Genomic DNA, 72,089 nt, shown 5'->3' on the forward strand with positions numbered 1-72,089 from the left:
ACTCTATTTACTAATTAGGTGACTTCTGAAGGCAATTGATTGCACTGGATTTTATTTAGGGGTATCAGAGTAAAGGGGGCTGAATACTTTTGCACGCCACACTTTTCAGTTTTTTATTTGTAAAAAAATTTGTAAACCATGTATCATTTTCCTTCCACTTCACAATTATGCGCCACTTTGTGTTGGTCTATCACATAAAATCCCAATAAAATACATTTACGTTTGTGGTTGTAACGTGACAAAATGTGGAAAACTTCAAGGGGTATGAATACTTTTGCAAGCCACTGTATATACACACACACGAACAGATATACACACACACACACACATACACACACACACTTATATGTATCTATATGTATTTATATGTATCCACATTCGCATATAAACACACATATACACACACTAATCAGATATATACACACACACACATGCACAGATATATACACACATGCACAGATATATACATACACACACACACAAATATACACAGTTTAAAGCAGTTTATGACAAGTTTCAACATCATATGATACAATTAAAAACCTTTTACTATGCACTGCATGTATACATATATGTAGAGAGAGAGAGAATACGAAAGTGTGTCTAAACGTAAAAATTACATCTGAATAAGCATGTGCAGATTTAAAGCAATCATGTCAAAAATGAATTTAATAATGAGAAAAGATGTGTAGCCTAGGCATACTCCTTCAAACATGACGTATATATTTTCCAACAAAAACGTAAGAGATTTTCTTCTTAATTGTGTTGGTGCGGTAAAGCAATGCATCTTTACAAAATCAGAGGAAAAGGCAGTGATTTTCTCAGCTCATAGTTTGAACACAGTAAATAATAACTGGGGATCCACATCCCAGTCTTGTGTCAGCACCTTTCTATTCTGCCCGAGGCCATGAAATGAACAGATATTCAGGTACCAAATTACAAAATTAACATGATTCATAATTAGACTAAAAATAATCAACGATGAATAAAAGATGACAATTGTGGTCGTAACGTTTTGCAGTGTTTTGTTACCAATTCTATGCCTTTTCCCTGAAAACAGCTTCATATAGGAAATAAGACAGGGAGGGAAATAACTTCAAAGATAATGCATTATTTAGTGACTAACATGGTCTAATATGTCCCACTGTGAACAACTTTTGTAAGATTATTTTAGCAATTTCTAATGAATGAGATTTAAATTTTAATGTATTAACCACTTCAATTCTCAAGTATTGATGAGGATTCTTTATCCACCTGGCTGTTATCCACCTCTGGATTCCCATTGCTTTCTTTGTCATTTTATCAAGAGCAATACTTGCAAATTCGACACTTCTAGGTTTCACTCACAAGACTGCGGGACTGTGGGTCAAAGGAGTTGGAGGAATTGAGTGAAATCCAGGTTAGCCGGGAAGTGGTGTTGGGTAAATTAAATGGATTAAAGGCCGATAAATCCCCAGGGCCAGATAGGCTGCATCCCAGAGTACTTAAGGAAGTAGCTCCAGAAATAGTGGATGCATTAGTAATAATCTTTCAAAACTCTTTAGATTCTGGAGTAGTTCCTGAGGATTGGCGGGTAGCAAACGTAACCCCACTTTTTAAGAAGGGAGGGAGAGAGAAAACGGGGAATTACAGACCAGTTAGTCTAACATCGGTAGTGGGGAAACTGCTAGAGTCAGTTATTAAAGATGGGATAGCAGCACATTTGGAAAGTGGTGAAATCATTGGACAAAGTCAGCATGGATTTACAAAGGGTAAATCATGTCTGACGAATCTTATAGAATTTTTCGAGGATGTAACTAGTAGCGTGGATAGGGGAGAACCAGTGGATGTGGTGTATCTGGACTTCCAGAAGGCTTTCGACAAGGTCCCACATAAGAGATTAGTTTACAAACTTAAAGCACACGGCATTGGGGGTTCAGTATTGATGTGGATAGAGAACTGGCTGGCAAACAGGAAGCAAAGAGTAGGAGTAAACGGGTCCTTTTCACAATGGCAGGCAGTGACTAGTGGGGTACCGCAAGGCTCAGTGCTGGGACCCCAGCTATTTACAATATATATTAATGATCTGGATGAGGGAATTGAAGGCAATATCTCCAAGTTTGCGGATGACACTAAGCTGGGGGGCAGTGTTAGCTGTGAGGAGGATGCTAGGAGACTGCAAGGTGACTTGGATAGGCTGGGTGAGTGGGCAAATGTTTGGCAGATGCAGTATAATGTGGATAAATGTGAGGTTATCCATTTTGGTGGCAAAAACATGAAAGCAGACTATTATCTAAATGGTGACCGACTAGGAAAAGGGGAGATGCAGCGAGACCTGGGTGTCATGGTACACCAGTCATTGAAAGTGGGCATGCAGGTGCAGCAGGCAGTGAAGAAAGCGAATGGTATGTTAGCTTTCATAGCAAAAGGATTTGAGTATAGGAGCAGGGAGGTTCTACTGCAGTTGTACAGGGTCTTGGTGAGACCACACCTGGAGTATTGCGTACAGTTTTGGTCTCCAAATCTGAGGAAGGACATTATTGCCATAGAGGGAGTGCAGAGAAGGTTCACCAGACTGATTCCTGGGATGTCAGGACTGTCTTATGAAGAAAGACTGGATAGACTTGGTTTATACTCTCTAGAATTTAGGAGATTGAGAGGGGATCTTATAGAAACTTACAAAATTCTTAAGGGGTTGGACAGGTTAGATGCAGGAAGATTGCTCCCGATGTTGGGGAAGTCCAGGACAAGGGGTCACAGCTTAAGGATAAGGGGGAAATCCTTTAAAACCGAGATGAGAAGAACTTTTTTCACACAGAGAGTGGTGAATCTCTGGAACTCCCTGCCACAGAGGGTAGTCGAGGCCAGTTCATTGGCTATATTTAAGAGGGAGTTAGATGTGGCCCTTGTGGCTAAGGGGATCAGAGGGTATGGAGAGAAGGCAGGTACGGGATACTGAGTTGGATGATCAGCCATGATCATATTGAATGGCGGTGCAGGCTCGAAGGGCCGAATGGCCTACTCCTGCACCTAATTTCTATGTTTCTATGTTTCTATGTGGACGAAAAATACTAATTTAATCGGAGATAATTGTGAGATGTTTCTTATTTCCCATCTGGGTTCTGTTATCTGCACAGTTATATTACTGATAATAAGACAACAGCATAACAAAAAGAACCAATTTAATATCAATCTGTCCATATTCCAATATCAGGTTCAGACCAAAGATCTACAGGTCAAATCAAGTCTTTATATTTTGATAACATTGCAGAACCAAAATTACAATATTGTTGGGATTCAATAAGTTTGACAAGAATGGCAAATTATTTATTTAGTTGAGTGTGGAGAAACAGCATGGAAACAGGCCCTTCGGCCCACCATGTCCATGCCGACCATCAATAACCAGTTCACGCTAGTGACAATTTTTTTTTTAAAGTGCAGGAAGGAACTGCAGATGCTGGTTTGAGTAACCCAGCGGGACAGGCAACATCTCTGGGGAGAATAAATGGGTGACTTTCGGATTGAGTCCCTTCTTTGGACAGTCTGAAGAAGGGTCTCGACCCATAACATCACCCATTCCTTCTCCCCACAGATGCTGCATGTCCTGCTGAGTTACTCCGGCATTTTGTGTTTAAAAAACAGTAAATGTTGTCGAGACAGTCTTGTGTTAATGTTGAGGATTTCTCACCCAGTCGCAGTGTGATTTATTTCAATGCTGGCAGATTTACTCAGGCAAACATTGTACATTCTGGATGTAATAGCAAATTGGGTTTGCAGGTTTTTTTGGGGGGGTGGGGGGGGGTCCCCACTGATACCAGTTTGTGACACCACATAATGGTCTGTCACTCAACCTCTCCATCAATGAGTTGAGTTTGATATCCGACTTGCTCCTGCATTCCAAAGACAGACACAGAGCGCTGGAGTAACTCAGCGGGTCAGGCAGCATCTGTGGAGAACATGGATAGGTGACATTTCACAGAGTGCTGGAGTAACTCAGCGGGTCAGGCAGCATCTCTAGAGAACATGGATAGGTGACGTTTCCAGAGATGCTGCCTGACCCGCTGAGTTACTCCAGCACTTTAATAATAATAATGGATGGGATTTATATAGCGCCTTTCTAATACTCAAGGCGCTTTACATCGCATTATTCATTCACTCCTCAGTCACACTCGGTGGTGGTAAGCTACTTCTGTAGCCACAGCTGCCCTGGGGCAGACTGACGGAAGCGTGGCTGCCAATCTGCGCCTACGGCCTCTCCGACCACCACCAATCACTCACACACATTCACACACAGGTATAAACCAGCATCTGCTGTTCCCTGTTTCTCCATTTTGGTCCAGAATTCTAATCAGTCATTTGGCAACTCAGCCTATGGCACCCTGGGATACTCATAAAGCAGTAATTCAAATCAGAGCGTTGTGGTGTTATAACAAATCGTAGGATCAAAGGGAAGTCCTTTACAACGCCATTGGAAACTCCGGGATCTAATTACAACGGCTGCATGGTCATTTTCTGCAGAGTTTCCTGCTTTCTCTACCATGCCGCCCATTTACCTCCACTCGTGCGAGACAAGACATTCTGTCCAACATTGACAATAGATTGACACAGAATGCTGCAGTAGCTCAGCGGGACAGGCAGCATCTCTGGAGAGAAGGAATGGGTGACGTTTCTGGCCGAGACCCTTCTTCAGACTGATGTCAGGGGACTGGGAGGCTCAGAGATAAACAAGGACATGTACAAATCAATGCTGGGTTACATAAATGACTATTTACATCAACGTTTTCCCACACTGTTCTGACAAGGAGCCTACTCCATGCAATGCTTTATGTCTGGTCAGTTTATGACTGGATATCAGTGGAGGGAATGTTCTCATTGAAGAGTTTAATATCTCCTGTCATTAATTGTGCCCGAAATCAACCGTGACATGTGTCGGAAGGAACTGCAGGTGCTGGTTTACAAAGTGCTGGAGTAACTCAGCGGGTCAGCAATAAATGTGAGGTTATCCATTTTGGTGGCAAAAACAGGAAAGCAGACTATTATCTAAATGGTGGCCGACTAGGAAAAGGGGAGATGCAGCGAGACCTGGGTGTCATGGTACACCAGTCATTGAAAGTGGGCATGCAGGTGCAGCAGGCAGTGAAGAAAGCGAATGGTATGTTAGCTTTCATAGCAAAAGGATTTGAGTATAGGAGCAGGGAGGTTCTACTGCAGTTGTACGGGGTCTTGGTGAGACCACACCTGGAGTATTGCGTACAGTTTTGGTCTCCAAATCTGAGGAAGGACATTATTGCCATAGAGGGAGTGCAGAGAAGGTTCACCAGACTGATTCCTGGGATGTCAGGACTGTCTTATGAAGAAAGACTGGATAGACTTGGTTTATACTCTCTAGAATTTAGGAGATTGAGAGGGGATCTTATAGAAACTTACAAAATTCTTAAGGGGTTGGACAGGCTAAATGCAGGAAGATTGCTCCCGATGTTGGGGAAGTCCAGGACAAGGGGTCACAGCTTAAGGATAAGGGGGAAATCCTTTAAAACCGAGATGAGAAGAACTTTTTTCACACAGTGGTGAATCTCTGGAACTCTCTGCCACAGAGGGTAGTCGAGGCCAGTTCATTGGCTATGTTTAAGAGGGAGTTAGATGTGGCCCTTGTGGCTAAGGGGATCAGAGGGTATGGAGAGAAGGCAGGTACAGGATACTGAGTTGGATGATCAGCCATGATCATATTGAATGGCGGTGCAGGCTCGAAGGGCCGAATGGCCTACTCCTGCACCTAATTTCTATGTTTCTATGTTTCTATGTCAGGCAGCATTTGTGGAGATCAGGTTGATCCGTATTTACCAGATAGACGGTGCCAATCTGAGGGTGTACTGACCATGGACTCATGACTGGTCCATCCAAGTACATCCTCGGGCTGATCGCCCGTCTCGTTTCGGAAGAATCATCCCCTCCCTGCCCTGTGACTAATAGGACATGTGGGGCATCACTGGCCTGCATTCTAACCACCTAAAGCCATTTGGCCCATTGTCCTTCATCAGTACAAGTATGGAGTATTGAGGATAGAAGTCGGGAGGTCATGTTGCTGGTGGGATGGGACATGTTGGTCGGTGTGGGCAAGTTGGGCCGAAGGGCCCAAATCCACATTGTCTCGCTATGACTCCATGACTAAGGAACAGTGAAAGAAGAAACTGCAGATGCTGGTTTAGACCCAAAATGTTGGAGTAACTCAGCGCGTCAGGCAGTGTCTCTGGAGAAAATGAATAGGCGAAAACCTATTTTGGGTCAAAACATTTCTTCAGACCAGGACCGATGAAGGGTCTTGAACCAAAACGCCTCCTATTCCTTTTCTCCAGAGATGCTGCCTGACCCACCGAAGTTACCTCCAGCATTTTGAGTCTATCTTCTAGCCAAGGATCAATATTTATCATTATCAGTGTGCTGATGTTCACTTGCTGCCAACTTCAAATCCAGACGGAGATGCTTAGGGTTTAATTATTGAACTTGGTTATGAGGCATCCTTGTGCAGGTTGTGAGAACCACTGGGAGATTGGAGGCCACATCTGGTTTTCTGCCTTTCCCTCAAGGCCAGTACGTCCACTCCTTGCATCTTGGGAAAGACGACCCCCATATTTTATTTCCTGGATGAAATGCACAAAGTGTCTTTGCTTATTACTACACTGTTGTATGGCAGGTATATTGTTCTCTGTTTTCCCTGTGAAAGTAGATAGAACATGCTCATTTATTAAGTCTGACAAATTCCTATTGCCATTACACTCTGCTGCATTGAACTTTCATTGACCACATTTTCCTTCACCAACCAGTTATACATTTATAAACACTTATACAACTAGCTTTCACACACCGAGAAGGATGAGAGGGAATTTTATTGTCATATTGGATGGCGGTGCTGGCTTGAAGGGCCAAATGGCCTACTCCTGCACCTATTTTTTATGTCTAGAGTGAAACTAGAGAAAGAATGAAACTAGAGACAGGTTTTCAGTAGCTTGATACACCAGTGGTTGCGTCAAGGTTGAAGAAGTGTTTCATTGTCATATGTACTTGCGGCTGGGCTTGTACACTCTGGGGTTTAGAAGGATGAGAGGGATCTTATTGAAACATATAAGATTATTAAGGGTTTGGACACGCTAGAGGCAGGAAACATGTTCCCGATGTTGGGGGAGTTCAGAACCAGGGGCCACGGTTTAAGAATACGGGGTAAGCCATTTAGAACGGAGATGAGGAAACACTTTTTCTCACAGAGAGTTGTGAGTCTGTGGAATTCTCTGCCTCAGAGGGCGGTGGAGGCCGGTTCTCTGGATACTTTCAAGAGAGCTAGATAGGGCTCTTAAAGATAGCGGAGTCAGGGGATATGGGGAGAAGGCAGGAACGGGGTACTGATTGTGGATGATCAGCCATGATCACATTGACTGGTGGTGCTGGCTGGAAGGGCTGAATGGCCTACCCCTGCACCTATTGTCTATTGTCTATAATGGAGCGATGAAATTCTTACTAGCTGTAACTTCCTCAGTTGGAGCCATCGAGGTGGGAGTGAGGAGGTATGCAGAGGATCAAGGGCGATTTTCACGAAAGGTGAGGTCAGTATTTCAGCAGGAAGGGGGTTCACGTCGGGCAAAAGTTCAGAGTAAATGTTGATGACAGCGATTAGAATTGGGCTGATTGTTCTAGGCGGTCGTTTTAGTGACCACAGATAAATGGCCCCCTAGTTGGAAACTGCCCATTAATGCCAGTGAAAACACCAATAATTATAAAGATACAGCATGTAAACGGGCCCTTCAGCCCACTGAGTCCATGCTGACAGAGGGCGGTGAATCTGTGGAGGTCTTTGCCTGGCAGGCTGTGGAGGCCACAAGTCAGTGGATATTTTTAAGGCAGAGATAGATAGATTTTTGATCAGTACGCGTGTCAGGGGTTGTGGGGAGAAGGCAGGAGAATGAGGTTGGGAGGGAGAGATAGATCAGCCATGATTGAATGGCGGAGTAGACTGGATGGGCCGAATGGCCTAATTCTGCTCCTATGCCATATGACCTTATAACCAGCAATCCCCACACTTACACTATTCTACACCCACTAGGGACAATTTTTTACATTTTTTGTCAAGCCAATTGAGCGGCATGGTGGCGCAGCGGTAGAGTTGCTGCCTTACAGCAAATGCAGCGCCGGAGACCCGGGTTCCATCCCAACTACGGGCGCTGTCTGTACAGAGTTCGTATATGTTCTCCCCGTAACCTGCGTGGGTTTCCTCCGAGATCTTCGGTTTCCTCCCACACTCCAAAGATCCACGTGTTTGTAGGTTAATTGGCTTGGTAAAATATAAAAATTGTCCCTAGTGTGTGTCGGATAGTGTTAGTGTGCCGGGATCGCTGGTCGGCACGGACTCGGTGGGCCGAAGGGCCTGTTTCTACACTGTATCTCTAAACTAAACTAAACATACCTACAAACCTGTATGTCTTTGGAGGAGGATGGAGTTGGAGGGTGTTCACACAAAACATGATTGAGGCAGATCGGTCCACCGAGTCCGTGCCGACCAGCGATCCCTGCACATTAACGCTATCCTACACACACTGGGGACAATTTTACACTTATGGCAAGCCAATTAACCTACAAACCTATATGTCTTTGGAGTGTGGGAGGAAACCGGAGATCTCGGAGAAAACCCAAGCAGGTCACAGGGAGAACGTACAAACTCCGTACAGACAGCACCCGTGGCCGGGATCGAACCCGCTGAAAGCACTGTAAGGCAGCAACTCTACCGCTGTGCCACTGTGCCCGCCCTGACGTAAACACTCCACACAGGTGGAGGACTAAATGTCCCTCGTCACCCTGAGACACTGCCATTTGCAGCGTTGACAGATGACAAGGACGGCAGCAACATTTCCCAGCTATCTGTAGGCAGCTTGATGCTGTTTATCAGGCATCATGCGGCTAGCCATCGTCAACATTTGGCCCAGGACAGCGAGGAGCAGAAACAGATGGGTTCAATGTACAGTAGCACAAAATAAAAACTATACCTGGCACCATCCGGCAACCTGGTGCCACCAAGCAAGAACACATCTGGTATTCTCCAGGCATTCAATTCACGGAGACACAAATCGAGCAGAAATGGGGGAAAGGAAATAAATCTGCAAAAATAAAAAGGCGAGGGCATTGTGTGGAGAACAGCCTTCAGCAGCAGCAGCTTTGGTTAGTGATTTCAGATGACCTCAGACCGACAGTGGACAATCATCTGTTCCAGCTACAGTATCTGTCCACCTCATCCACACTAGGGGACAGCTAATTCAGCAAAGGGCCCAGTAGCAATAAGCAAGGCCCTGAACAAATAATTTATAATATATGCAGGAAGGAACTGCAGATGCTGCAGAAGATAGATACAAAAAGCTGGAGTAACTCAGCGGGACAGGCAGCATCTCTGGAGAGAAGCAATGGGAGATGTTTCAGGTCGAGACCCTTCTTCATAAGTCAGGACTCGACCCAAAACGTCACCTATTGTCTTCACGTTCTCCAGAGATGCTGCTTGACCCGCTGAGCTACTCCAGCACTTTGTATCTTTTTCAGTAAACCAGCATCTGCAGTTCATCATGTCTTCATGATAAAATGATTACGGGGTGATTATGATATTAATTATGATCCATGCTCATCAATTTCAAAATCAAATGGACAAATAGGCTCAACAGTTAGTTTACAGAATGCACTGCCAACATAATATATAGCTTGGCAAAAATGCTGGAGAAACTCAGTGGGTGATCTGATCTATGGAGCGAAGGGTCTCAACCTGAAACGCGCTCCATAGATGCTGCCTCACCCGCTGAGTTTCTCCAGCATTTTTGTCCACCTTCGAATTTTACAGCATCTGCAGTTCTTTCTTAAATATATAGCTTTGAATTGTTTCAGAGTTACAGGTATCATCCTCATCCTGAGACTTTGAGGCAATCTGGACGATTTGTCTTTGGTTCCATGGTTTTCCCGAACTGTTATCTGAATCTTTCAGGCTGGTAATTGCCTTCATATTACTCGCAGCAATCCAACAGGCTATTACTGAAAGGTCTATTGACATTTCATTTTATCCCATCTTCTAATATATAAAATAAAATCTCGACAGATTGAGAAGCAGATTTAAGAGGTTAGGACTTCAACAATCAATGCTTGGACATCCATAAACACTGAACCAACTAGTGTCTGATCAAGTTATCAGTATTATCATTGCTATGTCACCTTACATGAGAATATCACCATGGTTTTAATACGAATTGTGTTGTGTTGAAGCAATTAATCATAAAATCACGACAGATTCAGTCAACATTATCCCAAGCCCTTTGCTAACTCCGTAAACAGCCAGAATATGCTGTTGGAACTCATTTACTTGTGAACACAGGATTATTGAGAACAGGGCCTTTAAATGTTATGAGGTTTAATTTAAACTCTTTGTCCCTGGTATTGACAATAGGTGATGTTGTATATTATTTTGCAACAACATGGCTGTTAGGGTGTAAGTACCATTACAACTCGGAAGCAGCTGATCCGCTTTCCTGATGGGTAAAATGACCTTTAGTAATGTCACATCTTGCAGGGATTTCCTTCACATTTTGACAATATGTCATAAAATGAACTTTAGTTTTGCTTTATTAATGTTTTTCAGTGCAAATATGTTAAACACATTTTTGCTCAATTAGACATGGGATGTCAGTGCTGAAGAATACAGTTTTCTAAATCATTGTACTTCCTAAATAACCATGGCAGGTGTCGTGAAGATCGGACTACGGGTGTGTGGACCTGAAAACATCTCAACGTTGCAGCAGCAAGATTGATGGCCTTACAGAACATTATTCCATGTAAAATCATACACCATGTATTTCAAACATCATATAGAACGTGTTTTTCAATTGTCTCCTCTTATCAGGCTTTACTAGTAAACAGCTAAGGAATAGACAATCGCCTTTTCCAAAGACTCAGGAACCTTTTACCTGAAACTTCGAAAAGTCTATTTTTGTGGAAGACCTTCCGATGATTTGAATTCAGTTCTGAATCTTCAGAAATAAAGTGATTTAGTTTTAGTGAAATAATAAAGTGAAATTAGTGTATTATCACGTGTACTGAAATCTAGTGAAGAGCTTTTGTTGCGTGCGAACCAGTCAGTGTAAAAACTATATATGATTACAATCTAACTGTCCACAGTGTACAGATACATGATGAAGGGAATAACTTGAATAATGTTGAGTGCAAGGTAAAGTCCAGCAAAATCTGATCAATGATAGTCCAAGGGTTTCCAATGACGTAGATAGTAGCTCAGAAGATAGACACTGGAGTAATTCAGCGGGACAGGCAGCATCTCTGGAGAGCAGGAATGGGTGACATTTTGGGTCAAGACCTTTCTTCAGAAGTAGGGTCTCGACCCGAAACGTCACCCATTGCTTCTGTCCAGAGATTCTGCCTGCCCCACCCAGTTGCTCAAGCTTTTTGTGTCTATCTTTGGTTTAAACCAGCATCTGCAGTTCCTTCCTACACATAGATAATAGTTCAGGACTGCTCTCTAGTTGTCTGTAGCATGGTTCAGTTGCCTGATAACAGCTAGGAAGAAACTGTCCCTGAGACTGGAGGTATGCATTTTCGAATAAAAAGATTATGAACATGATTGTATTGCCTTGCTAAATTTTGTAGGTGTGATATACATTCCATTTGAAACTTACGTGGAATGTAATTGCAATGAATGTTTCTGTAGCTAATGTCATATTTGCAGGTAGTATCATGTTTCCTTGACACACAATGCATGAGCCAGTGCCCTATAGCAACCAGTGTTCCACTGAGTATTTCACATGAAGACTCGTTGTGCTTCAACCTTCCACAACCATGAATTGCAAGGCTCTACATCGGATTTCCCATCCAACTTGATCAATTGCTTCTATAAATGTTGCAACTTATTTAGCAGTTCTTCAAGAATTTAACATGCATACATGTCGAAATAGAACAATGAAATTCTTACAGCAGTATAACACGTCTCTGAGCACAGCACTCAATAGATAGAAACATAATAACGATAACAAACAAAAAAGTTCAATAAATTAAAAAAACATAATTAGCACAAAACAACACAAAAGCCTAAAATCCCGAGTGCAACCAAGAGTTTGTCGTTCAAAGTTCAGTGGGTTTTATAGTGTTCAATGGCCTGATGGTTGTTGGGAAGAAGCGGTTCCTCCACCTGGAGGTCAGTTTTGAGACTCTACACCACTTTTCTCCTCCAACTCTCCCCACTATTATCAAGCTGAAGAAGGGTCCCGACCCAAAACGTCACCTATCCATGTTCTCCAGAGATGCTGCCTGACCCGCTGAGTTACTCCAGCACTTTGTGACTTTAGACTCTAGCAATACAGTGCGGAAACAGGCCCTTCGGCCCACCGAGTCCATGCTGACTAGTGATCTCCCCATACACTAGCACTATCGTTTACACTAGGGACAGTTTTACTAAACCCAATTGCCCTACAAACTCGTATATCTTTGGAGTGTGGAAGGAAACCAGAGCACCTGGAGAAAACCCACGAGGTCACATGGAGAATGTACAAACTCCATACAGACAGTACCCATAGTCAGGATCGAACCCGGGTCTCTGGCGCTGTGAGGCAGCAACTCTACCGCTGCACCACCATGTCAAATATCATTGGTATAAACCAGCATTGGTACAAACCAGTTCCTTTTTATTCATTACAATGTGACTATTAGTGACTCTATTATACTTCCTGCTGAGCCTGTCACTAAAGACTATCACATACTGACATCAGTTAACAGTAAGTGAGGAAACAATGTTTGCCCTGCATTTTGCTTTCAACACAGTGTGTGTGTGTGTGTGTGTGTGTGTGTGTGTGTGTGTGTGTGTGTGTGTGTGTGTGTGTGTGTGTGTGTGTGTGTGTGTGTGTGTGTGTGTGTGTGTGTGTGTGTGTGTGTGTGTGTGTGTGTGTGTGTGTGTGTGTGTGTGTGTGTGTGTACGCGCTATGGAGTGAAGGAATAGGTGACCCTGAAGTGTCTCGACCCGAAACGTCACCTATTTCCTTCGCTCCATAGATGCTGCCTCACCCGCTGAGTTTCTCCAGCATTTTTGTCTACCTTCGAATTTTCCAGCATCTGCAGTTCTTTCTTAAACAAGTATATGTGTGTATATATATATATGAAACATTTTACCTTACAGATTTTCATTTGTAGTGATACAGAAGCCTTATCCTAAGTAGGAAATACTTATTTTTCCAAAATATACATTGAATAAAAATATGCATTCAAAAGAAGAGCAACAATACCTGACAGTGCTTGAGGTTTATTGTCCCCACATGCAAGTCTGTTTAGTATCAGTCACATGCTTACCACCACCTGTTTCCCTTTTGATTGGACTCGTTAGAGCTCATTCCTCCTGGTTCTTCCTGCCAGACTGTTTCTCTCTGGGAGCAATTGTCAGGAAGCTTTGGGCCTGATTTCCCAACTTTAGTTTCTGTTCTGATCGACGGTGTACACCGCCTATATCGGCAACACTTCACAAGGCAGCAAAACCCAGCGATCAGTCCTCAAAAACATTCCCTCACAAATCTTCATCAATTCCAAATCACCCTAAACTCTGATGCCTCTTGCCACACCCTCATTCATCATTGGGACCGCATGGTGGCGCAGAGAGTAGAGCTGCTGCCTCACAGCGCCAGAGACCCGGGTTCGATCCTGACTACGGGTGCTGTCTGTACGGAGTTTGTACGCTCTCCCTGTGACCACGTGGGTTTTCTCCGGGTGCTCCGGTTTCCTCCCACACTCCAGAGATGTGCAGGTTTGTAGGTTAATTGGCTTTGGTAAAATTTGTGAAATGTCCCTAGTGTGTGTAGGATAGTGTTGGTGTGCGGAGATCGCCAGCCGGCGCGGACTCGGTGGGCCGAAGGGCCTGATTCCGTGCTGCATCTCTAAACTAAACTCTAAACTCTTAAGATGATAATCACTAATGGCTCCCTGATACCAAAATATATCAAATTAAAAATAATGTATTTTTATGTCCTGTCACTCAAATCTCTTGAACTAATACATCTCAGCGTATGTTCCATGGACCTCTGATTAGAGACTTCTACCACATCTGGTTGCAAGTTAAATTAATCGTGTAATTCAATGTTTCCATCAAAACAATGATTAGTATTGTGCGAGGATTTTGCTCTGGGCATTTTGGAAGACAGGTTCTCAGAGGTCTTGCTCAGATGGCAAGGTCATTTGAGATGTTCGTCTTCTCCTGCTAACGGTTCAACAAGATTAGCAAATCTGCCTTGGAACTAAGTGTACGTTCAATGTGAATACAATTACAGTATCTCCAAATTCTTCCGCCAGCTGCCTGTCTCCGTTACATCTGGCCACAGCTGGGTCCCACTGTATGACTCCTACTAGGATATAACCATTCTGCACTTGAGTCGAGCAGCAAGCATTCTCCCAGTGTTCCCTCATCCCTATAGCCCAACATGTCAGAACCGAATAGTGAAAGGTCTGGATAGAGTGGATGTGGAGAGGATGTTTCTACTAGTGGGAGAGTCCAGGGCTAGAGGACACAGCCTCAGAATTAAAGGAGATTCATTTAGGAAGGAGATGAGGAGGAATTTCTTTAGTCAACGGTGGTGAATCTATGGAATTATTTGCCCACGGCTATGGAGGACAAATCAATAGATATTTTTAAGGCAGAGATAGATTCTTGATTAGTACGGGTGTCAGAGGTTATGTGGAGAAGGCAGGAGGATGGGGTTAGGAGGGAGAGATAAATCAGCCATGATTGAATGGTGGAGTAGACTTGATGAGCTGAATGGCCTAATTCTGATTGATGACCTTATGACCTTATGATCTTATGACTAGACATTTTCTTGCATCCAAACTCAATGTAATTGAGACAGCCACACATTGGTCAATGCTGACTTTTTTTCTGCCTCAGAGAGTCTTTGATCAGCATCTCCCACAACTTTGAAAGCCGATTTGTCTTATTTCCGTTAGTGAAACTTGGAGATCAGTGATAATCACTAATGCCCAACTGTGCACAGGATCCTTTACACAGACAGGCGGCAATATCAGCTGGATATCTCAGGATGAAGACTTTTTTAAATACATTATCTTGACAACAGATATTAGGTTAGAGTCATAGAGTGATACAGCATGGTAACAGGCCCTTCGGCCCAACTTGCCCATACCGGCCAACATGTCCCAGCTACACTGGTCCCATCTGCCAGCGCTTGGTCCATATCCCTCCAAACTTGTCCTATCCATGTACCTGTCTAATTGCTTCTTAAATGTTGGGATAGTCCCAGCCTCAACTAATTCCTCTGGCAGCTCGTTCCATACACCCGCCACCCTTTGTGTGAAAAAGTTACCCCTCAGATTCCTATTAAACCTTTTCCCCTTCACCTTGAACCTATGTCCTCTGGTCCTCGATTCCCCTACTTTGATTTTAAACAGGTTGTCAGCACTTGGTACTTACCTTCACTTTTACACACAGCTGGGAAGGTAGAGAGGGCTGCAGGGATCAACTGATTCAATGAAGATGCCAGATACATCTAGCCAAATCCAGATGTACAAATCTAGATGTTCTTTAGCCAGAGGGTGATGAATCTGTTAAATTCTTTGCCACAGACGGCTGTGGAGGCCAAGTCAGTGGATATTTTTAAAGCAGAGATAGATAGATTCTTGATTAGTACGGGAGTCAGGGGTTATGGGGAGAAGGCAGGAGAATGGGGTTGGGAGGGAGAGATAGATCAGCCATGATTGAATGCCGGAGTAGACTTGATGGGCCGAATGGCATTAAAGAATCTTTGAGATAGGCACTTGGATATTCAGGGAATGGAGGGATGTGGATCACGGGCAGACTGAGGAGACTTGTTTAGCTTGGCATCATGTTCGGCACAAACATTGTGGGTCACAAGGTCATAAGTGATTGGGTCAGAATTAGGCCAAGTCTACTTAATCATTCGATCGTGGCTGATCTATTTCTCCCTCCTAACCCCATTCTCCCGTCTTCTCCCCGTAACCCCCGACACCCGTACTCATCTCTAAGCAGGTCGAAGGTCCTGTTGTACTTTTCAATGTTTTGTGTTCCATTCTCATGCTTATCTTCATCAATCTGTCTGGCTGATCCAAGCGCCCTTTGCTTCTAAACCTCCTTTCTTGCCTCAGTATGAATCCCACGATCTGTTATCTCTTCCTAATAGGCCAGCATCAATGTTGGAGTTTGTACATGAGATGCTCCCATTGTCTGTGACATTGTTTTTGTGGCTATTAATTTTACGACATCTCTCAGCAGGCCATAGATGTTATGAAATAGTATGGCTCTCATTTCTTGGTCCCATATTAAACCAGCTTATTATGTCATTATTTATGAAGTTTCATTCAAGAGCCGACTCTAAAAGTCTATTGCCTGGAAACTGGAGAGTACTGTGCTGTGTTTTTAAACCCAGATAATTACAGTTCAATATTTGTGTACAATGTGTGAAAATGCGATCACACAGTCTCACACAGCTGAGGAAATTTAACCTGGCACCTCCAGTCACAGTACAAGCCAGCAGATATCACTTGTTCAATGTGGAGCATGCCTTCCTCTGCAATATCATCCTTTCAAACACCCCTTTGGAACATTGGCAGCTGAAATCAGGTCACAAATCTCTAACATATAGAGTCATACAGTTCGTAAACAGGCCCTTCGGCCCAACTCGTTCTTGCCAACCAAGATGCTCATTTAAGTTAGACAATAGACAACAGACAATAGACAATAGGTGCAGGAATAGGCCATTCGGCCCTTCAATAACCTCACATTTGTCCGCATTAAACTGCATCTGCCATGCATCTGCCCACTCACCCAACCTGTCCAAGTCACCCTGCATCCTCATAACATCCTCCTCACAGTTCACACTGCCACCCAGCTTTGTGTCATCTGCAAATTTGCTAATGTTACTTTTAATCCCTTCATCTAAATCATTAATGTATCTTGTAAATAGCTGCGGTCCCAGCACCAAGCCTTGCGGTACCCCACTAGTCACTGCCTGCCATTCTGAAAGGGACCCATTAATCCCTACTCTTTGTTTCCTGTCTGCCAACCAATTTTCTATCCATGTCAGTACCCTACCCCCAATACCATATGCTCTAATTTTACCCTCTAATGTCCTATGTGGGACCTTATCAAAAGCTTTCTGAAAGTCCAGGTACACTACATCCACTGGCTCTCCTTTGTCCATTTTCCTAGTTACATCCTCAAAAAATTCCAGAAGATTAGTCAATCATGATTTCCCCTTCGTGAATCCATGCTGACCTGGCCCGATCCTGTTACTGTTAGTCCCTTTTGCCCACATTTGGCCCAGATTCCTTTAACTCATTCCTATCCATATACCTGTCAAGTGTCTTTTAAATGTTGCTATAGTCCCTACCTCAACTACCTCCTCCAGCAGCTCGTTCCACACACCCACTACCCTCTGTGTGAAGAAGTTGCCCCTCAGGTTCCCATTATTTTAAGGCGGTAATTGATATATTCTTGATTAGTGTGGATGTCAGGGGTTATGTTGAGAATGAGGTTAAGAGGGAAAGATAAATCAGCCATGAGTGAATGGTGAAGTAGACTTGATGGGCTGAATGGCCTAATTCTGCTCCTGTAACTAATGAACTTAGAAATCTTTCCCCTCTCACCGTAAACCTATGTGCTCTGCTTCCTGATGCCCCAACTCGGAGTAATAGACGCAGATTTAAAAAGGGATTTTGAAATCAGGTTGTCAGTGGGGCATGGAAACACACAGTACAGCCACTCTCTGCAGAGTTCCGCTCGTCTCTATATCTGCATGGACCTCGGCAGGCTGGTAGACCATCAGTAGACTGCTGCATGTTTCCACAGTGGCCTCCACACAGACACATCCCCACTTCTTTGTTTTAGAAAGAACTGCAGATGCTGGGAAAATCGAAGGTAGACAAAAATGCTGGAGAAACTCAGCGGGTGAGGCATCATCTATGGAGCGAAGGAATAGATGACGTTTTGGGTCGAGACCCTTCTTCAGACCTTCTTTTCACTCGCTGAGTTTCTCCAGCATTTTTGTATCCCCATTTCTTTAGTCAGAGGGTGGTGAATCTGTGGAATTATTTGCCGCAGAAGGCTGTGGAGGCCAAGTCAAGGTGTATTTTTAAGGTAGAGATAGATAGATACTTGATTAGTGTGGGTGTCAAAGGTTATGGGGAGAAGGCAGGAGAATGGGGTTGAGAGGGAAAGGTAGATCAGCAATGATTGAATGGCAGAGTAGACTTGATGGGCCGAATGGCCTAATTCTGCTCCGAGAACGTATGAACTTATGACACTTGTGCGACAGTCCCGCTGGCGAATGCTACTCAAGTTGTAGTTGTTGTTGTCGCTGTTGTTGTATCCGTTGAACAGGCATCTGAAGAGGGTGGGCAAGCACCACACACAGACCCACTGAATAGTGGATGAGAAGGTTCCAGTGTCACACGGGCTGTCCCACCGGGAGGGATGATTGTGCCACTAGTGTCCCAAAGAGAAACCATTTCCCAAATCAGTGGCGACAGTGACCTGACTCTTATCATAGAGTTAAGCCCCTGTCCCATTTAGGAAACCTGAACAGAAACCTCTGGTGACCTTGCGCCCCACCCAAGGTTTACGTGAAGTTCCCAGAGTTTTTGGTCACTCTCCCTAATGGTCAAAAATGGTTTCCACGTATAAAAGAGTTATTAGTGTTTAAAAATAAAAGAGTTATTAGTGTTTAAAAAATGTTGAGATTCTCTCTCCTGAAGGCAACGCCCCTTCCGGAGGGACTATAAAACCCGGAAGTGTTGAGTGCCTCAGTCAGTCTCTGCAAGATGGGGGAGTGAGAGGGTCATGTCTCTCAGTCTGAGCTGTGAATAACACTGAATACATGTCGATTAAACTGTGAGTGGTTTTACTGACCTGTCAGTTTCCTTGTCAGTGCCCTTTGGAAATGCTAAAGCTGTGTTGCCTTTGGTTTGGAATTGCTAAAGCTGTGTTGCCTTTGGTTTGGAAATGCTAAAGCTGTGTTGCCTTTGGTTTGGAAATGCTAAAGCTGTGTTGCCTAATGAAAGTTGCCTTGCCTAATGAAAGTTGCCTTGCCTAATTAAAGTTGCCTTGCCTAATTAAAGTTGCCTTGCCTTCTATATAATTAAAAGTCTAATCTTGACCACTTCCTGTTTGCGCTTTATATTGATTTTAGAACAAATGCTGCCACTTACGGCTGTGATTTTTGGCCATCTTACTCAGAGTCCCCCTCCGCTCATCAGGTGCCGAGGATCTTTACCATCGATGAAAAATAAAAGAGTTATTAGTGTTTTAAAATGTTGAGATTCTCTCTCCTGTCAATCATGCCATGAAGGCCACGTCCCTTCCAGTGGGAGGGGGAGGGACTATAAAACCCAGAAGTGTGGGCGTGGCTCAATCTCTGCAAGATGGAGGAGGGAGAGGTCACAACTCGCTGTCTTTAGTTGCCTTGCATCCTGCTTGAAATGGTATGAAACTCACTTGAATTTTGTGGCCTTGCACTCTGCTAAAAGTGGTAAGAAACTGCACTTGAATTTGCTGGCCTTGCACCCTGCTTGAAATGGAATTTCAAGGAATAGCTGTGAGTCAACTGCCAGCCCACCAACCGTGAGTGAGTGAGCTGCCAGCACAACAGGTTTGAGTGACTGAGCCACCAGCCCAAGAATCCATTTGGCCCACAATGTCCATACTAGCCGTCTGGAAACCAGTCCCTTCAGCCAACAACACCCATACTAGCGCTTCAGCAAGCCCTCTCCCTCCCCCTCATATTGGAATTGGTGGAGAGGTGGAATATTGCGTTGGGGGACCAGCCCTCCCCGTGTGATGCTGAGACTCAACGGGTCCCACTTAGTCTAGTAAATTATACAATTTATAAAATTGGCATGGCTTGAAATTATCATCTGGTTAAAATATGTTCCTAAGTTCTTTTTGTAAATCTTAAACTATTTGCCAATCCAAACATCAACAAAATGCTCATTACATAATGTCTGATGTCTTCTGTAAACCATGATATTTTTTTAAACACATACAGTTTGTCTCCTTTCAAATAAAGTGGGTCTGGCCAATGTTTGGACCAGATAATCACTGGCAATGCATGTGGTGTATCTGTGGTCTGGTACCACCTCGACATGAACTCTGACCTTGGTCTTCATGCATGCTCTCAGTTTGTCCAATGTTACAGTTGAAGAGAAAATGCAGATTAAAAAAGTGCAAGGGTCACATTGAGGTAGGTTAGAAGATCGACACTGCATTCCTAGCTTATTGGATGACCATTCAGTAGTCTGATAACAGCGGGGAACTTATCTGTGGATCGTCACCTTGTCGTGGTGGAGAAGCTTGTGTGGTCCTGAGATCCTGAGAGCGATGCCGTCTGGAGCTATGCTCCTGGTAGGGCCACCCATGGCGGTGAGGTCGAGGTGGAGGTCCCTGACAAAGAGCAATCCAACCAAGACCTCAACGGGGGAACAGGCGGAGGACGATGGCTGACCTTAGTGGAGCGTCACAACGGCTGGGAAGGCGGATGAAGGCTGCAGCAGAAAAGGGTCTCCGGTCGTCTTGGATTCCATGTCACTGGATCCTGACCCAGATCTGTCAAGGACCATGGGGTGGCTGTCTGTGCACCAGTCTCCCCACGTTAAACAAAGTCACGCACAGGCGTCCTCCATGAGAGGACAGTCATACTGGTTTCGAGTGACTGCCGTTGTATGTGTGTATGTAACAGCTGGTAAGAAGCTGATCCTGACTCTAGTGCAACACACTTTCAGGCAGAAATATGATGCGCTTAAACGATGAAACCATTTATTTAGCGTGTGTACCACCTCAATATCTTCACTTTGAAATCTTTCTGGCCTGGCTGTCAATGCCTGACGTCTCTTTGCTTCATAGAGTCCTGTGTCACTTCGTGTGGGCAACTGATGGGACCATGTAGAGGCCATGAGCACCTCGCCAGCACATGCCCACCCACACACACTCAAAGGATCAGGAACCCTTTAAGATGCTGCTTATAGAGCAGGATGAGACACAGAGTGCTGGAGTAACTCAGCGGGTCAGGCAGCATCTGTGGAGAATATGGATAGGTGACGTTTCACAGAGTGCTGGAGTAACTCAGCGGGTCAGGCAGCATCTGTGGAGAACATGGATAGGTGACGTTTCACAGAGTGCTGGAGTAACTCAGCGGGTCAGGCAGCATCTGTGGAGAATATGGATAGGTGACATTTCACAGAGTGCTGGAGTAACTCAGCGGGTCAGGCAGCATCTGTGGAGAACATGGATAGGTGACGTTTCACAAAATGCTGGAGTAACTCAGCGGGTCAGGCAGCATCTGTGGAGAACATGGATAGTTTAGTTTAGTGTATTTTCACCTCTGCTGAGGTACTGTGAAAAGCCTTTACGTTGCGTGCTATCCAGTCAGTGAAAAGACTATACATGATTACAATCAAGCTGTCCATAATGTGTGGCAGGATAAAAGGAATAATGTTTAGCAAAAGATCAAGTCCTGTAAAGTCCAATTAGAGATAGTGTGTGGGTCTCCAATGAGGTAGATGGTAGCTCAGGACCACTCTCTAGTTGGTGAGAGGATGGTTCAGTTGGCTCATTTGGTTTGGTATCCTCTCCATCATTAGCTGACAGTGTTTGTTTGCAACACATATATAATCACCTCTAAAGGAGATGATCATAACCATCTTGTCTACCATGAGCACCAAAACAAAATAATGGGCTGTAATAAAAAGGAACTGCAGATACTGGTTTATGCCAAAGACAGACAAAGTGCTGGAGTCACTCGGCGGGTCAGGCAACATCCCTGGAGATCACGGAGAGGTAACATTTTGGGTCGGGACCCTCCATCAGACTGTTTACAGCAGGATGGGCCCGTCAGCTGTAACTCACCAAATAAATTAATCGGGCAGCTTCAATGGAGAGAAGCCAAGCTGCCCAAGTTTAAGGAAGAGAAACTTTAATTTATGGATGTAATTTCTATCTTATGACTTTTGCCTTCAGTATTAAAGTTTACAGTTAGTGGTATCTTTCAGTAAATCTAAACCCAAGTGAACTTTACACTTTCTGCTTGTGTTTACATACCACACCATGTAGCCTGGTGCCAGAGTGGATCGGTTTCATATGTTAGAACTTTCAAATCATACATTGAACTTCCTGTACACATTATTTATGTACTTTCATCTTGGAGGCCAGGCCAAATGCAGATTTTTTTTCTCCAACAGTAAGATAAACACTGCTTACAGTCTTTTTGCTATTATTCTGAAACAAGATCTAAATTGCTACATTAAGAAAGCAATTGAGTTGCACTATGAAAATATGTGCTCAGAGTCCATCTTCCAGGCTATATCGCAATGCAGTTCCTCAGGCACACGCCGTTAACTCTTTGAGAGCTGCTAGGATGTATCCCCAATCAGATTTGACTGGAGAAAATTTGGTTTTGGCTTAAGGGCCTGTCCCATTTGTGAATTTGTGAATCCCAAAATGATGTCATGTAAATAACCCGCAAATGACACCTAAGTGGGACAGATCCTTAACTTAGCAAAGAATAAACAGGAAAATGTTCAGTGAACAAGGTGTTGAGGCACAGTAAATATATAGGAAGAGAGGGAACCAGAGATAGACACAGATAGAGGGAACTGGAGATGTTGGAGTAACTCAGCGGGTCAGGCAGCATCTCTGGAGAAACGGAATAGGTGACGTTTTGGGTCGAGACCCTTCTTCAGAAGGATATGTCCAAAATAAGTGAATGGTTTATGAAGCAAGGCAGCACACTTGAGTTATGGTGGCCTTGCACCCTGCTTGAAATGGAATCCCCAGAAGATACAAGGAAATGCAGATGCTGGTTTACAAAAAAAAGACACCGACATTTCTGGAGTAATTCAGTGGGTCAGGGTGCATCTTGGGAGAATGTGGATAGGTGACGTTCTGGTTCAAGTCTGCAATCCTTCAGCTCTTCAGGTCCCGACCCAAAAACGTCACCTATCCATGTTCTCCACAGATGCTGCCTGACCCGCTGAGTTACTCCAGCACTCTGTGTCTTATTTTGTAAGCAAGCATTTGCAGTCTCTTCTTTCCACACTAAGACTTCTCATTAACATCTGTTCTGGATTGAAATTGAACCACAAGGCCACACTCCCTCAATCACTTCCCATCGCAGCCTTGTGCGGGCGGGTGGGCGGGCAGCAAAGATCATCCCATGACCTCTGCCACAGTGACCCAGCTGACCCACTTCTACACCTTCTTCCCCCACATTCCTGCAAACTATTTTCCGTCAGATATTGATCCGGCTCCCATCCTGGATGCTGTAATTAAAGTTGTCTCCATGACAACCGATCCCAGTGCATCCCATGTCTTGCCAAAGTCAAACTCATCCCCTTGCCTAACCTGAGGATATTTATTGTCCACTGTCAGAGTGAGACCAAACACAAAGTGGAGGAACAGCACCTCATATTGCTCTTGGGCAGCTGACACCCCAGCGGTATGAATATTGAGTTCTCGAACTTCAAATAACCCTTGCATCCCCTCTTTCTCTCCGTCCCTCCCCCACCCAGGTCCCTCCCCCACACTAGTCATCGTACTAGTTTCACTGTCTTCCTGTTGAGTTTCACTGATTGCATAATTTGTTAATACCTAGCCTCAGCCAACAATGGACCATTGTGGGCTCCACCTTTCCTTGATCATCGTTCCTTGATGCATATCTTTCATTTGTTTGCTCCATATCTCTCTATATTACTGTCTATACCTAGCAATGTTACAATGTTACAATGAGATTTTAAAAATCAAGTCTGCAATTTATCCTATCAGATAAAGCATAACAAGAAGTTTAATTTGACACCTAATTCACTTTCATATCTTCAGTATTAAAAAAGTTATGGCCATTTTCATACTCCGGAATTAGCATCCCTATTGCTTTTCCATTGACTTAACTCAAAAGCTGTGATCAAGGACAGTCAAAAGCCCATAACGTTCTTAAAAGCTGCCGGCCCCGATGGCATCCCTGGCCGGGTGCTTAGGGCATGTGCTGGACAACTATCCCCAGTCTTTACCGACATTTTCAATCACTCACTGGCCCAGGGTGTTGTCCCCACTTGCCTCAAGACATCAACCATCGTGCCAGTGCCCAAACAGTCAGCCACAGGGAGCCTCAACGATTTCCGCCCAGTGGCACTCACCCCTGTCATTGCTAAGTGCTTTGAGCGGCTGATCTTGGCTCACCTCAAAGCCAGCCTCCCCCCCACACTGGACCCCCATCAGTTTGCCTACCGGGCCAACAGGTCTACAGAGGACGCCATATCGGCGGCCCTACACTCTGCCCTGACCCACCTGGACAACAACAACTCCTACATCAGGTTGCTGTTCATTGATTTCAGCTCCGCTTTCAACACTGTCATCCCCGCCAGCTTGATCACCAAACTCAGCGGGCTTGGCATCTCCACCTCCCTCTGCAACTGGACACTGGATTTCCTCACCAACAGACCACAGTCTGTTAGGGTCAACAACCTCACCTCCACCACTATAACACTGAACACCGACGTGCCACAGGGCTGTGTGCTCAGCCCTCTCCTCTACTCCCTCTTCACCCACGACTGCATCCCTAAGTACGGATCCAACGCCATCATTAAGTTTGCTGACGACACCACGGTGGTAGGACTGATCAGTGACAACGATGAGTCAGCTTACAGAGAGGAGGTCCAGCACCTGACAACCTGGTGTGCCAATAATAACCTCGTCCTCAACTCCAAGAAGACGAAGGAACTTATTGTCGACTTCAGGAAGGTCAGAGGGGGCAGACATACCCCCATCCATATAAACGGGACTGAGGTGGAGCGCGTCTCCAGCTACAAATTCCTCGGGGTACACATCTCGGAGGATTTGTCCTGGTCCCTCAACACCTCCAAGCTGATCAAAAAGGCACAGCAGCGCCTTTACTTCCTGAGGAGGCTCAAGAAAGCCCACCTGTCCCCCCAGATCCTGACCAACTTCTACCGGTGTACCATCGAGAGCATCCTGACCGCCTGCTTCACGGTATGGTACAGCAGCTGCACCGTAGCGGACAGGAAGGCACTACAACGGGTGGTGAAAATCGCGCAGCACATCATTGGTGCCCCGCTCCCTGCCATGGATGCCCTCCACCGAAAACGGTGTCTGAAACGGGCTGGGAAGATCATTAAAGACCCCTCCCACCCCAACCATGGACTGTTTGCCCTCCTCCCATCAGGGAGGCGGTACAGGAGCCTCAGGTCTCGTACCAGTAGGATGAGGAACAGCTTCTACAATCATACCGTCGCATTGCTGAACTCGGAGTCCCGCCGATAGATTCCTCCGATCCCTCCGTCCCCATTGTTTAATTATTCTGTATTTTTTATTATTCTGTATCCTCTTTTTTTTTAAATTTCTATATTGCACTACTACGGACTGACGCAAAACTGCATTTCGTTGTACCCATACTTAGTATTTGTGCTATGACATTAAAGTTGAATTGAATTGAATTGAAAAAAAAAAATTAAGAGAACGGAATGAAATTTTCAGTTATTATAGATTGAAGCATTCTGAAACAAATATGAAACAATCTTACTTGGATGACCTGAAAATAAAGCATATAATTAGTTAGTTACCTAATTGTAGCTAATTACAAAATTAAATTACTAGATCTAAACATCTATCAATTTCTTAAGAAAAGGTTAACATTTTAAATAGCCTAAGTGTCCAAATAACATTCACACAAGAATTCACAATATAACATGATTTTTAAATCTCATTGCCATGAATTTATAGGCCAAATGGAAGGAATTTAGTGTTTAATAGTGTAAATTAATGGGCATTTTAATCATCTTGCGAGTGGGATTTTGTGGAACGCGATCGTTTGGAACGTTGCGGTTGCGGTGAATTTAAACCCCATATCGGCAGGAAAAATACTGCCGGTTCTTATGGGTCCTAAGTCACCTTTTCGCAACGTAAAATTTGGATTAAAGGCATCCTAAGAAGCACGTTTATATGTAAAATAAATGGCTTACCTTTACCTGCCCCGTACGTGAAATCCGTCCCCGTTGTCGGTGTTGAAGGCTTTAGAAGTTGATTTTTAAATTACTCCAGCAATTAAAATATCCAGTGCAGTTAAAAAAAACTTAATAAAACTGATGTCGGAGCGATTATTCTTCAGCAGCTAAACAACCTGACAAAAATCGATTTAAACAGGCTGGGAGAAAACGGCATTTTAAACCCGCCCCCCTCTCAAAGGTGCCAAAGTCGCGCACATGGGTAGTGACGGAACTGCAGCGCCGCTGAAGGTAAGTTTTGTAACATACCTCCTACATCGCTCAATTCCCTTTTCACTGACTCTCACTCCGAAGAAGACTCTCGAGTCGAAACGTCACTCTTCTCTCCGGAGATGCTGCCTGTCCCATTGAGTAACTCCAGCTTTTTGTGTCCATCTTCAGTTTAAACCAGCATCTGCAGTTCCTTCCTAAACAATGATTGTAGCAGCCCCTCTCAAACCCATGACTAATTTAGTTTAGTTTAGAGATTCACCGCAGAAACTGGCCCTTCAGCCCATCGAGTCCGTATTGACCAGCGATCCCCGCACACTATCACTACCCTTCACACAATATGGACAATTTTACATTTTACATTTATATCAAGCCAAATCACCTACAAACCCGCACGTCTTTGGAGTGTGGGAGGAAACCGAAGATCTCGGAGAAAACCCACGCAGGTCACGGGGAGAACGTACAAACTCCGTACAGACAGCACCCGTAGTCGGGATCGAACCCGGGTCTCTGGCGCTGTGAGCGGCAACTTTCCCGCTTAATATAAATTTGAACAGACGAATGGATGAAAGATTCCTCCACTCTCTCTGGCTCAGTCACACACAATCTGTACCATACCAACTGGAAAATTAGCTGAAGTGCGATGTAAAGCTGAATAAAGCATTTCAATGGAGAGAGAGGAATGGTCTCGAGCCGAAACGTACCCATTCCTTCTCTCCATAGATGCAGCCTCACCCGCTGAGTTACTCCAGCATTTTGTGTCTACATTCGATTTTATCCAACATCTGCTTTCAAGAGAGAGCTAGATAGGGCTTAAAAATAGCGGAGTCAGGGGATATGGGGAGAAGGCAGGAACGGGGTACTGATTGGGGATGATCAGCCATGATCACATTGAATGGCGGTGCTGGCTGGAAGGGCCGAATGGCCTCTACTCCTGCACCTATTGTCTATTGTCTATTGTCTATTGTCTATCTGCAGTTCTTACACATAAAGCATTTCAATTATTATTCGTAAATTTAAAAATAATTGTACATCTCTTAAGTGATGTTTTCACCTTGATGGTTGGATGTTCGATTCAAATCATCAAAATGTGTCTCAACAAGACTCATGAATTAAGATATATGCTATTATTATTAAGAAAGAAATGCAAAAATGCTGGAAAAATCGAAGGTAGACAAAAATGCTGGAGAAACTCAGCGGGTGAGGCAGCATCTATGGAGCGAAGGAATAGGTGACGTTTCGGTTCGAGATCCTTCCGGGTCTCGACCCGAAACGTCACTTATTCCTTCATCAGTCTGAAGAAGGGTCTCGCCCCGAAACATCACCTATTCCTTCGCTCCATAGATGCTGCCTCACCCGCTGAGTTACACCAGCATTTCTGTCTACCTTTGGTGTTATTAGTATTATTATTATTTGGCAATTCATTGTTGGAATATATAATTGATTACCCCTTATGGTAATTGTTCATCGATTTGCATGACAGTGGAATATATTTATTAACAGTTGTACCTTGGAACGTGTCCATGTCTTGAGTCGGAGCGGAGAGGATGAGCGGAGATGACTGTAGCTTGTCAGATTATGTAAATGGCTTTCAAGAAGTCTGTCATTGATACGCCAACTGACCTCATTCAGAACGAGTTCAAAAACTTGACAAAAGCTGTTAAGGCTTACTACACATCAAAGCCTGAAGACATATGTCATCCCGGCAAATAAAGTCACAGAAGAGGGAAATATTTAATTTCCAAAACAGGTAAGTTTCACATTTCATTGCTTTGTAGTGAGTTGCATGGCGCATGCTCACATCGACAGTCTTCAGCGTGGTGTTGCTGAACAAAACCCTGTGGACAAGTCAGTGATATTTTTACTCTGACTGCAGATTGTAAACCAGGGGTGACTATTGTCCGCCTGATACTATAATCTTAGCTACAATCTCATTGCAACAGTGTAACACAGCGGATAGAGCCACTGCCTCACAGCGGCAGAGTCCCGGGTTCAATCCTGATCTCGGGTGCTGTCTGTGTGGGATTTGCATGTTCTCCTCTGTGACTGTGTGGGATTTCCTCTGGGGAAACTGCTCCGGTTTCCTCCCACATCCCAAAGAAGTGCAGGTTACCAAAGACCCAGTGCCTTGTTGAGGCACGGCAACCATCGGTCGCCCGTCCACACTCCCCTACGCACTAGGGGCAATTTTACAGAGCCCGATTAACCTACAAACCTGCACCCGTCTTGGGGATGTGAGCGGAAACCTAAGCCTAAAAAATGTATGGCAGACAAAAATGGTGGAGAAACTCAGCGGGTGAGGCAGCATCTATGGAGCGAAGGAATAGGTGATGTTGCGGGTCGAGACCCTTCTTCAGACTGATGAAGGAATAGGTGACGTTTCCTATTCCTCCGCTCCATAGATGCTGCCTCACCCGCTGAGTTTCTGAAGCATTTTTGTCTACCTTCGATTTTTCCAGGAAGGGTGGTGAATCTGTGGAATTCTTTGCCACAGACGGCTGTGGGGGCCATCAGAGGATATATTTGAGGTAAACATAGATAGATTCTTGATTAGTATGGGTGTCAGGGGTTAGGGGAGGTTGGGAGAAGGCATGAGAATGGGGTTGGGAGAGAGAGATAGATCAACCATGATTGAATTGCGGAGTCGACTCGATGTGCCGAATGGCCTAATTCTACTCCTATCACTTAAGATCTTTAAGAAGTTTGATGCCTCAGTCTATAAATGCACCACATCATTCATTCTGTTGTGCATTTTTACACATTATTTATTCATCTTGCTCTATAAAATAACCTCTGATTGGACTAGGCGTTCACTGATTTGCATTTGATATATTTTTTAAATGTAAAGAAAAATAAGAAGTAGGAAATTGCAAACCATACGGCACAAATTTAATCTTCTCCGACCAAAATTTGATGATTGCTATTTAAACACATTCCATTTAATTACAAAACTGCAAATGCGAATCAAAATGAATTAATAATGAAATATTTGTAATATTTCATCATTTGTAAGTCAACAGAATTATACTTCCTTACCAAAGCCAGAGAATAAATGATGTTTTTATAAGTAATTCAATTGTATGTAATTAAATTTTGATTGCAGCAAACCTGTATAGAATGTGACACATTTATTTTGCATTAGACAGAATTAAATTAAATCAACATTTGATATTATCAATTGGTCAAGAAAATATTTTTTCATGCAGCCATGACGGAAATGGTAATAAATCTGTGATTTTGTATAAAAGCCTGGTTGCTGTTTAAAAATGCAAAATGGATGGTGGATTTTACCAACATCTTTTCGCAGTTAAATTCTCTCCCCCATAAACTTGTGGGCATACTCTGTCTTGTACCTCTGTTGTAACTTCATTGTCTATCAATGTTCTATCACCCATACATACTAGAAGGGTCTACATTTACCAATACAACAATACAATACAATATTGGTTTATTCGTCACATTGTACATAAAGTGCAAGTGAAATGAATGTGTCAGCAGCGGTACAATGATAAAGAACACACAATACACAATAAAATGTTAACACAAACATCCACCACAGCATTCATCACTGTGGTGGAAGGCACAACAATTGGCCAGTTTCCCCCGTGGTCGGGACCTCAACCCTCCGCAGTCGCCACTGCGGGCATCCAGATGTGCAGACAAGGTAAAGTCCAGGTAAGTCCTGAATCGGTGCCTCCCCACCGGAGACCGCGGCTTCAAGATGGTGTAGGCTGCTGGCCAGCGGTCGAAGATTTAAAGGCCTTTTGTGGCATCATCTATTTCAACTAGCTACAGGTTGAAAGACAACAACTATCTCAAATTTGGTTTAGTTTGGTTCAGTTTACTGTCACGTGTACCGAAGTACAATGAAAAGTTTTTGTTGCAATCTAACCAGTCAGCGGGAAGCTAATACATGATTACAATCGAGCCGTCCACAGTGTACAGATACAGGATAAAGGGAAAAACGTTTAGTGCGAGATAAAGTCAGTAAAGTGCGATTAAAGATAATCAGAGGGTCTCCTCTCAGGTTCATGGTAGGTCAGGTTAGTGATAGTGTAGGAAGGAACGGCAGGTGCTGGTTTAAACTAAAGATAGACACAAAAAGCTGGAGTAACTCAGCGGGACAGGCAGCATCTCTGGAGGGAAGGTGGCCAATCTGAAGAAGGGTCTCAACCCGAAACGTCACCCATTCCTTCTCTAGAGATGTCCCGCTGAGCTCCTCCAGCATTTTGTGTCTATCCCAGGCTAGTGATAGGATGAATCAGTTGCCTGATAACAGCTGGGAAGAAACTGCCCCTGACCCAGCCTCTACTGCTATGTTGGCCTAACTCCCAACCAACCTCCCCCACCCCCCCCCCCTCACCTGTATCCACCTATCACTTGCCAGACTCCCCTCCCTCCCCTACTTCCCCCCCCCCCCCCCCCCCCCCCTTTCCTATCTGCCCCCCCCCCCCCCACCTGTCTTTTCCACTATAACTTGTCTGAAGAATGGTTCCATCTATCTAAGTCTTGAGCTAAAAACACTTATAACTCAGCAGGTCAATAGTCTAGAGTGTTTTAGTGTCATGTGTCCCAGATAGAACGATAAAATTCTTACTTGCAACAGCGCAACAGAATATGTAAACACTATAAACAATACAATAATCGAGAAAAAAAGTTCAGTGTGTGTCTATATACATATACATATACATTTGAGTATAGGAGCAGGGAGGTTCTACTGCAGTTGTACAGGGTCTTGGTGAGACCACACCTGGAGTATTGCGTACAGTTTTGGTCTCCAAATCTGAGGAAGGACATTATTGCCATAGAGGGAGTACAGAGAAGGTTCACCAGACTGATTCCTGGGATGTCAGGACTTTCATATGAGGAAAGGCTGGATAGACTCGGCTTGTACTCGCTAGAATTTAGGAGATTGAGGGAGGATCTTATAGACACGTACAAAATTCTTCTGGGGTTGGACAGGCTAGATGCAGGAAGATTGTTCCCGATGTTGGGGAAGTCCAGGACAAGGGGTCACAGCTTAAGGATAGAGGGGAAATCCTTTAGGACCGAGATGAGAAAAACATTTTTCACGCAGAGAGTGGTGAATCTCTGGAACTCTCTGCCACAGAAGGTAGTTGAGGCCAGTTCATTGGCTATATTTAAGAGGGAGCTAGATTTGGCCCTTGTGGCAAAAGGGATCAGGGGGTATGGAGAGAAGGCAGGCACGGGATACTGAGTTGGATGATCAGCCATGATCATATTGAATGGCGGTGCAGGCTCGAAGGGCCGAATGGCCTACTCCTGCACCTATTTTCTATGTTTCTATATATATATATATATATATACATATACTGTACATATAGATCTTTTCTCCAGAGATGCTGCCTCACCCGCTGAGTTACTCCAACACTCTGTGTCTATCTACAGGAATCATGCTTGTCCCATGACAGAGCTGCAGTTGTGTAACGGTGATCCTATCACAAACTACAATTGGATTCCACATCCGTGTTTGGCAGAAACAAATGCATGTCTCACGCACAAACATATTAGGATTAAACCCAATCAAAAGGTTGCTGAGGTAGAAGAATCAGGAATATATCAATTGTAAATGATGTCCTTGTAAAAAAAGACATAATTTAATTTTAATTTTGAAGACATTTGCTCTTTCATTTCTCACATGTTCATGTGCCTGAGTTTAAAATGTTATTATTAACTCTCTTGTGATTCCATATTATTCATATTCATTTTACAAAAATTCTCTAAACATCCAATTTTCTTCTGATGAATCCAGGATGAGTTTCCTTCCACAACTTGCTCCATCGGCTTCTGTGGCAAAAATGTACAATTCCACCACATTATTCAGGCACATGGTCCTTCGTCCTTGCTGGTTTGTTATCTTGAAGTCCTTGAAGAATCTTTGATTCTTCCCGAGAACTCATCTTGAATTTATTCACATCAATATATTTCATACATGCACACACTAAGGAACCCAGTATTGCCCCTAGAAATATGGTTAAGAGGCAATTTTTAAGAAGGAACTGCAGATCCATAGATGCTGCCTCACCCACTGAGTTTTTCCAGCATTTTTATCTACCTTCTATAAATATGATGATCAGTTTGGTTTAGTTATACAGCATGGAAACAGGCCCTTTGGCCCACTGAGTCCTCACCGGCCAGCTACACTAGCACTATCCTACACACACTAGGGACAATTTACAATTTTTACCAAGCCAATTAACCTACAAACCTGCGCGTCTTTGGAGTGTGGGAGGAAACCAGAGCACCCGGAGAAAACCCACGCGGTCACAGGGAGAACGTACAAACTCCGTACAGACAGCACCCGTACTCAGGATTGAACCTGGTTCTCTGGTGTTGTGAAGCAGCATCTCTACCCGTTACGCCACCGTGCACCTCTTGTTATTAGACCACTTGTGTCAAGTGGCACCCTACTGTGCACTTTTCCTCACAAGTGCGCTTCTTGTTTACACAGCTGCACCCTGTACATTTAAGTACTGCTTGCAAGCATCAATACATTAAATACTTGTTATCTAATATTATTTCTTTTCAAGCCTTTAAACATTTTTATGTTCATTAATGTGTGTTACAACAGCTGCAATATTGAAGGACATATTTATGATTATTTGGGAAAGTTTATTGAATCTAGTGGAAATCTGAGCGCTATTCAAGAACTGCAAGTGCTGGTTTAAATCGAAGATAGACAGTAAATGCTGGAGTAACTCAGCAGGACAGGCAGCATCTCTGGAGAGAAGGAATGGGTGACTTTTCTGGTCGAGACAGGAGTCTGAGTCTGGGGTGGGGTGGGGTGGGATGGGGAGGAGGAGGGTGGGGTGGGGTGGGGTGGGATGGGGAGGAGTAGGGTGGGGTGGGGTAGGGTGGGGTGGGGTGGGATGGGGAGGAGTAGGGTGGGGTGGGTACAAACGGCTGGGCAGATGGAACACAACCCAGCCCCCAACCCATCTTGCATCATTGTACAGTTCCTGATGAGGAAACCTTGCTGTAAATATACTTTTCTGTGATGTACATATTTACCATCGCACTATGGTGAACCCAAGGTTAAGTTGCTGCAAATCCTAAACATAAAAGGCAGGAAAATGTATGAATCATAAGTGCGAGAATTGGATAGAGGAAGCTAGCAATGACTAAAGTCACATTTACCAAAACTTACACAAATAATCAATCTGTGTGATCAGTTTATACCACAATAGTGTTGGTAAACAAATCAAATTACTGAAACAAGTATTTATTTTATATCTTGGTACACATGACAATAATAAACCAATATCATCAATCAATCATCCTACCACCACCAGAGAGCAGTGCTGAAATACTATCTACCTCTTTGGTGACCCTCGGACTATCCTTGATCGGACATTGCTGGCTTTACCTTGCACTAAACGTTATTCCCTTATCATGTATCTATACATTGTAAATGGCTCGATTGGTTAGCACGCAACAAAAGCTTTTCATGTTCCTCGGTACACGTGACGATAGATTAAACTGAACTAATAACAATACCAATTTTCGCCATCAATTTTGTTCTCTATGAATGACGTTTCCGTTGTTCACATTAAGGTATTAACCAAAACACTGGATACTATTTCAAAATAAGTTCATCGTTTTTCATTATATTTATCATTTGTAAATTTGTTGACTTTCATAAGGCATGGGAGCAGAATTAGGCCATTCGGCCCTTCAAGTCTGCTCTGCCATTCAATCATGGCTGATCTATTTTTCCCTCTCTGCCCCATTCTCCTGCCTTCTGGCCCATAACCTCAACTTTCCAATGTCAAGACTTGAAGCAATGTGCAACCCCATAAAGTTGCGCGTGTGATGTGAAATTCTGAAATTTGGACCATCATTCAGCATTCAAAATAAGTGTCTCTGATTTGAAGTAGGTGTTTACATTGCTATGATCAGAAATTGAACTTATTTAGTTACGATAAATAAATTGAAACCGATCCTTTGTAATCTGCTTCAGGCCCGTTTCACATTTAAATGGTCAACTCTTCACTTGCATGATGAACAACTCTGGGTTTGACTGGCTCACTCCGTTTAATAATACACTCATGCATTTATCAAGAGAGAACGCAACAAATTATTTTTATGGCTAAAAAGCAATTTCTTTGTTCAAAACTTTGGAGCACGTTAACAACAAGTTTATGAGACTATCATGTTTTGTCATAGTACATAATTTACATAAAAGGTTTTTTATCGACTTATATTAATAGCGGTGGAGACAGCCAAGGATTTTGAAACACCAGAGACCAGTGGTCTACAAAATAAAATATGCTTCTTGTATTTAGAAATTTATGTTGATTTTAACAAAGAGATAAATTAGAAAGCACTTGTTGGAATATTGAGCACTGTGAGACACAAAGTGGTGATGCTGGAAGAAATAGCCGGATGGAAATGTTCGGCAATAAAAATGGAGACTTAAGGAACTGCAGATGCTGGAATCTTGATCAAACGACAAAATGCTGGAGGAACACAGGGGGGCAGGCAGTATCCGTGGAGGGAATAGACAGATGACGTTTAGTGTTCCCAAACCACGCTACATAACCCTGAAGAAGGGTTCCAACCTGAAACGTCACCTATCCATGTTCTCCAGAGATGCTGCCTGACCCGCTGAGTTACTCCAGCACTCTGTGAAACGTCACCTATCCATGTTCTCCTGAGATGCTGCCTGACCCGCTGAGTTACTCCAGCACTCTGTGAAACGTCACCTATCCATGTTCTCCTGAGATGCTGCCTGACCCGCTGAGTTACTACAGCACTCTATATCTTTTTTTTAACATAATTCACTAATGCAGCCAGACCTCAGCCGGGGAACGTCATTAAGAAACATAACATGAAATAAATAACAAATAAAGACTTCCGTGGACGAAACTGGTACCAATAACTATCTACTCATTTATTATTTATACTGTATTTTTTAATCCAATATTGAATTGATATACTAATCTTCAAAGCTTTCATTTCTCCTATGAACATGTCAAATGCATAAGTTACTGAATAGATTTCATTTGGTGATTTAATGTATTCTACTACCCCAGCTGGAGTTTGGACAGCCTTTGGTAGTTTCCCATTGGATCAGATTTAGTGATGATCAGCCATCTCCTGTGATGCCTCGCTTGTTTGTGTACTTCCAGCCTGAAGTAGAGATAGTTGAAATCTTCAAATTCTTAGGAGTCAATATCACCAGCAACCTCTCCTGGACCACCCATACTGAAGCAACGACTAAGAAAGCACACCAACGCCTCTACCTCCTTAAGAAGTTTGGCATGTCCCTTATAACTCTCACCAACTTCTACAGATACACCATAGAAAGCATTTTATCAGGATGCATCACAGCTTGGTTTGGGAACAGCTCCATCCAAGACCGCAAGAAATTGCAGCAAATTGTGTACGCAGCCCAGACCATCTCACAAACCAACCTCCTTTCTATATCTCCATTTATACCTCACGTTGCCAAGGCAAGGCCAGCAGCATAATCAAGGACGAGTCAAACACCGGCCACTCCCTCTTCTCCCCTCTCCCATCAGGCAAGAGGTACAGAAATGTGAAAATGCACACCTCCAGATTCAGGGACAGTTTCTTCCCGGCTGTTATCAGGCAACTGAACCATCCTATCACAACTAAAGAGCAGTGCTGAACTACTATCTACCTCATTGGTGACCCTGGGACTATCCTTGATTGGACTTTGCTGGCTTTACCTTGCACTAAACGTTATTCCCTTGTCATGTATCTGTACACTGTAAATCATGTGTTGTCTTTCCGCTGACTGGTTAGCACGCAACAAAAGCTTTTCAATGTACCTCGGTACACGTGACAATAAAACTAAATTGAACAGAACTCTGCCAGCACAGTATTAGCTCAGCAGGATGCTGGAACACAATTAGATATAGCTCTTATTGCTCTTAGGGCTAACGGAATCAAGGAATATGGGGAGAAAGCAGGAGCGGGGTACTGATTTTGGGTGATCAGCCATGATCATATTTGAATGGCGGTGCTGGATCGAAGGGCCGAATGGCCTACTCCTGCACCTATTGTCTATGTTTCTATGTAACCTGGCAACAGCACAGTGGGACAACAGAACATTCTGGGATTTTCTGGACTATGGGATAAATGGAGTGTTTCTTTAACCAGGGAAATATAAGGATTGAGAAATAAACAAATGATCGAACAAAAAAAAGAATTAATGTCAATGTATTCAGCTTTCTTTGCTGTCCTTATATTTACATCTCCACATTGCTCACTCACTGCTCCTCACCACCATATCTCAAGCTGAACCACCACTGCTTGTATCATTCAATCCCCCCTCGCCTCACACACAACCACAGATGTTCCCCTTCATTCTCTCCTGAGAAACTTGTTGTCTGGACTACTTAAAACCTATCCGATCAGTCTGAAGAAGGGTCTCGACCCGAAACGTCACCCATTCCTGCGCTCCAGAGATGCTGCCTGTCCCACTGAGTTACTCCAGCATTTTGTTTCTATCTTCAATTTAAACCAGCATCTGCAGTTCTTTCCCTCGCTACTTAAAACTTGTTTTATTTCAAAACAAATTTGGTTCTTGAGGAAATATTGTTGAACTGAAACATTGACTCCATTACTATCTCCACAGACACCGCCTGACATGTTGAGTGTTCCTATTACTTTCTTCTTTTATTTCTGATTTCCACGTCAGTCGCACTCTGCTTTTAAATTCAATGCCAGATCAGGTGGAGAAAGTGGAAAATAAACAAGGTGCAGAAAATTGGATGCAGAGGGTAAGATAAAATGTGATAGGGCCAGAAAAGTATGAGGAGCCATTTTAAAATGTAAAACTTATCATTTTAATATCTTGTCGACACCGGGAACTGCAGATGCTAGAATCTTGCACAGAACACAGAGTGCTGGAGTAACTCAGCGGGTCAGGCAGCATCTGTGGAGAACATGGATAGGTGACGTTTCACAGAGTGCTGGAGTAACTCAGCGGGTGCAGCAGCATCTATGGAGCTAAGGAAATAGGCAACGTTTCGGGCCGAAACCCTTCTGGGTTTCGGCCCGAAACGTTGCCTATTTCCAGAAGGGGTTCGGCCCGAAACTTTGCCTATTTCCTTAGCTCCATAGATGCTGCTGCACCATAACTCAGTGGGTCAGGCAGCATCTGTGGAGAACATGGATAGGTGACATTTCACAGAGTGCTGGAGTAACTCAGCGGGTCAGGCAGCATCTGTGGAGAACATGGATAGGTGACGTTTCACAGAGTGCTGAAGTAAATCAGCGGGTCAGGCAGCATCTGTGGAGAACATGGATAGGTGACGTTTCACAGAGTGCTGGAGTAACTCAGCGGGTCAGGCAGCATCTGTGGAGAACATGGATAGGTGACGTTTCGGGTCGGGACGCTTCTTCAGCCCCAGGCTAGTGTGTCGAGGCCACTCTCTGTGCTCCCATATTGGGTGCTGGCAATCACAGGTTTGTGCCATGGAACTTCTGGTAAACAAGTACATTAAATAAATTTTAAATTGGAAGTAAAGTTCCATTTGCTAAGCCTTAAATGACGTTATCTCCGTTTAAAGCAATCGGCTTGTTATCAGGTAAAAGCACCTTTCCGTTACACTCTCTCACCGTGGCTGACAGGCAATAGAGATGCGGGTACAAAATTAGTATTTCACAGCTCAGTCTTTCATTTTACAAAGAATCAAGGCTTTTATCTTAAATGCCTCACTAATATCTGTGATACGGTAAGAAAAACAACAATTAAATGTTGTACCACAGGAAAGTTTGAGACACATTTTTAAATTACCCCTGTGTGGTTCCTTGAAGATAGATATGGCTTTTTGACAAGTACCAACCACCTTCTGCAAAGCTCCTTGACATAATCTACATCTTTTGTCAAAAGTCGGTGTATAGACAGCCTTGGACAGCATCTAGTTTATTGTCATTGCCTGATAACAAGTCTTAATGGAAAAGACACAACACTGCCAATGAATTTCAATCATTTTTGTGATAAATTCATATGTTCAGCAGCCTTGGAGAGTGGGAAGATCTATATTGGTTCATTGCCATTCTTCATGTGTTTAAACATCTTACGCAGAATACAAACAAAACTAGATGAAATTTAAAAAGTATTGTCAATATTATAGATAGCAAATGGCGTTCCCTTGCAGATCAAGCTTGTCCTCCATTACAAATTTGCAATATAGAAATAAATGTATTTCACTTTGTTTGATCTATTTTCCAAGACTATGCATTTGTGTCTGTAAAATGAAATTGCAAGAACTGTCAAATAATATCTAGGATTAAAATCAGTTTAAAATACTCAAATGCACAACATTTATTTTTTCCTTTCAGCCTTTTTTGTGTACAATGGATATGAAAATACTATATTAGTAACCTGTTCATTTGCTGATTAATTATTAAACAAATATGGCCATAAATCAATAATGTCAGCATATCTCCTGTTAGCTCATCTTCCTGAATAAACAAGCTTGTTAAATTGTCATGTCTAACTTTCACTAAAATGTCTTTAAAATCGTGACTTTACATTTAAGTGGCAACCTTTGGCTTCAAATTAAAAGCTGCCACACCTTCCTTCTGTTTTAGGGCGCTCTATATTGTCTGATGTTACCTTGCAGCCAATTTCCACAGAAAAGGCAAAATCACCTTCAGGGCAACACAGTGGTGCAGCGGGGAGAGCTGCTGCCTTACAGCACCGGAGACCCGGGTTCGATCCTGACCTTGGATGCTGTTTGTGTGTGTAGTTTGCACGTTCTCCCTGTGACAGTGTGGGTTTCCTCCGGGTGCTCCGGTTTCCTCCCACATCCCAAAGACGTGCGCGTTTGTAGGTTAATCGGCCCTCTGTAAATTGTCCTCAGTGTGTAGGGAGTGAATGAGGAAGTGGGATAACATGGAACTAGTGTGAACGGGTGATCAATGGTCGGTGTGGACTCGGTGGGCTAAAGGACCTGTTTCCATGCTGTATCTCTCAAAGTAAATCTAAAACCTGAGCCAATGACGGATATAATCACGCTGTCCATGATCTCGACGAGAGCTCACTAGGAGATGCAGCTTTGAGAGACAAGGTTGGTCAGATCAAATCTTGCAAGTCCTCCCTCACAAGGCAGATTGGCTGCTGGTATTCCATTTAGTAGCACCTCTAACAGACTGTGACAATTACTCTTTGAGGATAAGTATTCAAAATCATGAGAGGAATAGATTGGGGAAATTCATAGTCTCTTGCCCAGTGTAGGAGAATCGAGAACCAGAGGTTTAAGGTGAGGGGGAAAGATTTAATGGGATTTGAGGGGTAACATTTTTACACAAAGGGTGTATGGAATGAGCTGCTGGAAGAGATAGTTGAGGCAGGTATTATCGTAACGTTTAAAAAAATGTTTCGACAGGTACATGGATAGGACAGGTTTAGAGGGATATGGGCCAAACGTACACAGGTGGGACTAGTGTAGTGTAGACATGTTGGTCGGTGTGGGCAAGTTGGGCCAAAAGGCTTTTTCTGTTCTGTATCACTATAAATCTAAGTGAGATACGATACCAGTTCAGGCTGATCTGAGCTCACCGCCTGCAGTTTGAGGATTCTGTTTTTAATACCTTTACCTGAAATTTATCCTTGAATGAATCGATACAGTATTATTCATGACACAGACTGACTTCAATCACTTATTTACATGATCAGTTTAAATTGGCCAGTTATTACAGAGGCTAACGTTAATACAAAGATGCAATGTGGAGTCTGCCCCGACAAACTTCAACATTACGGAAGAATTGCTTCGTTTTTTAAATTAAAAAGAGAAGACACCTTGGTTTTGTTTGTTGGCAATTGCACACGGCTTCAAAGCGTTTAATAAATCAGGCAGATGTGTGCGGAATAAACGGCAGATATCCTCACAGTGACGACTTTCATACCATTGCCCTGACGGTCTAATTTGTGTCAGCCTATTTAAGACAGCTGTCAGTGTATTTTGTATCCTGCAGTTTGTCACAGCAGAAATGTGAGAGAATTGCTTAATTGCACAGAATGATTGATGCTGCTCAAAAAACCGCATTAAAAACACCAAATGTACTTCCTCTGTTGGCAAGCAACCCTTGACTGGTGCAACGTATGAATCCTAAGGACACACAAATTCAACGTGTACCTTCAAGGACGTTGTCGTTGGGAGGAGCTTCTGGCGCCATAAAGCTGAATAGCATAAATTCTAATCACTTCATAAATATTTCAGGCTGGGCAAAGCTAAACCGCTCATTAACATCCTTTTAATCACTAATTAAAACTGCTGCAGGATATTTTTTCTACAGACCTGGTACATTTGCATTGAGCAACTTTTAACATTGGAAAGGGAATGTGTAAAATTCACAATTTGTGCAAACAACATTTGCAATAATAAAAATCTAATTTACAATCAAAATACATGTTACACTTCAAAAAATATATATTTCTCCCACAAAAGTACTTAGAATTAGCAGAGTCCAACAGAATAAGCAAGAGATTGGATGATGTGTTTCATTAAATCATTAAATTATTTTTATGTTGTGTCCATGTTATGAAATCCCCCCCTGAATTTATTTGCATTTTTATTACAAATCACTCGGTAAGAAAGCAAAGGTTCAACTATTTTCACAGCTACAGTTGGCTTTTATTTTCCGTAGTCTCAGCACCTTTGATAATGAAGTGAAATGCTTGTTTTACAGTATTTAGTCTCTGCGTGGAAGCTTCAATATGGCAATTAAACATCATCGTTCTACACATTGACGGTGCTTTTCAAATGTATTCTGACCTTTCGCTCGGGTCCATACGCCGGGCACTTATACACTTAATAAGATATCTAGCACAGCAAATTCTAATGAGTAAGTTCTACTGCGTGTAAAAAGGACCTGGGGGTTTTATACTGTCTGGAATGCCCCCACTGTAGGCATTACTGATCGCATACTACTAAAGTGTCCGATTAAAGGTTTGTTAATTGTAGTGGATTAGAGATGTCTTCTGGAGCATTTCTTTCCAGTTGAGGTTAAAATCTCCCATTTGGTCAAAGCAGCATTTTTCATCAGGGGATGTTATGCAGTTTGTTACATTCTGCTGGTTTGCATGAATATTTGGTGTTGGAGGTGTTGAGGAATAATTCTTGCAGCTATAATTTGTGAAATAATATGCATTTCTGGTTTTGATGCTTCCCCGATGCCAAAGATAAAATGGTCACTTGTTTCTGTGCTGAGCAGTCCGTGGATTGGTTTCATTTGAAATTGTCGGACTTCACTTCATTTCACATAAATTCCTCCCAGATGTGAACTTTTAAATATCCTTATCACCTGAAGAAACAACGTCAAAGCAGCTGTTGTCTTCCCCTGATTCTTGTGTTAAATAATAATTATTATAAAGGGCCTGTCCCACTTAGGCGACTAGGCTGTTGCCACATGGTCGCCGGGGTATCGCCTGTATGGTCGTGAGTTGTCTCCTCAGTCGCCCAAAGAGTCGTAGCGTTTTTTTGGTTGCCGCTGGATTTTGAAATATTCTAAACATTTGGCGACTGTCGGCGACAGTGGCCTTGTCGTAGCTTGTCTTCTCCTGACGTAGGTTGTGGCCAGGTGAGGTACGTTGTGGCCAGGTGATGTAGGTTGTCACAGGTGCTGATTTTGGTGAATTCCATTGTCGTACTTGCCAGCAGTCGCCTATAAAAGCCCATTAGTCCAGTCGCCGGTTTTTCGGCGACCTGCTACGACTATGACAGTCGCCAGCAGTCACCTAAAAAATCGCCTGGTGGGACAGACCCTTAAGTTATTCCAGAACACGTAACAAAAGGGAGAGTGTGAAATTTAGATTAGTGCATGGTATTGTCCCTACAACCATCAGGATATTAAACACTACAACCAGCAAGGCTTCAAACTATGTTGACTTGTGGACATTGATTCTGTCTTTGCACTATTATTGCTTGTATATGTATACTAGACTAAGTGGGACCCGTTGGGTCCCAGCTTCACACGGGAGGGCTGGTCCCCCAACGCAATATTCCACCTCCGCACCACTTCCAATATTGCTGACCAGTGGGGAGGGGGAGCTTTCTGGAGCGCTAGTATGAACCATTTTAGAACCAATAGACATTTTTTTTGCAAGCTTTATAACCGATAGACATTTTTTGCAAGCTTTAGAACCAACACACATTTTTTGCAAGCTTTAGAACCAATAGACATTTTTTTGCAAGCTTTAGAACAAATAGACATTTTTTGAAAGCTTCAGAACCAATAGAGCCACTTTTTGCAAGCTTTAGAACCGATAGACATTTTTTGCAAGCTTTAGAACCAATAGACTTTGTTTTGCAAGCTTTAGAACCAATAGACATTTTTTTGCAAGCTTTAGAACCAATAGACATTTTTTTTGCAAGCTTTAGAACCTATAGACATTTTTTTGCAAGCTTTAGAACCAATAGACTTTTTTTGCAAGCTTTAGAACCAATAGACATTTTTTTGCAAGCTTTAGAACCAATAGACATTTTTTAGCAAGCTTTAGAACCAATAGACATTTTTTTTGCAAGCTTTAGAACCAATAGAGACACTTTTTGCCAGTTTTAGAACCAATAGACATATTTTGCTAGCTTTAGAACCAATAGACATTTTTTTGCAAGCTTTAGAACCAATAGACATTTTTTTGCAAGCTTTAGAACCAATAGACATTTTTTGCAAGCTTTAGAACCAATAGAGACACTTTTTGCAAGCTTTAGAACCGATAGACATTTTTTGCAAGCTTTAGAACCAATAGACATTTTTTTGCAAGCTTTAGAACCAATAGACATTTTATTTGCAAGCTTTAGAACCAATAGACATTTTTTGCAAGCTTTAGAACCAATAGACATTTTTTGCAAGCTTTAGAAACAATAGAGCCACTTTTTGCAAGCTTTAGAACCGATAGACATTTTTTGCAAGTTTTAGAACCAATAGACATTTTTTTGCAAGCTTTAGAACCAATAGACATTTTTTTGCAAGCTTTATAACCAATAGACATTTTTTTGCAAGCTTTAGAACCAATAGACATTTTTTTTGCAAGCTTTAGAACCAATAGACATTTTTTTTGCAAGCTTTAGAACCAATAGAGACACCTTTTGCCAGCTTTAGAACCAATAGACATTTGTTGCAAGCTTTAGAACCAATAGACATTTGTTGCAAGCTTTAGAACCAATAGACATTTTTTTGCAAGCTTTAGAACCAATAGACATTTTTTTGCAAGCTTTAGAACCAATAGACATTTTTTTTGCAAGCTTTAGAACCAATAGACATTTTTTGCAAGCTTTAGAACCAATAGAGACACTTTTTGCAAGCTTTAGAACCAATAGACATTTTTTGCAAGCTTTAGAACCAATAGACATTTTATTACAAGCTTTAGAACCAATAGACATTTTTTTGCAAGCTTTAGAACCAATAGACATTTTTTTTTCAAGCTTTAGAACCAATAGACATTTTTTGCAAGCTTTAGAACCAATAGAGCCACTTTTTGCAAGCTTTAGAACCGATAGACATTTTTTGCAAGTTTTAGAACCAATAGACATTTTTTTGCAAGCTTTAGAACCAATAGACATTTTTTTGCAAGCTTTATAACCAATAGACATTTTTTTTGCAAGCTTGAGAACCAATAGACATTTTTTTTGCAAGCTTTAGAACCAATAGACATTTTTTTTGCAAGCTTTAGAACCAATAGACATTTTTTTTGCAAACTTTAGAACCAATAGACATTTTTTTTGCAAGCTTTAGAACCAATAGAGACACTTTTTTGCCAGCTTTAGAACCAATAGACATTTGTTGCAAGCTTTAGAACCAATAGACATTTTTTTTGCAAGCTTTAGAACCAATAGACATTTTTTGCAAGCTTTAGAACCAATAGAGACACTTTTTGCAAGCTTTAGAACCAATAGACATTTTTTGCAAGCTTTAGAACCAATAGACATTTTATTACAAGCTTTAGAACCAATAGACATTTTTTTGCAAGCTTTAGAACCAATAGACATTTTTTTTTCAAGCTTTAGAACCAATAGACATTTTTTGCAAGCTTTAGAACCAATAGAGCCACTTTTTGCAAGCTTTAGAACCGATAGACATTTTTTGCAAGTTTTAGAACCAATAGACATTTTTTTGCAAGCTTTAGAACCAATAGACATTTTTTTGCAAGCTTTATAACCAATAGACATTTTTTTTGCAAGCTTGAGAACCAATAGACATTTTTTTGCAAGCTTTAGAACCAATAGACATTTTTTTTGCAAGCTTTAGAACCTATAGACACTTTTTTGCCAGCTTTAGAACCAATAGACATTTGTTGCAAGCTTTAGAACCAATAAACATTTTTTTGCAAGCTTTAGAACCAATAGACATTTTTTTGCAAGCTTTAGAACCAATAGACATCTTTTTGCAAGCTTTAGAACCAATAGACATTTTTTGCAAGCTTTAGAACCAATAGAGACGATTTTTGCAAGCTTTAGAACCAATAGACATTTTTTTGCAAGCTTTAGAACCAATAGACATTTTATTTGCAAGCTTTAGAACCAATAGACATTGTTTGTAAGCTTTAGAACCAATAGACATTTTTTTGCCAGCTTTAGAACCAATAGACATTTTTTTGCAAGCTTTAGAACCAATAGAGACAATTTTTGCCAGCTTTAGAACCAATAGACATTTGTTGCAAGCTTTAGAACCAATAACCATTTTTTTGCAAGCTTTAGAACCAATAGACATTTTTTTGCAAGCTTTAGAACCAATAAACATTTTTTTGCAAGCTTTAGAACCAATAGACATTTTTGCAAGCATTAGAACCAATAGAGACACTTTTTGCAAGCTTGAGAACCAATAGACATTTTTTGCAAGCTTTAGAACCAATAGACATTTTTTGCAAGCTTTAGAACCAATAGACATTTTTTTGCAAGCTTTAGAACCAATAGACATTTTTTGCAAGCTTTAGAACCAATAGACATTTTTTGCAAGCTTTAGAACCAATAGACATTTTTTTGCAAGCTTTAGAACCAATAGACATTTTTTTGCAAGCTTTAGAACCAATAGACTTTTTTTTGCAAGCTTTAGAACCAATAGACATTTTTTGCAAGCTTTAGAACCAATAGAGGCACTTTTTGCAAGCTTTAGAACCAATAGACATTTTTTTCAAGCTTTAGAAACAATAGACTTTTTTTCAAGCTTTAGAACCAATAGACACTTTTTTTGCTGGCTTTAGAACCAATAGACACATTCTGCAGGCATTTTAGAACCACTAAGGGCACTTACATTTGAGTTAACATGTGTTCAGTGTTATTCACAGCTCAGAGAAACGTGACCCTCTGCCTTCCTCCATCTTGAAGAGACTGTGAGGCACACCACTTCCTGGTTTTATAGTCCCTCCCCCCTGCCGCCAGCGGGGGCAGCAGAGAGAATGGGGAATTTTGTGAAAACATTAATATCTCTGTCATTTTTCATCGACAGGAAAATTCCTCGGCACACATGCGGCGGAGGGGGGCTCTGAGCAAGGTGGCCAAAAATGACGGCCGTAGGTGGCGGCGTTCTCTCGGAAATCGCAGCACAGATGGCCAAAACTGGTCAAGAACAGACTTTTAGTAATATAGATGTACATATCTCTACTTTTCAAGAGAGAGTTAGATTCAGCTCTTAGGGCTAACGGAATCAAGGGATATTGGGAGAAAGCAGGAACGCGGTACTGATTGTGGATGATCAGCCATGATCATATTGAATAGCGGTGCTGGCTCGAAGGGCCAAATGGCCTACTCCTGCACCTATTGTCTATGTTTCTATGTTTATATGTATATGTATATGTTTATATGTAAGAAAGAACTGCAGGCGCTGGTTTAAATTGAACGTAGACACAAAATGCTGGAGTAACTCAGTGGGACAGGCAGCATCTCTGGAGAGAAAGAATGGGTGACGTTTCGGGTCAAGACCCTTCACCAGTCTGAAGAATTCAGTACGTAAAGGTATATGTATTGTACATTATATGTATGTGTTTGGATATATTAAATGCATATGTATACATATGTATGTATGTGTATATGTATATATGTGTATATATATATGTGTATGTGTGTATCTGTAATGCTTCTACTGTATATATATATATGTAATATAAACAATAATAGTGCAAAGACAAAACCAATATCCCCAAGTCTATATATATGTATACTAGACTAAGTGGGATCCGTTGGGTCCCAGCATCACACGGGAGGGCTGGTCCCCCAATGCAATATTCCACCTCTCCACCAATTCCAATATTGGTGGACAGTTTGGGGGGGGACTTTCTGGAGTGCTAATATGGGTGTTGTGCGCTGAAGGGACTCGTTTCCAGAGGGCTAGTATGGACATTGTGGGCCGAATGGATTCTTGGGCTGGCGGCTCAGTCACTCAAGCCTGTTGTGCCGGCAGCTCACTCACTCGGCTAGTGGGCTCGCTGTTGACTCACGGATATTCCTTGAAATTCCATTTCAAGCAAGTTGCAAGGCCACTAAAGACCGCGAGTCGTAACCTCTCCCTCCCCCTTCTTGCAGAAACTGAGCCACGCCCACACTTCCGAGTTTTATAGTCCCTCCCCCCCGCCCACCAGAAGGGGCGTGGCCTTCATGGCATATATATATATATTACTCCGGCATTTTGTGTTTAGGATGACGTGGTTAACGTTTGGCTTACAATTAGCAACACTTTCTGCCAACGCACCTAGAGTGTGTAGAAACATCACCAAATATTTAATTTCCATCATTTAAAGCAACAGTTATTGGAGTTTGGTTGTGACAGAGATCCAGGTATCACCTTGATGCTGTGACTGATTTACCCTGAGCTGGGTCATTCTCCTAACTGTCTTGATATACTTGTTAAACGGCAAATAATTAATTATTTTGCTCGCTGTGAAACTAACATCCTCCTTTTGGAAGTAGGTCTAACCTTCAAATATTTATCAGAATCAAGAGAGTGCGCAATAACAAAACAATTAAGAAAACGAACCACATCATTAAAATATAATCAGGATCACTTCGAAGACATATTGTAAACTCGAACAGGGCATGGCCATGTCTGAATAATACGTTGTCACTTTGCAAATGTGCAAATCTCTTCCATATATACAGTTAGGAATCTGCATGGATTTAGTTGTCAGGTTATGAAAGAAGGAAACGAGGTGTATTTACTGGACCCATCTCCTGATGTTAATGGGGGCGTTGATGCAAATGTAATGGAACTTGATGCTTGGAAGGTACAAGATGGTGCAGGAAGTGTGGCCACTGTTTGTGTCCTGCCTGAGAAAATATCTGCCATCTTTCACTCTTCAATCCCTCTTGTACTTAGGATGGACACAAAATGCTGGAGTAACTCAATGGCTCAGACAGTGTCTCTGGAGTAAGGGACAGCAAAGGTGATGTTTCCGGGTCGAGACCCTTCATGTACTTGTGTCTGATTGTGTTTCGGTATAGTATGACTTCACTGGATTATATGGTAAACAAATCAAAGAATGCAACTGATAGACACAGAGTGCTGGAGTAACTCAGCAGGTCAGGCAGCATCTCTGGAGAAAAAGGGTGCTTGATGTTTTGGGTCGGGACCCTTCTTCAGACAGAAAGTAGAGGGTGGGGAGGGGGAGGTGAAGAGCTGTAGGCAAGGGAAGACCTCTACCATGTTGAGGCCAGATGCCAGCTCTCAGATGCCTCTTCCTACCATGACCCCGCAGATGAGCACCAGGCCACGATTTCCAGGACCATCTCTGATTTCATTATTAAAAGAGTATTTTCTCGCCTTCAACTCTTCATCTCTGTCGAAGGGCGGATGAGCTCTTAGCGAACAACGGCCGTCCACATTTCAGCAGAAGTTGCGATCACTGTCGTACACAGCATTGTAAGGCACCGTGCCCGTTGATGTTCTCAACGATGATGATGATGATGATGATGAAGATGATCATCACTGCTTCCTGGGAATCCATATTGAGGAGGACCTGACGTGGAGCGTGAACACCTCTGCGCTGCTGAAAAAGGTCCAGCAGAGACTGCACTTCCTGAGGGTGCTCAGGAAGAATAACATCACTCAGAGACTGCTGCTGTCCTTTTATCGGTGCTCCATTGAGAGCATCCTAACATACTGTGTATGCGTATGGTACACCAGCTGCACAGCGGCTCAGAGGAAAGCGCTCCAGAGGGCCATTGACAACGCCCAGAGGATTGTCGGCTGCCCTCTCCTTACCTTGGAGGACTTACACAGTTCCCGCTGCATCAAAAAATCCCAGAGTATTATAAAGGACATTTCCCACCCCGGACACTCCCTGTTTGAACTGTTACCGTCAGGCAGACGGTACAGATCTACAAGGACAAGGACAAACAGACTTAAAAACAGTTTTTACCCCACTGCTATAAAGGCACTAAATGTAGCCGCCAAGGAACGCAGGGGCGATACATACTAAGAGACTGTGAAATCGACAGAAGGATGTAGGGCTGGGTGTTTATGCGTGCTATTTTTATGATATTTATTTTAGTTGTTTATCTTTTTTAAATATTTTACCTTGTATGTATCGTTAGCTTTTAGAAATGTTTGAATGGTGCACTGACTGGCTGACATTTTACAATTTTGTTGTACATGGTTCATGTTACAATGACAATAAAGAAATTATTCTATTCTATTCTATGATGATGATGATGATGATACGTAACTTATTTGAAGGCTCTGCTAAATTCTTCCCCAAAGGTCTGTCAAGCGTAGATATTCCAGACAATTCTTGTTCAAGATATAATCCAACTAACTTCAGTTTACATTATATGTAGTAACATTTGCCTTATCTGCATTTGTACAACTTTCAGTATCTTTAATGTTCCTCAGATCAATAAATTACCACCACATTTCTCAACGCCTATCAATATTTGTAATATTTTCACGCTATTGATCTTTAATAAGTATAAGTACCAAAAATGTTATGACTTGGTGAGTCAGATATCTGAGAGAACACTGCGTAAGAAGGAACTGCAGGTGCTTGTTTAAACCAAAGACTGAAGAAGGGTCTCGACCCGAAACGTCACCCATTCCTTCTCTCCAGAGATGCTGCCCGTCCCGCTGAGTTACTCCACTTTTTTGTGTCTATCTGATAGAATACTTTTGAACTAGAAATTAAACATAGACATTTTCAGCAGAATTAGCTAGGTTTAGGTGTTTAGTTAACTAAAGATTTGTTACCTGTTTATTATATTTGCAATGAAAGGTAGTTGAGGCTGCAATTGTAAATATATAACATACCAAAGACCCCTCAATAGAACTGATTCTGATGTTCGATTCCTAAAGTGATGAGAGGTATAGACCAGCACTCTCATCCTATCCTGTAGCTGGGTGGCGTAGCGGAAAAAAACTGCATTTAATATCAGTTTGTTTTATTACTCAAACAGCAATGAACAAAAGCAAATAGACGGCATGGTGGCGCAGCGAGAGAGTTGCTGCCTTACAGCACCTGAGATCCTGACTACGGGCGTTGTCTGTACAGAGGTCATAAGTGATAGGAGTAGAATTAGGCCATTTGGCCCATCAAATCTACTCCACCATTCAATCATGGCTGATCTATGTTTCCCTCCCAACCCCATTCTCCTGCCTTCTCCACATAACCCTGGTCACAGTTTGCAATGTTCTCCCTGTGACCATGTGGGTTTTAGAAACATAGAAACATAGAAATTAGGTGCAGGAGTAGGCCATTCGGCCCTTCGAGCCTGCACTGCCATTCAATATGATCATGGCTGATCATCCAACTCAGTATCCCGTGCCTGCCTTCTCTCCATACCCTCTGATCCCCTTAGCCACAAGGGCCACATCTAACTCCCTCTTAAATATAGCCAATGAACTGGCCTCAACTACCTTCTGTGGCAGAGAGTTCCAGAGATTCACCACTGTCTGTGTGAAAAAAGTTTTTCTCATCTCGGTTTTAAAGGATTTCCCCCTTATCCTTAAGCTGTGACCCCTTGTCCTGGACTTCCCCAACATCGGGAACAATCTTCCTGCATCTAGCCTGTCCAACCCCTTAAGAATTTTGTACGTTTCTATAAGATCCCCTCTCAATCTCCTAAATTCTAGAGAGTATAAACCAAGTCTATCCAGTCTTTCTTCATAAGACAGTCCTGACATCCCAGGAATCAGTCTGGTGAACCTTCTCTGCACTCCCTCTATGGCAATAATGTCCTTCCTCAGATTTGGAGACCAAAACTGTACGCAATACTCCAGGTCTGGTTTTCTCCAGATGCTTCGGATTCCTCCCAAGCTCCAAAGAAGTACAGGTTTGTAGATTAGTTGGCTTTGGTAAAAATTGTAAATTGTCCCTGGTGTCTCAGATTGTGTTAATGTTTGGGGATCGGTGATCAACGTGGACCTGCTTCGCCCCGTATCTCTAAACAAAACTTGCTCTCAGTCTGAAGAAGGGTCTTGACCCGAAACGTCACCCATTCCTTCTCCTCAGAGATGCTGCCTGACTTACTGAGTTACTTCAGCACTTTGTGTCCATCTTCAGTGTAAACCAGCATCTGCAGTTCCTTCCTAAACTAATCTAAACACCAGTGTATGGAAGCTTGCCCTGGCAGAAGTCTGCAAAGCCACAAGTGGACAACTACCCTGCGGGATGTCTGGACATGACCATACATACTCTCCGGTGAATGATCACTCTGTAATGTATCGAATCTGTTCAGAATTTAGGTTAAATGGACTGAATTACTCCGTTTATTTTACATATCCTTAGGATAAAGTAAATGTGTAATGATTATGTTTGACATATTCGTTCGTATTGGGATTAATACAAAAACTATTGCCATATTCCTGTAACAATAACTTATGATATTTTTTTCTTCATCAATGAAATATATATGAGACTTTCATATTAATTATGCTATTTCAGTTCATAATGAATGGAGAGTCCTACTAATACGGCATGGTGGCACAGCGGTGAAGGTGCTGCCCTACAGTAGCGGTTTGATCAGGTCCGGTTCGATCCCGACTACTGGTGCTGTCTGTACGGAGTTTGCACATTCTCATCATGACCCGCGTGGGTTTTCTCCGGCAAGCTCTGGTTTCTTCCCACATTCCAAAGAACTGCAGGTTTGTAAGCTAATTGGCTCGGTATAATTGTAAATTGCCCCAGTGTGTGTAGGACAGCGCTAGTTATAGGGATCGCTGGTCAGCGCAGACTCGGTGGGCCGGGGGTCCTGTTTCACCCCAATCATTATGGTTCACACAAGTAGGAATATGGATCTTTCCATCACTTAAGAGCCATGTTACATCTGGGTATCAGTCAGTAAAGTAAGTGCTGACCTTATGTGTAAGGCAATATAGGAATAATCCTGGCTACATGTGTTCAACAAGTAGTAACTGACTAAAGGGCATGTCACTCCAGGGCTGTGAGAAATAAAAAGGCTGAAGTCTCAAACCTGATGTGAAGAAAGAAAGGAATTGTCCGTCTTCTGCATCTGTGACAAGGTGTTAAACCAATTTTAATAATTAGCACGATTTCCACCCTCCAGCAACTTGTATCATTTTATTTCAGGGAGGAGAAATGTGAAGTTACTTGCACCCGCTGGTGCTGAAAGAACTCTCCTTGGTGGCCTTCAGTGTTGGGGGACAGACACAGAGTGCTGGAGTAACTCAGCGGGTCAGGCAGCATCTGTGGAGAACATGGATAGGTGACGTTTCACAGAGTGCTGGAGTAACTCAGCGGGTCAGGCAGCATCTGTGGAGAACATGGATGGGTGACGTTTCACAGAGTGCTGGAGTAACTCAGCGGGTCAGGCAGCATCTGTGGAGAGCATGGATAGGTGACGTTTCACAGAGTGCTGGAGTAACTCAGCGGGTCAGGCAGCATCTGTGGAGAACATGGATAGGTGACGTTTCACAGAGTGCTGGAGTAACTCAGCGGGTCAGGCAGCATCTGTGGAGAACATGGATAGGTGACGTTTCACAGAGTGCTGGAGTAACTCAGCGGGTCAGGCAGCATCTGTGGAGAACGTGGATAGATGGCGTTTTGGGTCGGGACCCTTCTTCAGACTCTTGAGGGGGAGCAATGAGAGAGGATCCCACACAACTCCTGTTGGGAGAGCAGGTCTTCAAAGTGGGCATACATAGTACATCATTCTAAGTGTTCAGTGCATTATAGGAGATGAAAAACTAGAAACATGTTATGGCATTGCTTGACTCTTATTTTAGATAATGCCCAAATAATTATACTCCTCATTTAATTTGTCTGTGGGTTTTAATTATCTGACACTTTTTCTGACCTGGTAAGGTAATTAAACTATGTTTGGTTCTTTCAGGAGATTTCGCAATAGAGTAATAAAATGTGGAAACCAAGAACTGCAGATGCTGGCTAACAAAAAAAAACAAAGTGCTAGAGTAACTGATGAGGTCAGTAGCTTCTCTCATGAACATAGATTGGTGACATGGCAGGTTGAGATCCTTCTTCAGAACATTCAAGGAAAGTCTGTTCGATGGATTATCGCCAGTCATACTTGGGTTGTAGAAGATGAATGGTGAATAGTATGTGTTGTTAGAGTTGAAATTATTACACAGCTGGTGTTTATCACCAGGGTACACAAAATTGCTGGAGGAACTCAGCGGGTGCAGCGAAGGAAATAGGCGACGTTTCGGGCCGAAACCCTTCTTCAGTGGTGCAAGACTGAACCAAAATACTGTCCCTAATATTGCCGTAATTCACGCTGACTGTATTAGGCACCATGTTTTTGGGTGGAGATGAAAACTATCCAATGAGAACTGAGATGAAAAGCCTGCATCATAATTGGCTACAACAACTATGTGAGAATAGTGGCTTTGAATTTAATTCAGCACCAAATTAGATTTTACACGGTTAGCTTCTAAATGGATTTTGCATGTCTTGTGTGCTTATTAATGTTATATGCAGAAGCATTTACTTCCAATCATTTGCATATAAAAGATTGGAACTGCATCGTAAAATGGTGTCTTGTCCTCACACGAGCATCGTGTTTTTAACATTTGTTAATTATGAAATATGTAGACGTGTATATTGAACATCGCAAGATTCAACATGGCCAACTTTTTCCAGATTTCTTTCCTTAAACATTGTTAACTGGAACATAAACAATGTCAAATTGAGGCACGTGTCAAGCTGCATTTGTCCATTTGGTTATGGAAGAAGCAGCAAAACTCAGGCAAAGAAATCAATTTAGTACGAACAATAAAATGAGCCGCTAATATGAAGTTGCAATTGGACAATCTGTCATGAAAACTGCATTATCTGTCTTTTTTAAACCAAATTTCTTAATCGGTAACATAAATAAGGAAAGTAATTGAATGATGCTGTTAAAGTTAATGGCATAGCTCCATTTAATGTACAGGAAGGCAAAGCCAGCATTAACATTTTACTTAATCACATATTGCTATCTATTTACATTTTTTTTTTAGACGAACCTTAGAAAATCGAGCTCTTGTACGACTGCGGGATTTTATTTTGTACATTTGAGAAGAGTTGTCAGTGTGTGAAGTTTTAATATTCTGTGGATAATTGTTGAAAGTGTAGATTTATGGTACCGTTCACACATGTAGATACAAGGACCTTGTACTGGAGGTCACAATGCCACAGATACACTCTAGGTACAAACCCACTTTCCCTGCAAATCTGTTCAAATAGATTTTAACCAATTTTCACATTTAATAATTTTATATCCCTGTATAAATTATAAATTTCTCCCCTGCATTCGACATGCTGCTATTCATTATTATGTAATGTATCCCTGAAGGTATTCCTGACATATATCAAAGTAAATCATTGTATTGAATAGTGGCATTGCATATTGATACAGGGGAACGATGCATCATATTGCCACCATTCAACTAGCAGCTGCTGTTCAGCATCATGCATTATGGTCTGCTTCTCGAAAAGATCAGGGAAATAAATTCTAAGTGAATTTTAGTGTTTTTTTACTGTGAAAGACCACGGGGTCATATAATACAACAAACAAATAAACGTTAAACTTGTGCCGTTGAACGGCGGCAGTTTCTGAAGCTGCTGCGACTGTTCATTATTGATGGGTACTCTCCAACAGCTGTAGTGAGCCAAGCTGTGCTAAGATGTGGAAACACTCATTTCAAACCAAATAAAATGCGTTTTGTAAGTAGCTAATCATCAAAAAGATTGTTATAGATTCAGAGAAAGTATCTGTTATTGTCAATTACAGATCATATATATGTGGCGTACATTTACATTCCTCTTTAGTTTGATTTTTGATTGCTTCTTGTGAGCATATTCTCCTTGTTGTTTCAAAAACACAGTGCCATATTGTCTTTTTCAAGTATTATGTCTTGTAATGAATGATGGTGGAGGCAGAGTAAATGCTCCTTTCAAGCCAAGAACATAAATCTCTGCCGCGTGACCTTACAGGAAATATTATATTGAAAGGATGATATGACGGTAAGTATTCCTTCAAAAACAAGAACAGAACGGAGGGCTCTTTAGTAAATAACAATAAAATTGTTTTACGATGAACTGACATTTAAAATCCCGGTACATTTAGTCTGCAGCGTTGTGCATTTAGGTAGCAGCTTGAACAATGAGAAGTTGCAAAGCCCTTCACAAACATGTATGATTAACACCAGATTTCAGTTTCACTGATCAAATACTTGGGGGGGGGGGGGAAATAAATTAAGATGGATTTTTCAACGCAGGAGAGAGATGTAACAAAATAACTCACAAATAAATGTTCACAATTGATGCTGTTCTTAATATGCAGGATTGCAGAGAACAGAACCAGATTCCTTACTGTACTAATGCAAAGACATTGATCCCAATTTTAACTGGGGGAAAGTTTAAATCGTAAGATGAATTGAAAAATTGAAAACCCGCGGGGTTAACTTCCAGATCTTATTGAAATCCACCAGAGACGGGTCACCAAACACACATCAATACCTCACTGGATGCCACCACTGAAACACTTTTGTTCAGGAACTGATGTTTAGTTAGGTTAGAGATACAGCAACAGGCCCTTTGGCCCACCAAGACCACTCTGTCCAGCAGTCCCTGTTACACTAACACTATCCTGCACACACTGGGGACCATTTACAATTTTTTGGACAAAGCCGATTAACCTACAAACCTGTACATTTTTTGGAGTGTGGGAGGAAACCGGAGCACCCGGAGAAAACCCACGCGGTCACGGGGAGGATGTGCCAGCTATGTACACACAGCACCCATAGTCGAACCCGGGTCTCTGGCGCTGTGAGGCAGCAACTCTACCACTGCGCCACCGTGCCGCATGTAGAGAGAGAGTTGATGACATGGATGTACTGATCTTTCTGCTTTGTCCTCCTTGCTCAATAAAGAACCAAGGAAGAAGCATAATATTGTCCATGGTTTTAGTCTCCATTTATGGAGAGGGGTAACTCACTTGGAGGTAGACCAACAATTATTCTCTAAATACATTGTGGAGGTAATATGTTTGAGTTGAGTTTATTGTCACGTGTACCGAGGCACAGTGGAAAGATTTTGTTATGTGCTAACCAGTCAGTGGTTACAATCGAGACGGCCACGGTGTACAGATACATGATAAAAAGAGTAACACACATAACGTTTAGTGTCAGTAAAGTCCAATCAAAGATAGTCCAAGGGTCTCCATTAATAGGGATTCGAGGAGAAATTGAGTAAGATTTGCTGACATCCATCATTGTTACTTATTTCCATTCTTCTGATGGAACCCCAACATTCCCCTTGGAAGAAACTGCAGGGCTGACACAAGGAACTGCAGATGCTGGTTTACAACAACAAAAAAGATGCAAAGTGTTGGAGTAACTCAGCGGTTCAGGGGGGGGGGGGGGTCGGGGGCAACATCTCTGGAGAACTTGGAGAGGGGAGAACCACATGTGCTGTCTCTGCATTGGTCCCAAAGTTACCTCAGGAAAGGTTAAATCACACGACCAATTGAAAGCCTCCCGTGTAAGAGGTAAAATGTGACCCTTGCCATGTTTTTGGTCAGGAGCCTTCTTCAAACTGGAGAGCTGCCGGGGCAAGCAGTGTTTCCCGTCAAACTGATGGGGGCAAGGCAGAGGTGAGAGATGATGCTGAAGGAATCAGCAGGAAAGAGTGAATCACCTGGATAAACGGAGCGGAAGGCATCGCTGGAGAGAAGGATTGCAATCCTTTCCCAATAGATCTTCCCTCCCATTCCCTCCCATTCTCACCACTTCATAGACTTGGGCAGTGGTTTTGACTCTTTGCACTATTTTTGTTTGTTTGTTTGTTTTATGTGTGTGTGTGTGTGTGTGTGTGTGTGTGTGTGTGTGTGTGTGTGTGTGTGTGTGTGTGTGTGTGTGTGTGTGTGTGTGTGTGTGTGTGTGTGTGTGTGTGTGTGTGTGTGTCTCTCTCTATCTATATATATACATATATATACATATATATATATATACACATTGAAGGTAGAGATAGATAAAATCTTGATTAGTACGGGTGTCTGAGGTTATGGGGAGAAGGCAAGAGAACGGGGTTAAGAGAGAAAGATAGATAGATAGATAGATAGATAGATAGATAGATAGATAGATAGATAGATAGATAGATAGATAGATAGATAGATAGATAGATAGATAGATAGATAGATAGATAGATAGATAGATAGATAGATAGATAGATAGATGTGATCATGGCTGATCATCCCCAATCAGTAGCCCATTCCTGCCTTCTCCCCATATCTCCTGATTCTGCTATCTTTTAGAGCCCTATCTAGCTCTTGCTGGAAAGATCAGCCATAATTAAACGGTGGAGTAGTCTCGATGGGCGGAATGGCCTAATTTTGTTCCTATTACATTAACTTCTCTGCTCTGTTCACGGTATACAAATTTCATGTGGGGCTTGGTGACCTGACAATGACACGTGAATTGAACCTCTATGATTCTTTTTGTTTAGAGATAAGCGTGGAAACAGGCCCTTTGGCCCATTGAGGCTATGCTGACCCATCTACACTAGCCCTATGCTACCTGACCTTCTCATCCACTCCCTACACACTAGAGGGCAATTTACAGAAAATAATTAACCTACAAACCCGCACGTCTTTGGGATGTGGGAGGTAACCGGAGCACCCGGAGAGAACCCACACAGGTCACGAGGAGAACGTGCAAACTCCACACAGTCAAGATCAACCTTGGGTGTCTAGCACTGTAAGGCAGCAGCTCTAGTGCGGCACCACCAGATCACCCTGAGTGAATGTTTCTGTCTCCTCGTCAATACAGGCAGGCTGAAACTCAAATTATGAGGATTTAGTGACTTTCTGATAGACAAGAATATAAAAACAGATTTATATCAAGCAGCCCAGTTCACGACTTATTCTGAATCTTAGCTACTTTGCATGACATTTTCCATATCCCTTGGGACCCCAAGTCTCTAAAAGTTAATTGATCTAAACTTTGATTATGTGTAGTAACTGAGCATTCAGTCATTAATCCACATGGCGATTTACAATGCAACTTACTACACAAACTCACCATCACCATCCTGTATCCTGACTGTGCTGGACAGTTCAGGTTCTTTCAATGTACCTTCAATGGGACGGTGGTGCAGCGGTAGAATTGCTGCTTTACACCGCTTGCCGCGCCAGAGACCTGGGTTCGATCCCGACTACGGGTGCTGTCTATACGGAGTTTGTACGTTCTCCCTGTGATCTGCATGGGTATTCACCGAGAACTTTGGTTTCCTCCCACATTCCAAAGACGTGCGGGATGTGTTGAGGCTCTGTGTTGAACTGGCACAGTTTAGTGTAGTTTATACAGCCCTTCAACACAGAGCCTGGTTTATAGATGGCCGCGGGACAATTACCATCGCCCGCCGGGGGCTTTGACTCTGACATCGGGGGGAGAGGGGAGTGCAGGGGAGAGATACGTTTTTGCCTTCCATCACAGCGAGGAGGAGATGCCCTGTGATGGATGTCTGTGTAAATTGTGTTGTGTCTTGGGTCTTTTCTTTTTGTATGTATGACTGCAGAAACAACATTTTATTTGGACCTCAACGAGGTTCAAATGACAAATAAATTGTATTGTATTGTATTGTATTGTATTGTATTGTATTGTAGATGGGGGTGAATTGTGGGCAGATTATGTTTCCTAAAGGACATGAGAAGACAAGCTTCTGAGACTATAGACCATAAGACACTGGAGATGGACACAAAATGTCGGAGTAGCTCAACGGGTCAGGCAGGTATCAGGTAACTGTACACTGCGATTGTAATCATGTAAAGACTTTCTGCGGGCTGGTTAGCACGCAGCAAAAGCTTTTCCCAGTACCTCAACACGAGTGACAGTAAACTAAACTGAACTGAACTGATCTCTGGAGAGAAGGAATGGGTGACGTTTTGGGTCGAGACCCTTCTTCAGACTGACCTGAATCGTCACCCATTCCTTCTCTCCAGAGATGCTGCCTGACTCTCGGAGTTACTCCAGCATTTTGTGTCTATCTTTGGTGTAAACCAACATCCGCAGTGCATTCTTACACCATAACACATTGGAGCAGGTGTTCTATTGCATTTCATACATGTGATAGTAAGAGCATCATTGGATTAGCTGGTGTGGCTACCACTGTCCACAGCCTACACTGAGTGCCAGGGACTTGTCCATGGGCTGGTGTTCCTGCCAACTCTCTCTAGGAGATGACCACCATCCATGTGTAGGAAGGAACTGCAGATGATGGTTTGAACCGAAGATAAACACAAAATGCTGGAGTAACTCAGCGGGTCAGGCAGCATCTCTGGAGAGAAGGAATGGGTGACGTTTCAGGTCTGAAGAAGGGTCTCAACCCGAAACGTCATCTAATCCTTCTATCCAGAGATGCTGCCGGTCCCACTGAGTTACTCCAGCATTTTGAGAACATCATGCATGTTTGTCACGGTGCTTCATGTATGATAATTAATGCATGTGCAAACAACCAATCACAGATGGAATTAGTTCATAAATGCATAAGTTTCAGGAGCAGAATTAGGCCATTCAGCACATCAAGTCTACTCACCCCATCCAATCATAGCTGATCTATCTCCCGCTCCTAATCCCATTCTCCTTCCTTTTCCCCATAACCCCTGACACACGTACCGATCAAGGATCTGTCGATCTCCGATTACGAATTACGTAACATCCCAGTTCAAACTTCACCATCCCAATTTAGATTTTTGTTTCTGAATCTTGACTTCAATAAAAATCAGAAAACAATAATTTGCAGACGCTGGGTGTCAGAAATGAAAACAGAAAACGGAAAGCGCTGGTAGTACCTGCCAGGTCAGGTGGGATCAGTGGAGAGACAAAGGTAATGATTCAGGCTCATGATCTTTCAGCAGCTTTTTACTACAAGTGCTCTGGGAGAAAGAAGGCTGCTCTACACTGAAAGCTTTCAAACAACCCGATAAGCAAATTTTACTGCAATTATCAAAATGTACTTGACGTGAAATATTTGTAATTGATGACATATTTCCGCGACATTTGAATAAACTGGCTTGGAGCCGGGAGCCCTTATTTTTCAATGCAGTTATCTTCAGAATGTATATCTTGCATTCACTATATTGCTAAATAGATTCAAGATTTAAGATTCAAGATTCAAGATTCAAGATTCAAGGTCCTGCTCTGTCCATATAGTGCTGGGCTGCAGCAGATGCTGAAGGTGTGCTCTCAGTATGGCCTTGATTATGACATTAAGTATAACGCTAAGAAAAGCCGCATAATGGTAGTTAGAAGCACTGAGGACAGGGAATCAACTTTTCTGACCTTTTATTTGTCAGACAGTCCTCTTGCTGTGTGTGAGGAAATTAAATACCTAGGTCATGTCATATCCGATGACTGGACGGATGACAAAGACCTCTACCGACAGCGCTGTAAAATTTATCTTCAAGCCAACATGCTTATAAGGAGGTTTTATATGTGCTCTGACTCTGTGAAGTGTTCCCTGTTCAGAACCTACATCACACCGTTATATACTGCTCAATTGTGGTCTAATTATAAGAAAAAGAGTATGCAGATGCTCAAGGTAGCATACAATGATGCAATGAGGTTGCTGCTTCGTGTCCCTAGGTGGCATAGTGCCAGTCAATTGTTTGTGTCCACTAGAGTGCCAACCTGTGAGGCACTCTTAAGACAACTGATGTTTAGTTTTATGTGTCGCCTGGACAAGTCAGAGAACCACATAATTGAAGCTCTAGTCAGCCCTCTGAAAAGCTGCTATAGATTCACTTCTAGGCTAAGACGGCATTGGTGCAATAGCTTATATATATTTTAGGCTAATATTCAATTTTTTAATGTATCTTTGTAATTCTTTGTACTGTTTGATGTGTTATATGGACCTGTGTCTGAAATAAAGCTTTAATAATAATAATAATTCAAGAGAGTTTATTGTCATGTGTCCCAGATAGGACAATGAAATTCTTGCTTTGCTTCAGCACACAGAATATAGTAGGCATGAATACAGAACAGATCAGTGTGTCCATATACCACTGTATAAATATATACACACATGAATAAATAAAACAGATAAAGTGCAAATAAACTGATAATGGGCTATTAATGTTCAGAGTTTTGTTTTAGTTGAGTTCAATAGCCTGATGGCTGTGGGGAAGTAGCTATTCCTGAACCTGGTCGTTGCAGTCTTCAGGCTCCTGTACCTTCTACCTGAAGGTAGCAGGGAGATGAGTGTGTGGCCAGGATGGTATGGGTCCTTGATGATGCTGCCAGCCTTTTTGAGGCAGCGACTGTGATAAATCCCCTCGATGGAAGGAAGGTCAGAGCCGATGATGGACTGGGCAGTGTTTACTACTTTTTGTAGTCTTTTTCGCTCCAGGGCGCTCAAGTTGCCGAACCAAGCCACGATGCAACCGGTCAGCATGCTCTCTACTGTGCACCTGTAGAAGTTAGAGAGAGTCTTCCTTGACAAACCGACTCTCCGTAATCTTCTCAGGAAGTAGAGGCGCTGATGTGCTTTCTTTATAATAGCATCAGTGTTCTCGGACCAGGAGAGATCTTCAGAGATGTGCACGCCCAGGAATTTGGAGCTCTTGACCATTTCCACCATCGACCCATTGATATTAACGGGACTGTAGGTCCCCATCCTACCCCTTCCAAAGTCCACAATCAGTTCCTTGGTTTTGCTGGAGTTGAGGGCCAGGTTATTGTGCTGGCACCATTTGGTCAGTCGGTCGATCTCTCTTCTATACTCTGACTCGTCCCCATCAGTGATTCATCCCACAACATTGGTGTCGTCAGCGAACTTGATGATGGAGTTCGCATTATGACCGGCTACGCAGTCATGAGTATAGAGTGAGTACAGCAGGGGGCTGAGCACGCAGCTTGACATATGAGTTTTTGTTGTCCAAGTGGTCCAGAGCGGAGTGGAGGGCCAGCGAGATCGCATCCACCATTGATCTGTTGTGGCGGTAAGCGAACTGCAGTGGGTCCAGGCTTTTCTCGAGGTAGGAGTTGATTTGCGCCATGATCAACCTCTCGAAGCACTTCATCGCCACCGGCGTTAGTGCCACTGGTCGATAGTCATTGAGGCACGTCACCTTGCTCTTCTTGGGCACCGGTATAATTGATGCCCTTTTAAAGCAGGTGGGAACTTCAGCCCTCAGAAGTGAGAGTTTAACAGAGTTTAACAAATAACTGTTAAACTATGGAAAATGGAAATCTGAGGTTTGGTGGGATTCTCCACTTTTAGTTTATTTTATTTACTTTCATTCCTAATTGACAAATAAGCTCTTGTTAATTCGTCCGACCTCACTCTTCCTGTTCAAAATCAATTTAGTTTAGAGGTACAGCTTGGAAACAGGCCCTTCGGCCCATCGAGTCCGCGTTGACCAGCGATCCCCGCACACAAACACTGTCCCACACTCACTCGGGACAATTTACATTTACACCAAGCCAATTAACCTACAAGCCTGACGTCTTTGGAGTGTGGGAGGAAACCGATGATCCCGGAGAAAACCCACACAGGTCACGGGAGAACGTACAAACTCCGTACAGACAGCACCCATAGTCGGGATCGACCTGGGTCTCTGGCGCTGTGAGGCAGCAACTCTACCGCTGCGCCACCGTGACGCCCATGGTTATTTTAATTATTTTCATTTCTAATCGACAAATACTTACAACTCTTGTTCATTCATCCAATCTCACCCTTCCTGTTCAAGATTAATTAAAGCAGCATTTCAGGAGACATGTGAGTGGGAGCTGTAGATATCATGATCCAAGGTGGTTACAGACTTGTCAAATACAATCAACAATACAATACAACCTCTGCCTCTCCTGGCAATGGGATGTCAAGGGCCTGTCCCATTGACAGGAGAGTCAGAGGTTCACCTGCACCTCCTCCAACCTCATCTATTGCATCCGCTGATCTAGATGTCAACTGCTCTACATTGGTGAGACCAAGCGCAGGCTTGGCGATCGCTTCGCCCAACACCTCCGCTCGGTTCGCAATAACCAACCTGATCTCCCGTTGGCCCAGCACTTCAACTACCCCTCCCATTCCGAATCCGCCCTTTCTGTCCTGGGCCTCCTCCATGGCCAGAGTGAGTCCCACCGCAAATTGGAGGAGCAGCACCTCATATTTTGCTTGGGTAGTTTACACCCCAGCGGTATGAGCATTGACTTCCCCAATTTCAGGTAGTCCTTGCTTTCTCCCTCCTTCCCCTCCCCTTCCCAGCTCTCCCACAGCCCACTGACTCCACCTCTTCCTTTCTTCTTCCCCCCCCCCCCCCCCCCCCCACCACCCCCACATCAGTCTGAAGAAGGGTCTCGACCCAAAACGTCACCTATTCCTTCGCTCCATAGATGCTGCTTCACCCGCTGCGTTTCTCCAGCATTTTTGTCTACCGTTGACAGGAGAGTTCATTCATAAATCAGTCTAGATTCTTCACTTTCATTTAAATAACAGAGAAATCAAGCCAAACAATGCTGATGTTGAGCAGTTTGCTAAAGTTAGTGATATAAAATGAAACTCATTCCCTATTGGTGATGCGGTGGTGCAGCGGGTAGAGCTGCTACCTCACTGCCCCAGAGACCCGGGTTCAATCCTGACCTTCAGCACTGTCTGTGTGGAGTTTTCACGTTCTCCCTGTCACCTCGTGGGCTTCCTCCCGCATCCCACGCAGTTAATTGGCCCTGTGTAAATTGTCCGTGGTGTATTGGGAGTGGGCTAATATGGAACTAGTGTGAATGGGTGATCGATGGTCGGCATGGACTCGGTGGCTGCACGATGGTTTTTAAACTCTGTCTCTCCTAACTCTAATAACACTGATACATAAGTGATTAAAATGTAAACAAATCACTTGCTGTGTTAATCTTGAATTACTAATAAAATAATCCACTGAGACCAATTGTATGTGGGGTTAATGTGATCCACATTTGCCAATGATTACTGTGTTTACTGCAGCTCTCTATCCCTGCAGACCAAGTCCTTGCAATACCATCCATCTTGACAAAGTATTTTCTTAAGATGTTGCTGGACTGTACCTTCTCACTAGTAAGTCTTCAGTAGGAACTGGTTTCTCTCTGTCAATGGTTCAGGCTGGCTAGATAACCAGCTGTAACTCAGAATGCCGTACAAGATCCATCTGCAGACTTCATCCCATCTGCAGACTAAATCCCTTTCCTTGCTTCAGTCAAGATTCAACTGCACCACCATACTTAGGCGGCGGCACGGTGGCGCTGAGGTAGAGTTGCTGCCTCACAGCGCTAGAGACCCTGGTTCGATCCTGACTACGGGCGCTGTCTGTACGGAGTTTGTACGTTCTCCCTGCGACTGCGTGGGTTTTCTCCAGGATAGAATCATAGAGTGATACAGCGTGGAAACAGGCCCTTCGACCCAACTTGCCCACGCCGACCAACATGTCCCAGCTGCACTAGTCCCACCGATCTCTGCTTTCCTCCCACACTCCAAAGACGTGCAGGTTTGTAGGTTAATTGGCTTGGTAAAATTGTAAATTGTCCCTAGTGTGTGTGGGATAGTGTTAGCGTGCGGGGATCGCTGGTCGGCACAGACTCGGTGGGCCAAATGGCCTGTTTCCGCGCTGTATCTCTAAACTAAACTTTAAAGAAACAGGTAACTTTCTGTTCTTCTTTTAGATATGCTTCTTGCTCTCCAAAGTTTCACTTGAACCTATTGTCCCCATTCAACTTCCTCTCCTCTCAGTTCACACTAGTTCTGTTATCCCATTGATTTTTGCGTCCACTTCCTGGTTCAGTTTTGTGATCATCAAATGTACCGAGGTACAGTGAAAAGCTTTGTTTCACAGAGAAAAGATAAAGATTCAATTAACCTACAAACCCGCATGTCGTAGGGATGTGGGAGGAAACCGGACCACCCAGAGGAAAACCACATAGTCACAGGGAGAACGTGCAAACTCCACACAGACAGCACCCGAGGTCAGGATTGAACCCGGGTCTCTGGGGCTGTGAGGTAGCGGCTCTACCCGCTGCACCACCGTACCACCAATAGGGAATGAGTTTCATTTTATACCAAGAACATATCACTTCCTTTAGCAAACAGCTGAAGATCAGCATTATATTGCTTGAATTATCTATTATTTAAATAAAAGTGAAGAATCTAGACTGATTTATCAATGAACTCTCCTGTCAATGGGATGCCAGTATAGTTGACAAGTGTGTAACCACCTTGCAGATCGTGCTTGTCCTGACATCACATAGGTGGTATTTTGTGTGATTCAAATATATCTGGACCATTTAAAAATATTCCAAATGGAAACAGAGAGCCACAAGGAACTGCAGATGCTGGTTCACAATTAAAAGACACAGAGTGCTGGAGTATCTTGGCAGGTCAGGCAGCATCTCTTCTCCAGAGATGCTGCCTGACCCGCTGAGTTCCTCCAGCACTTTGTGCTTTAACTATAGCTTTGTAGTCGGCTGATCACCAGTGAGGCCACAGCACTATGGGCAGCACAGGGGCACAGTGGGTAGAGTTGCTGCCTCACAGCGCTAAACACATGGGTTCAATCCTGACCTCGGGTGCTGTCTGTATGGAGTTTGCATGTTCTTCTTGTGCCTGCGTGGGTTTCCTCCGGGTGCTCCGGTTTCCTCCCGCATCCCAAAGACGTGCGGGTTTGTAGGTTAATTGGCTTATTTAAATTGCCCCTAGTGTGTAAGGAATGAATGAGAAAGTGGGACTAGTGTGTGAACGGGTGATATCGATGGTGAATAGACAGCAGGTGCAGGAGGAGGCCATTCGGCCATTCGAGCCAGCACCGCCATTCAATGTGATCATAGCTGATCATCCCCAATCTGTACCCCGTTCCTGCCTTCTCCCCATATCCCCCTGACTCCACTATCTTTAAGAGCCCTATCCAGCTCTCTCTTGAAAGTATCCAGAGAACCGGCCTCCACCGCCCTCTGAGGCAGAGAATTCCACAGACTCACAACTCTCTGTGAGAAAAAGTGTTTCCTCGACTCCATTCTATGGACCCGGTGGGCCGAAGGGCCTGTTACCATGCTACATCTTTAATCTCTAATCTCTAACCTCACTAGTATATCACAGGGCCTGCACTGGGTTAAATGAACAGGGGTTAATCACAACTCTAGACCCAGTACTATTGTACTTTGCCCCATTGTAGTGCAGCTATTATTATTAGATTTACAAATGAGTCAAGATTTACCTGGGGTTAATGTCTGAAGGAATCTTTTCCATCTCTGGTGCCATCTACATCTTACCTTTATGGGTGTTTTTACGGAGCTATGGCTTGAGGTATATCATCAAAATTTCATTAACTCAAGAAGATAATTTTAAAAGATGTCATGTTTGTATGCCATCTCTCTCACCAGCTCCTTGCCTGAAACCAAACCACTCATTATAGGCAGCGAACATCAAAGTAGCAGCATAAAACATGCAAACTTTAAAATCAAAATGCCCTTTGTTGTCTTCTTTCTACTCACTTATACAATAATCTCAACGGTTTTATAAAATAAAGTTAATGAGATTTATACAGCAACCTCACCTGATGTTAAATTGTTTAGATGAGCAAGGCAAATTGCTGTGGTTAACAAATTTGAGGGAGCCTGTGATATTGCTACAGGTTTGTATGTATGTGAATTAATTAAATTGGAGGCGATGATGAACAGTTTCTGAAGAATACTGTCAAAGGTTAAGAGCTAGTTATTTTTAAGAATGACATGAATCTAGCAGGGACAGTGATTGTCTAGATGACCATTGTAATTACCAATTATTACTTGATGCAGAGAATATATTCATGGCATGCAGTCTTCTAAATAGAGGCAGGCATTAGCTCATTTATGTACTAATGCACATAATTTAGCTTCTGAAAAGGGCAGAAATGGGAAATGGGAATGCTTAAAGATATAATAGATACTTTATAATATCATTTTGGAGAATATTGGATTTATGGAAAATGAATATTACTTTGTACTCGTTTTTTTAGAAGAAAGACCAAAAAAGTCTAATCTTGTACATCCTGCAGTATAATCACAATGAAATATGACAGACCGGCAGAATTAGAAGACCATTGTGGAGGTGAATGCTTACATTTAAACAGGAGAATATTATTATACCCAATCATTGAATTTTAAACTATGACACAATAGAATTCCATATTTAATTTTCTAGTCGATTCTCTCGCACATTAAAATTCCTGAGAGTGCTGGCAGGCTCTGTAAGCCCTTGTGTTCTCACTTCGTAGTCTACAGTGTGAACGACCGGATCGCCAGTGAGTAAGGAACTTTAAAAGTGTGCAATTCAGCACAGTCCCACTTCAGATTCCAGCGAAAATTCTTAACTTGGGGACAAATATTGAAATTGGAATTTCGTCTTGTTAAAAACAGTACCTAGCCTGGGCCTCTGTCAATATCCCCCAGAGTCTAGGGTGCGAGCAGGGGATAACATATAACTATTGTACGGGGTGATTGATGGCCTATGTGGCCTCAGTGGGCCGAAGGGCCTGTTTCCATGATGCATCTGTATCTTAGGCTATTTTTAGGCAACTGCCAGCGACTGTCATAGTCGTAGCAGGTCGTCAAAAAAACGATGACTGGACCCCCCTTCAACATAAAATATAAATAGAATCATTACTTTAACAACAAGACAAACAAAGTCAGCACGGGCGACAACCTACGTCACCTGGCGACACCTACGTCACCTGGCGACACCTACTACAGCGCCCACGTCAGGAGAAGTCAAGCTACGCTCATTGGCGTCAAACCCACTGTCACCGACTGTCTCCGAAAAATGTTCAACATGTTGTAAATCCAGCGCGACCAGAAAGACGCTACGACTCTTTGGGCGACTGAGGAGACGACTCACAACCATACAGGCGACATGTCGCGGGGTGAAGCCTGTATGGTCGTGAGTTGTCTCCTCAGTCACCCAAAGAATCGTACCTTGTTCTGGTCACCGCTGGATTTTCAACATGTTGAACATTTTTGCCGACCTGCAACGACCTATGACGGGTGCCGGCAGTCGCCGAAAATGTTGTGTAAGTGGGACAGGCCCATTAGGGCTAAATCTAACTTTCTCATGTTCAGCACAAACATTGTGTTACACCGGTCAATGTTCTATCCTGTGCTGTCCTGTTCAATGTTCTATGAAAATAATTAACCTTATAACCATACAGGCGACTCCCCGGTGACCATGTGGCGACAGCCTAGTCACCTGTTGTCACCTAAAGGCCCTTTAGCCTCTAACCTCCCTAGTATTTCACACGCCCTTCACTGGGTCAAGTCATCAGGGGTTAAGGGTGAGATATGATGCGGTATTAGGCCTGGTCATGACTGCAGACCTCTACACCACTTTGCTAAGTTCTCACCAATTAACAGCTGCATTGACCCTGGATTTCCAAAGAAAACAGACAGTGCCATAGATCCATAGTCATGCAGCATGGTAACAGGCCCTTCGGCCCAACTAGCCCATGCCAACCATGATGCCCAATCTACCATGATGCTCCATCAACCATGATGCTTCATCAACCGACTCCAACTGGTCCAGAACGCAGCCGCCCGACTCATCACCCACACCAAATCCTGGCATCACATCACTCCAGTCCTCAAACAACTTCACTGGATTCCCATCTCCCACCGGATCACCTACAAAATCCTGATCCTCACCTACAAAGCCCTCCACCATCTGGCCCCCCCATATCTCACTGACCTCCTCTCCCCCTACCAAATCTCACGGTCCCTCAGATCCACATCAGCCGGTCTCCTCTCCATCCACAAGTCCAACCTCCGCAGTTTTGGGGACAGAGCCTTCTCCAGGGCAGCTCCCAGGCTCTGGAACTCCCTCCCCCAACTGATCCGCAATTCCGTGTCCCTCACCAGCTTCCAGTCCCGCCCAAGACCCATCTCTTCACCTCTGCCTATCCTTAGCCCCACGTCCCCCTCCCTTTTCATCTGTGCATTAATTGCCTCATATTGTGTTTTGAATTGTATTCTGTTTTTACTTTGTGTACTAGTCATGTCTCTACTATTTATTTCATTCCCCTTACATGTTTTTCCTCTACCTGCTAAATTTTTGTACGGTGTCCTTGAGACTCTTGAACCCACCACCCTCTGTGTGGAAAATTTGCCCCACAGGTTCCTATTAAATCTTTCCCCTCTCACCTTAAACCTATGTCCTGTGTTTTTGATTCACCGACGCTGGGTCAAAGACTCTGTGCATTCACCTTATCTATTCCCCTTGTGATCTTACACACCTCTATAAGATCACCTCTCAGCCTCCGCGCTCCACGGAATAAAGTCCAAGCCTGCCCAACCTCTCCCTGTAGCTCAGACCCTCGGGTCCTGGCAACATCCTTGTAAGCGGTGTACATACCAAACATCTGTTAAACAGCACCTGTCAAAGAGAGACCAAAGTTAATGCTTCAGGTCAATAAACTTTCTTACAAAGAGATATCTTAACAAAAACACAGTCGTAAAGCAAGGAAGAATGTAGGCTTGTGTGGGAAAGATGAAGTTAAAGTGAATTGAATAGGGTGCAATAATTTAGATGATTAAGTCCTCAATCATTTGACCATTAATAGTCATTGGTTTAGCATTCCAATATAGGTGAGAGGACGTTCATAAGTGATAGGAGCAGAATTAGGCCATTCGGCCCATCAAGTCTACTCCGCCATTCAATCACGGCTGATCTATCTCTCCCTCCTAACCCCATTCTCCTGCCTTCTACCCATAACCCCTGACACCCAAACTACTCAAGAATCTATCTATCTCTGCCTTAAAAATATCCATTGACTTGGCCTCCACAGCCGTCTGTGGCAAATAATTCCACAGATTCACCACCCTCTGGCAAAATAAATTCCTCCTCATCTCTTTCCTAAAGGAACGACGTATAATTGTGAGGCTGTGACCACTGGTCCAAGACTATCCCACTAGTGTAAACATCCTCTCCACGTCCACTCTATTCAAGCCGTCATGATTAAATGTGTGGGTTACATATTAAGAGGGCATATTTTAAAGTATTTAAAATTAATTTGTGAGGATATGTTGTAAGTAATTTTGTAGCGGAAAAAAACCACAAAATTGCCACAGATATTGTGGTGTGGCTTAAAGTGAAATCACCAGGCACAGATAGGCAGAATTTGTTTCGCTATGGTAAGGATGTCAAAAGCAAGATGGTACAGTTTTATGGTGAGATGTAGGAGTTTAAAGGATACAGAGAGTAAAGGTGGTTGAGAATTTATTAAAGAGGCCGGCACGGTGGCGCAGTGGTAGAGTTGCTGCCTCACAGCGCCAGAGACCCGGGTTCGATCCTGACTATGGGTGCTGTCTGTACGGAGTTTGTACGTTCTCCTCGTGACCTGCGTGGGTTTCTTCCGGGCGCTCTGGTTTCCTCCCACGTCCCAAAGACGTGCGGGATTGTAGGTTAATTGATTTCGGTAAAATTGTAAATCGTCCCTAGTGTGTGTAGGGTAATACTAGTGTGCGGGGTGGTCGCTGGTCGGCACGGTTACCGTAGATCGAAGGGCTGTGCTGTATCTCTAAAGTCTAAAGAGCTTTGATATCCAGAACACTATGTCACAGGGGGGGTGGTGGAATTAGTCCATGATAGAACTCCCAGATATTAAAGTTAGGCGAGTATTGATCTTAGACTGAACACTATAAGAAAGTTACAATTAGCCTGGAGACTATTAATTAACTAAAGACATTGTAGTTTGTGTCAACAAAAATAAATTATTTGAATTAATGAACAAAAGAGGTAATCTGGGAATATCCAAAACAATTGCAAAGATAATCGTACATATCAAGTGAAAATTGGTAAAAGTCATTCAAAATAAAAATTGGATAAAATAATTGGCTAAATTAATTGTGGGCTAAATGTTCACAAATAAAGGAATTATTTGAACACATTAATGGTGAGATGTGCAGGAAGGAACTGCAGATGCTGGCTTACACCGAAGATAGACACAAAATGATGGAGTAACTCAGCGGGACAGGCAGCATCTCAGGAGAGAAGGAATGGGTGATGTTTAGTGTCAAGACCCTTCTTCAGACTGAGAGTCGGGGGAGAGGGGAAACTAGAGATATGTTGGGTAAGGTGTGAAAATGACAGATCAAAGCAGATAGTGATAAAGAAATGTAAAATTCAGTCTGAAGAAGGGTCTCAACCTGAAACGTCACCTATTCCTTCGCTCCATAGATGCTGCCTCACTCGTTGAGTTTCTCCAGCATTTTTGTCTACCTTCGATTTTTCGAGCATCTGCAGTTCCTACTTAAAGAAATGTAAAATGGCTCATTGTTAGCTGAAGGGAAGGTGACAATGAGGCATATAATCAGTAATATTTAATCAGGACAGTGGAATGAATCGGGGAACTAGAATGGGGGAGAGATGGAGAGAGAGGGAAAGCAAGGGTTACTTGAAGTTGGAGAAGTTAATATTCAATTCGCCGGGTTGTAAGCTGATGGTTCCTCAGTTGTTACTCAGCACAAGAGCACAGTGCCTTTCAGCTTCAGATTAATTCAAATAATTGAAGGCACATCGGAGAGAGCAGTGGGTATTGTTCAAGACCGAGGTGACGAACAGCTGAATCAACAACCAGAGGACATGGAATAAAGGTGAGAGGGGCAAGATTTAACAGGAACCTGAGGGGTAACTTTTGCATTCAGAGGGCGGTGGGTCGATGGAACGAGTTGTCAGAGGAGGCAGTGAGTTTGTTTCAAGAAGAAGGTTCCCGGCCCAAAACCTATCCATGTTCTCCACAGATGCTGCCTGACCCGCTGAGTTACTCCAGCACTCTGTGAAACGTCACCTATCCATGTTCTCCACAGATGCTGCCTGACCCGCTGAGTTACTCCAGCACTCTGTGAAACGTCACCTATCCATGTTCTCCACAGATGCTGCCTGACCCGCTGAGTTACTCCAGAACGTTGTGTCTTTTTAGTAAACCAGCATCTGCAGTTCCTTGTTTGACTGTTTCACTGCTACCCGGATGTTTTAGTTTTCTACATGTGCTGTAACGGATCTCAACAACTGCAATGAAATTTAGTAAAATACTAATTCTGTTTAAACAAGCTGGACAGAGTGAGGCTTTTGTTATTTGACTCCTTTGTGCATTTAAAAATATACTTCAGTTTTTACAGCTCTCTGCTTCCAACCAACTCATTCTCTCTGGCATGTTCCCTCCATGCTGTTCAGATTCTGCATGCTTTATTCTAACAATAACTTGATTTTTCTATGTTTTTTCATTCCAATCGAGCTTAGCTCACTTGTAGCCTGCTTCTTATCGAGTCCACACACAAGATTAGATGTTGAACACACTTCTCGGCATCTGCATACAATGGTGTCTGTCTTGTTGCTTCTTGTGCTTGTATGTGGTGCTTGGCTATGATTGTGGTTACGTATAGTAATA

Source organism: Amblyraja radiata, chromosome 17, assembly GCF_010909765.2.
Source record: "Amblyraja radiata isolate CabotCenter1 chromosome 17, sAmbRad1.1.pri, whole genome shotgun sequence".
Classification (NCBI taxonomy): Eukaryota; Metazoa; Chordata; class Chondrichthyes; order Rajiformes; family Rajidae; genus Amblyraja; species Amblyraja radiata.